Source organism: Oxyura jamaicensis, chromosome 2, assembly GCF_011077185.1.
Source record: "Oxyura jamaicensis isolate SHBP4307 breed ruddy duck chromosome 2, BPBGC_Ojam_1.0, whole genome shotgun sequence".
NCBI classification, from domain to species: domain Eukaryota; kingdom Metazoa; phylum Chordata; class Aves; order Anseriformes; family Anatidae; genus Oxyura; species Oxyura jamaicensis.
In genome coordinates, this window is record NC_048894.1 from 28,369,208 (window position 1) to 28,441,296 (window position 72,089).

A 72,089-nucleotide genomic window follows, 5' to 3' on the forward strand; every position below is an offset into this window, starting at 1 on the left:
CAAACCACACACTAGTGATTGTTATGAAAGTTCTGTGAAAGGACCATAAAAATGAAGATATTTACTCCTTTGATACTCCAGACACAGATTGTAGGCAACCCCAAAAGGATTGCCCCTGCCAAAATCAGTTTTGATGGTTACAATTAAAGCCATTACTTTCTACTAAAGCCTAAATATGTAATACCATGAGATGAACTCAGAAGAAGGGAAGCTATTTGTATTTCTATTCACACTAATTAACACTTAAAAGATCTGTGAGAGTTTTGTCTTTGTATAAAACTTTTCATTCCTACTTTCATCTTTGTTTTGTATGAAGTTCTTCTGCCTTTAATGCTTACATGTTTCCCAAGGTAATGTGCCACAGCTGCCTTGTGTTTCTCTAAGTCTATGAAATATCTTCCTTACCACCTATTTCTTCTATAACACCAAAACCACCGGTGACCTATCATCTGAGTACCAAAAAGCAGTGAGCTTAATTGAGCTAATGTCATTGTTAAATCAGATCCCTAATCCCTGGAAGTGTTCAAGGTCAGGCTGGATGGGGCTTTGAGCAACCTGATCTAGTGGAAGGTGTCCCTGTCCATGGCAGAGGGGCTGGAACTAGGTGACCTGTAAGGTCCCTTCCAACCCAAGCCATTTCATGATTCTACAATTCTATATGTACTTTATATAGATTATAAGCCATCTTGGCAAGAACCTTTTCTCTGTCCGAAAAAGGATAAATAGTGTTATAAGCACTGGTTTAGCTTTATGCTTTGGATAAAAGTAAAGCAAGGATAAAAGAGCAGATAATGTCATGGGTGTGGACTGCACATGACAGGTTTTGAGCATAATTTGATGGCTGCTGTTTTTGTGATGATGTGTATGTTAGTCTGGAGGCCTTATGCACATACAGGGTTACCAATGTAAGTTGCCAGTCTCTGTGTTGAATATTGTGTATAGAAAGATGATGACCTAGGGGTATTTCAGCATATTTAGGTGTTATTAAAGTTGGTTCTTGCATGAAAATATGTCTGTCCCTTTTCAACTTATTATGGTCATAAAAATATGCTTTTTCTTCATAAAAACTTCAGTATAAACAGGTGTTTTCATATTATTGTGGTGGTTTTACAATTATTCATTTTTGTTAAGTAGACTCCACAACTGTATTGCACAGGTAGTACAGGTAGTAGTATCTCTACCGAAATCATAAAGTAGTACCATGTTTCAAATGGCTGTTAATGTAACTTTACATCCCTAGAGATTGAAGTGCAAAGAAATTGATCAACTGTACTCCAGGTTAAGGAAAAAAAAAAAAAAAAAAAAAAAAAAAAAAAAAAAAAAGAGGGAGGGAAGAACTTCACCTAGTGAATTTATCAGATCTGTGATGATTAATTGTATCTGAGATTCTGGCTTACAGTGTTGGAACAGAAGGATAAAGGTAAGAAATACAGCATTTGGATTTCAATTTGGCTTTGGATTTCACCCAATATCACTTACTACGTTTATGAGTGTGCTTAGAAAGTTAAAACCAATGTGATTGTGATACCATGATGTGTTTGTGAAGCCCTATCCTTCATGAAAGACTAAAGCTAACAGAGAAATATGAGCTTCTTGTTGATGAGATAGATACTATTTTTTTCTCAAGAAGATAGCTGCCAGCCTCACTTAAGCAAGCAGAAATTTCTGCTAAATAAGTCTTCTTTGGGTATTAACAATCACACCAGCTGTTGTTCCTTCCTGAATTTGACAGGGTCATAGAAAGTCAGTCACAGAGTCCACCTTCAGCTCTTATTTTATTACACATATTTATGTTGTTTCTCTTAATCTCAGTTTGTAACTTCATAAAAGACTCACATGATTAAAGGTATATATGATAATAATTTCTTATTAGTCATGAATAAGAGATATCTAAGGAAATCTATGCTAGCTGTACTGTTGACCATAATCAATCCACTTCAAGACCTTACAGAAGTAAATAGAAAGGCTTCATTAATGAGTTAATTCATCACTCGCCAAAGGGTTCTGAGGTTTATACTGAGGAAATGCTTTTCTTCATCTGGTCCTGTTTGTGCTGCATCCTGTACAAGTCCATCTCCTTCAATACAAAGGCAAGTCCTCTATCTAGCTTTCAATAGAAACCTTCCCAACTGCCTTACAAAGAGAATGAGCTGGATAAAAAATGGGTATGAAATTTTAACACACAGAAATATAAGTTAATAGAAAAAATACATATCATACCCTGAGGATATCACAATGACTGTAGTTCAAATCTATTAGACTTATTGCAAAACCTGGATTCATACTAACACTAGCTTACATGGTATGGAGATGATGTCTGTCTAATGAACTCCTTTCAGTGATCACCTACACGTCTGTCACCCAGAAACACCTCATTGGAATGATCAGAGAATTTTGAAAATGCCTTTCCTGTTTATTCTTTCTTTTATGCATCTGGCTATGCTCTTTAAAACCCCAAAGCTTCAATGAAGAATATCTCTTCTACTTCTTTTGTAAAGAACAGCAGAAAGCTTGACTTGGTATGGATGACATCTGGTGTTGATTTATACAGCAGATTTTAGCATTCCTTGGCTGACTTGGCTACTCCTTTAGCCAAGGGCTCTTACCTCTGAATACTAGAAGCCTGTCAGATGTTTAGATACATACTTCCAGGCTTGATGCAAAATATTTATTTCATTTAGCATTTAATGCTTTTGTTTCTGTCATTTCCATATATCTTATTATTTTCACACTTGACAATAATTGCTACAGAAAAAGTAAACAGTGTCTGACTTGACTGACAAACAGCAATACTTCAGGCTTGCCATTTGCAACTCAGACCAAGTCAGCCAACCAAAGCTTCTTCACAGCCTATTTCTTTAGAAGTTCCTTATGCAGTCCTTACCCTCAGTACAAAGGTACATTATTTAGCCAGATAATAATGAAATTTAAAGATGCCTTCAGGCTTTTGGTTCATCTTTGGCCAGTTTTTGTCAATATTATTTTATAGAGAAGAGTAAGGATCAGTTGTTTTAAGGACATAGAGGCCAAGGACAGCAAAAGCTGTAATACACTTGTTTCTAGCAAAGCAGAAAATCATAATCATAGAATCATGGAAGGGTTTGGGTTGGAAGGGGCTTAAAGGCCCCTCTAACTCCAACCCCCCTGCCCTAGGCAGGGATGCCACCCACTAGATCAGGTCTAAAGAACTGAGACAGTGAAAGCTAATCAATTAAACTAGATTAATTAGTCTATTCAAAACATAACCCTATCAAGTTCTATCACCTATTTTTGCCAAGTTTCCTGAGTCTGAAGTATTTTTCTCTTATCTGTGTACTGAGTTCACGGTGCTCTCTTCTGTAAGTCTAACTATAACTGGTAAAGTCACCTTATTTTATCTTACCCTAATTTAGTGACTAGCAAGAAAGTTTCACATGGTACATATAATAAATCTAAAATACTACAGATCTAAGCTACACTTTTCCACAATTTCTTTTCAGTATTTCTTGAGAAAAGGAGGAGGTTAGGAGGATTAAAAGCTCTGTGCTGCCACAAGAATGAGATTTTGCAGTTCTTCATCCTGCAAGACTCCACTGTGGATATTTTTAACAGTGGACTGAAAGAGAAGAACCATAATAAATAAATAAATAAATAATATATCCCTGAACATAAAAAAGCTCTATTTGTAGTGTAAGCACAGGGTAAAGAAATGTGATTTTGGTAAAGGAATTAAAATAATCAAAAGAATAATTTTTCAGTACTGCTTTAACATAGAATAAAGTATAGAGTAGTAATAAACCAAAGCCAAGAAAGAGCTTTTTCTCATGGTAAAAACTATGTTTCTCTAACATAACTTCCAAATTTACTGGTCTGACGCCTCATCTATACATATATGGCAGAAATTATAATCATGGGAACAGCCAATAGTTTATGAGTAGTATAATGCACCATCTAATCCAAAAAGTTGGTTGAATGACACATAGAGTTCCATGAAAAGGTTCACTGGGGCAGAGAACACAGTGAAACATTGAGTTATCCTTCAGTAAAGCAAATTTCACACAACAATAGGCTCTTAATACTTTTCCCACTTTACAATCCCGAGCCAGTAGTCTCTCGTCACCTCTGAGAAGAATTTTGATATGTTTACAGTGCTTGCGAAGTACCACCTTGATTGATTAAACTTAAACTGCACCAAAACAAATAAAATCTATCTGTAAATTGACTGTGTTTTCTCTTCAAAACAGCTTTTGAAATGAAATTAAAGTTTCTTATGGGAAATAAATTAAGAGTTTGTTTCCTTATTTGTCCACCTCTCCTTTCCTATCAACATATAAATCTGTTGACTCACTTTTACAAGATAGAAAAGAGTGGTTCAAGTTTCTATGACAACTAGATTACTACAAGCTTTATGAAAACTGGCAACTGGGAGAAGACTCAAATAAGCACCTCTGATGTGAAGAGAGACAGAAATGCAGAATTTATGGACTGTGGTTGGAATCAGCCACCTGGCCATGAAGCATGCATCTAGCACCCAGGGTAGCTACAGGACAGGCTTCTGGTAGGTGTCATGAAAAGACGGAAAACTTGGGCTTGCTTATCTTGGAGGAGGGAGAAAAACAAAATCTGCAGGCAATGGTGTTTAATAATTCTACCGCTCATAAAAGATCTTGCTTTTGTTGTGTTTATTCATGTCCTTGATAGTTCAAAAATGATACAGAGTAATTTATTTAAATATGAATATTTATTACTAGCATATAGCACACAAACAAATTGTTCCTGAAATAAGTGGGCCTTAATGGAGTATTTTCAGAATCACAGAAAAAGTCATTTTTAACAGTGAGAAAAGAATTGCATTAAAGGAAGGAAGATGTTATTTTCCTAGAAACTAATTCTCTGTCTCCTTGCCTCACTGTCAAGGTTCTGACTGTAACCTTTCACACACCTCCTTCTCCCTGGATTCATGCACAAGGATCTTAACACAGAGAAACTCTGGCTACTCCTGCTGCTTCACATGCAAATCTTTTGAGAGAAACCCTACATTTGTGAGAATTAAAATAATAATAATAATAAATTAAAAAAAAAAAAAAAAAGAAGAAGAAGAAGAAGAAATCTGTTTAGCAAGTTTGGTATTATTTTTACTATTATGGCTGCTTCATGTTATGTAAGAGGTAAATAAATAATAAAAAGTATCTAGGGATATGGAATAGCTGGAGGAGAACCGGGAAAATATTCAGCTTTTTTTTTTTTTTTTCCAATGATTATACTATTTCTTATGTGGCTTTAAAGTCAATACATACTGAATGTCTATCTACTTGTATAGAAACCTGAAATTCCTCTGTATGTTGCAATTCTGTCTTCTTTTCTTTCTTCTATCCAAAATGATGAGATTTTTTATGAAACTACTCCCGTCCTCCTAATGTATTCCAGTACAATATCATCCACATTAACAAAAAATGGGGATTTCTAACATAAATAAACTAAAACTAAACTTTCAAAGAGCTGCTTGGGATTTAGAAAAACTGATTTCATTGACTTTAACAAGATTAGTGAGACTCTACCACATGCAAAGCTTTGAAAATTTAGGTGGAGCAGTTAAAAAAAAAAAAAAAAAAAAAAAAAAAAAAAAAAAAAGAGGCATAATATTCATCATGGTTTTTTTTGGCCTTCCATCAAATCATCCTTTTTGATGTTTCCTGTCAGCCATGACAAATGATTCCCACAGTAGTGCTGCTTACTGTATTGGTGCTGTAGGGCTGGGTAAGCATTTTTTTCTTTTCTGTTGTTTAGAGATAGTTACAAGTCTTTTAGAGCTCTTATAAGCTATTTGCCATTGTTGTATTATAGTCAGTTCCAGAATATATAAACACATATTTATATATACATACATACATTTTGAACTCTGAAGAGATGCTAGAAAATAAATAAATATTTTTTTAAAAAAAAAAAAGGGGGGGGGGGGTTGGGCATGAAAATTATTGAACTGGTTCTGATAATACAATATTTGTCCTAATGTTGCAATGTATTTTAATGATGGGAAATGGGAATGGGAAAACTGGTGAAGGAAGGTACTAACTTTCAATGTAGCTAGAAAAAAAGGAAATAATAAGAGAACAAATTACGGTTGAAAAGTCACAATATGATAACAACTGAGCAGCAGCCTTCAGTATCATAGCTGAGGGAAGAAAGACCCTACCTGCTTGAAAGTCTGGAATCAGAGATTTCTTATGCAAGGTAATGTGAGTTCTGCTGAGATGCACATGCCTGCATCATGAAAGAGCATAACATGGACCCCAACACATAAAGCTAGCGGGGTGAGCATAGTGTTCATTCTAAAAACAGTTTTCATTCTCTTTTCTGCTCATCTCTATATTCCCTTTTCCCTAGCATCTCTTTCTAACAGCCCGCCAGGGGATATTTCATGAGAAACCTCCAGCTGTCTGCTGGCAGCCTTCAGGAGTGGAGAACAGCAAGTCTCTTGTGATTTCTGTTGTGGAAGAACATGTACAGTATCGAGTAAAACTCTGTAAATGGGGTTCAAGTAAACAGGAAACTGTGACTGCTGCTCTGGTGTTTGCTCAGGTCTATTCTCTGCTGAAAAAGTATCACAAGCTCCAAAGTGCTGCTCCTCCAGAAAGCTTTGTATGCAACAGGACTATCCTGGTATCCTGTTGTCCCAGGCAAGTCTGGGCAAGCACAGCTTAATGTGCAGCTGAGTGATGGGACTGTGAATTACAAGGGTGGAGAGAAAGCAGTCAAGTAAATTTTCTTGTGAACTACCCAAATATTTGGAACTGGCTTCTAGCACAAAAAACTGCACGCTCCATTATCACCCAAACCAATCCTATTTCCTTTGTTTTCTGAGCTTTCCTAGAAAGGCATTTTAACACCAGCCATAGCATATTACACAGATAAAGTGCTTAAAGTTACACAGATAAAATGCTTGCAGTTCATGTCTTCTGGAGAGCACAATGGTAGGTAGGTAGAGAAGACAATCTGGGTGAGTAGCAAGCATGAGTTCCACACCATTTCCATGCTTCCGTACTAAATAATCATGTCCCTAGCCTGTAATTCACTACAAATCTCTACAAATACTTCCAACACTGCTGACTTGCCCCTGGGATCTACAGAGAGACTGATGGGATTCATGGTGTTTCAAGTAAAAACAGACCAAAAAAAAAAAAAATACTCAAAATTCACCTAACTTTAAAGTTGGTAACTTCCCTCCTTCTCTTCTATATTTGTCATTTAAATAAATAAACTAACAAAAAGCATATTCTGGACTGGAATTTTCTGTCATTTCTCATCTTGAGACAAAATTTTACAAATGAATTAAAAGCTCCTCAAAGGTCTTCTAAGAAATGTGTTTATGTAGCTGTAACTGCAGCTTTGGTAAGGGGATGCTCTATTTGGTGCAGATAGACGGCTACAGAACTGTCAGTTTAGCTCCATGGCACTCACTAAGCCATATGTAAACTATAGGATTTCTTCCTGAGTTAGTTTCACTCTGACATTTCCATTTGTACTCATTTTGTTTCTCACTGATGACTAAAGCAAACTCTGGGGAGTGCAGTGCCTGGGGTCGCCAAGCAGGGTGAGGTTTGTCAGCCAGGGCACAGCACGGCAGTTTGTGTGGTATTGGTATGGGAAGGCATGAAAGATGGGCAGAAGACAAGCTACATTCTTCTGTTCTGGGAGCAACGAGAAGCAGCCTTCTGCTGAAGAAAAATGGTGTCCACCTGCTGCAACTTCCAGGCCGAGGCTAAAACCCAGATGGAAGGCCCACAACCCAGGCACACCTCCAAGGACCGAAAAAGCTGCCTTGGCCATCAGCTGCAGGAAACTCCAGAACCTGGAAGTCCCACTAGAGCCCAAAGGCAGAGGTGGGTGTCATGGGTGCGAGCATGTCCAGCTGGATGAGCTTTCTGATCAAGGTGCCATGCTGCGAGAGGAGCTCACCAGGCAGCGTAGTATCCAGGAATACAAGTTAGAAATAGATGTGTGGTTTTGTGTGCTGACACAGGCTGAGTGACAGACCTACCTTAAGTCCCTGCACGGGGAAGGTAAGCTAGCTTCCAGCCCAGTGCTGGTGGACTTGACTGGCTCTCAAGGCAAGGGAGACTAGACCCTCATCTCTGCTTGGAGCAGCAGCAGGAGTCTCCCCCTTGCCTTGAAGGGCCCCTACACAACAGATAAAATGCTCTGAGGCTAGAAAAAGGAATGTGTGTGAGTAACGGTCAAGACCCAGGAAAGGACAACTGTACAAAGTTGGTCCAGCTGACCACCTGTATTAGAAGCACTGCCACCAAAAAAAAGCACAAAGGGTGTTAAAAAATTGGAGATTCCTCACTGAGAGGCACTGAAGCACCTGTTTGCCATCTGCACAATCTCTCTAGAGAGGTTTGCTGCCTGCTGGGGGCCCATATTCATGATATCACAAAGAGGCTACCAAACCTGGTAAAGCCATAAGACTATCACCAATTCCATACTCTTTTATGTAGGATCAAATGAGGCTGCTCAGAGGAAACTCTGAAATATCAAGAGACCTTATGTCCCTCAGAAAGGATCAGGAGCACAGGTAGTGTTCTCCTCTACCCTCCCAGTTGGAAACTGGGACCTACAAAGAAAGAGATGGGTGGATCAAGTGAATGACTGGCTGTGTGACTGGTGTCACACAGGGTTCTGGGTTCTACAATCTCAGATGCACCTTCAAGAGATTGGGCATGTTGACACCAGATGAGGCACATGTGACCAGAGGGGGCAGCAGTGTTCTGGGCAGCAAACTGGACAGACTTAGTAGAAGAGCTTTAAACTAGATTAAACAGGGGAAGAGGACAAGGAGTAACAGCTTTAAACTAAAAGGGGGTAAATTTAGATTAGACATAAGGAAGAAATTCTTTACTATGAGGGTGGTGAGGCAGTGGAACAGGTTGCCCAGAGAAGTTGTGGGTGCCCCTCTCCCTGGAGGTGTTCAAGGCCAGGCCGGATAGGGCTTTGAGCAACCTGGGCTGGTGGAATGTGTCCCAGCCCATAGCAGAGGGCGTGGAATTAGATGATATTTAAGGTCCCTTCAAACCCAAACCCAAACCATTCTATGATTCTATGTACTTCTGAGAGACAGAGAAGAACCAGGGAATACCAGGAAGGTTCCTCAAAAATGGTGATGTGACAGATAGCCCAGCTGAAGTGCCTCTACACCAATGCACACAGCGTGGGAAACAAGCAGGAGTTTGAAAGTCCCTGCCACTGTAAGCGAAGAGGAGGTTTGAGGCCATCTTATGAAACTGAAATAGTTTGTGGGGCCCAATGACATGCATTCCAGAGTTTTCAGGGAACTGGCTGATGTGGACAAACCACCCTCCATCATATTTGAAAAGTCCTGGCAGTCAGGTGAAGTCCCTGGTGGCTAGAAAAAGGGAAACATCACTCCTATTTATAAAAAGGGTAGAATGGAAGAGCCAGGGAACTACAGACCGGTGAGCCTGGAAAGATCATGGAACAGATCCTCCTGGAAGCAATGTCAAGTCATCATATCAAGGAGGTGATCCAAGACAGCTGGCATGGCTTCACCAAGGACAAATCATGCCTGACCAATCTGGTAGCTTTCTATGATGGAGTAACTGCATCGGTCATAGAATCATAGAATCATAGAATATTCCGAGTTGGAAGGGACCCATAAGGATCATCAAGATAAGACCAAACAATCTCATCTACCTGGATTTCTGTAAGGCCTTTGACACAGTCCCACATGATATCCTGATCTCCAAATTGGAGAGAGAAGGACTTGAAGGGTGGACTATTTGATGGAGAAGGAATTGGCTTGATGGCCATAGCCAGAGAGCTGTGGTCAATGGCTCAACATCCAGGTAAGGCCAGTGATGAATGGTGTCCCTCAGGGGGTCAATCTTGGACCAGTGCCATTTAACATCTTTATGAATGCCGTAAACAGCGGGATTGAATGCACCCTCAGCAAGTTTGCAGATGACACCAAGGTGAGTGGTGCAGTTGATACAACAGAAGGAAGGGATGCCATCCAAAGGGACCTGGACAAGCTAGAAAAGTGGATCTATGTGAATCTAATGCGGTTCAACAAGTCTAAGTGCAAGGTGCTGCACCTGGGTCAGGGCAATCCCAGACATGAGTGCAAACTGGGAGAAGAACCCATTGGGAGCAGCTCTGTGGGGAAGGACGTGGGAGTTCCAGTGGATGAAAAGCTCAACATGAGCCACCAATGTGTGCTTGTAGCCCAGAAGGCCAACTGCATCCTAGGCTGCATCCACAGAGGAGTGGCCAGCAGGTCGACGGAGGTGATTGTCCCCTTCTACTCTGCCCTTGTGAGGCCCCACTTGGAGTACTCTGTCCAGGTCTGGGGCCCCCAGTACAAGAAAGATGTGGACCTGTTAGAGTGGGTCCAGAGGAGGGTCACAAAGATGATCAGAGGTTTGGAGCACCTGTCCTATGAAGACAGGCTGAGAGAGCTGTGGATGTTCAGCCTGGAGGACTCCAGGGAGGCCTTTCAGTACTTAAAGGGGCTTATTTTCACCCAGGCAGATAGTGATAGGACAAAGGGGAATATTTTAAAACTAATAGAAGGGAGATTTAGGTTATATTTTAGGAGGAAATTCTTTACTCAGGAGATGGCATCCCTGCCCGTGGCAGGGAGGTTAGTGCTAGATGATCTTTAAAGTCCTTTCAGTACGATGAGATTAAATTGTTTCCCAAATAACCTTTTTTTCCATCTTTCCTAATAGTTAAGCACCACTACCAAGTTCTTTTTGCTCAATTTACATACTAAATGCAGTAAAATGTGTTATCGCAGAAGAAGTACATGTTTCTGAATGTGACAACCTGAAAACATGTAATTTTCTGTGTTAAAATAGGTTCAACAACTGTGAAATATGTTTCATTTTGTTTCTTGCTAGGCAGATATATTTTCTCTATTTCTAGAGTTCCCTGCTCAGTTTTTAAAGCAGTTTCTAAGCATTTAGCAAACAGGAGGATAAATGTTTAATTTTAGAAAAAATAAGTTTATATGAAAATCCCTAAGTCCAAAGTAGGGTAAACTTAGCCTGATTAGGTGGTTGTTCAAAATAGTCTAAGGACAAGTCAAATCTATGCTAATAGCACAGCTGAAATTACGATGAAGACAAAGCAGCTGTGCTTTAATTTGGTTAGAAACTGAAGTGAAACAGCAGTTTCCGTATAGATTATAATTCAAGGTCTGATCTCCAAGTAAAACTCCCAATATTTCAGCCCACATTAGCTAATTTGAGTCAAGCAAAGCAATTTAAAATGAGTAAAGATTGCAGTCCCTTTTGTCGTGTTAAGCGCACCCCAGACAAGTTGCCAGAGACCCCTGGCTCCTCTGGCCACCTGCCAGCCTGTTCTCCAGCTGCTGATTCACAGCTGTGGAGCCACGCTTAATGCCAGAAGGACACGCCTGCCTCTGCCTGGTCATATGTGATGAGGCAGCAGCTCTGGGGGTTTTGCAGTGTCCCTGAGCCTTTTATGCTGAGCCCAGAGTGCATCTGGGCAGCATAAATATTTGCTGCAGTTGGCAGGGAACAGAAATTGCGCTGAGACAGAATGAAACAGAATCAAGATGCACAAGGATGGAGAGCTGTGGGTCTGGAATGAGCTATGTATGGGAAAAAGGCAACTTACAATGGCAAAAGTGTTGCATATTTGGCTTGTTCTGCCATACAGCTTCCTGTGTTCTCCAATGTTAATCCACATACCTGAGACAAAGAAGGAAAATAGCATTTTTATTAAACAGGTAATAACTTGTTTAATACATACTGTATTTATTAATACAGCTTGCACATTTTCTATTGTGGTAGTTAGAGTTTTAAATGGAAAGTTAACAAAATATATTTACTATTTTAATAAAAGCTGTTCCTAATATCAGAATGGACATTAATAAAGATAACTCCTTTCACTGATTGCACTGACTTTGGAGGTATTAGGTAGATCAGCAAGTTTTACTATTTTAAGCCAAGTAATGCTTTATTGGGTCACACAGAACTACATAAGCATGTGGTGAATTGATGCATATATGCAAAACCCAGGCAGATACTGATCACAAAATACATATGAAGTCAAGTAATAATTATCAGTAAGTGCTGAAAAATTCAAAAGAACTCAAATTATTGACTTTCTTTATAAGCTCACTTATAAAGATCAACTCTGTTATAGCCAAGTGTTATTTGTATTTAAAAATAAAATATAAAACAATTAATTTTAGTATCTAATTATTTTGTGTTGAATCACGTTTAAAACATGAACATGCTTCAGATGTTTTTCTAAGCTCTTGTGCTAAGGGTATCTTAGGAATATAGTTCCTGTGTGGTCTTATGGATGGTAGAAAAAGGAGTGCTTTAAAATACCAAAATAAATTACTGAAAGTTTAAGTTTTCTGTTCCTTCAAACCACTATTCTTAAGTTAATCAGGAAGAAGTATACCTAAAAGCATTGCTTAATTAAAATTCAGTACATGATTCCTCGGGGTATCTCTCAAAGGAGCAAAAAGTCACCACACAGCTTTCAGTTTTTCCATTTCTCTCACAAAAAGAAAGAGTCATTGAAATACAATTTCTCTCTTCTTTTTTTTCTTTTTTTTTCTTTTTTCTTCTGGACCTTTTCTTCTGGACCTTTCCACAGGAGATGGAAAGCAAGCCCTTGAGCCTGGTTTGGTATCCAATAGCACTTCTTACCCTGCAGTTTTCTTCTTGGTTCCCCACTTCTAGCAGCAGATAAATGCAAAAATTATCTGCATTCTTTTAGCAGGTTTGGGGATTTCTTCAAGTGACTTTAGTTTTGTGTACCCTAAAGTACATAAGGCTAATGGAAAGATAATCAACTTCATAGTTCTGTTGGACCCTTGACAAATCACTCTCAGCTTTTCCCTCAATTTATTAGCTACACCAGTTCATACCCAGCAGATGGCACAGATGTTACAAAAAATGTTTTGAATCTTTTTCTTAGCTGGAAGACTTTTATACTTCATCATGTTCAAATGCTATATTCTTTAAATTTTTCTGCACTGGTAACCACATTGCTCTACCATGTAATAAAGCACAGAAGAAAAGCAAAGTTCATGTTAGTACCTGAATATTTTGTGTTGAACTACACGTAATTGTTTTCATTTTCCTCAAGGGAGGACTTGCTCTGGATGGGAAATAATGCAACAAAAAAAAATAAAGTCTATATAAATATTTGGGGTAGAAATTTGAAGAGTCCTTCATATGGGATTATGGCTCTATGCTCAGATATCTCTGGTTAACAAAATGTTTGTTCTCATTTGACCTTCCATTTATTAGGTCAATTAATTTTTTATTTTTTTTTACAAAGTACTCTGCTTTAAGTTTCCTCATTAATACCACTGCCAGTAGTTAATTCCACCTGATGAGGTAGGGAGACAAGAATTCTGACTATATGCAAACCTTTCTCTTGAATTTTGTTAAGCTTAAGAGATAGTGACAAAGTGACATATCTGTATTTTCTTCTGTTGGCTCCAGTAGTTACAGAGGAAAGTCCTTTTGCAATGTTAGTGGATTGATAAAGAAATAAAATTAGCCATTCTTGCATGAAAATTGATTATGCTTCATAAAATCAGAAGGAAAAGAAAAAAAAAAGTAACAGGAATATGGGTCACATATGGACTATTCTAAGAGCACATCTGGATTTACTTTGCATTAGGTACTAACCCATAGAACATGTGGGTCTTACGGAGACCTGTGTGTACAGAGCATGATGTATTACATGCTTCAAACAACAGTTAGCTCTGGGTAGGGTTTGTGTGGCATCTAGCCTTCATATCAAAGCATTTGTCCCATTTCTTACATAGAATCCCTTTTTATTCCAACACTGGTCTATAAACCTCGTTCAGTATCTACATTTCTTGCTGGGTTTTGGCTGTCTGGTGATTCAGTAACTTCTTAAAATCAAGTACAAAACAGTAAAGTCCTTACTGGTTTCTTCTTTTTTTTTTTTTTTTTTCCACTTTTCTTAACCAAATTGGTCCATATATAAATCGCCTTAATGTATCTTTCCTACTCTTTTTATCCCTAGCGCAACCACATTGGTAAGTTTAGGGTTGAGGTAATTTTACAAACGTTTATCAGTTCCAGTCTTAAAAATAAATTGAACCAACTTGGTGTTTTCAGCTCCCAGAGTTCAAAAGTGAGAATTATAACCAGCTCTGCTGGGAACCAGAGATTCAGTGAACTCTAAGCTTTTCTTCGGGCAGGGGAAGCTACACTCGTGCTTGTCAAGGAGATTAACGAGAAATCTGATTGAGTCTGGAAGACTATTGCTGCAGTGGATTACAAGTTTGATCTTCTTTTTTTCAGGGATAAACAACCTCAAGGGCTAGGACACTGCCACAGCAAAGCAGATACTATCACTGACTGTGAAAAAGTGTGGCCATATGGCAAGCCCAGTAAATGAAAGTAAATGAAAGTGAAGCAATCCATTAAATGAAACTATGGTTATGTAAAGCTGTACAATATTGTGACTTTTATTTTTGTATCTACAGAGGTACCCATTCTCCAACTCCTGTCTATCTTACTTACTCAGACTTCATATTCTTTGGGAAAGACCAATCACTAGATTAGGAGTATGTATTGAATCATGGAGCTATCATAGTGTAAATGTTTAAAATTGAGTTTTTAACTCATCAGATTAGAGTAAACACAGGGATAAAGATTTATAGTTGCTGGTGGAGTATGGAATTTCTAAAACTGGATAGTATGCTACATAATAAGGAGTGAAACTCAGCAGAATTTAGCTGCTGACAGAGAGATATATCCTCTAACTTTTTGATCTCAAAGACCATAAGAGTATTCAGAGAATACTTGCCAAACCAAAAAAAAAATATATATATATAAAAAAAATAGATTCTCACAACTTGTCATTCTCCTGTAGACTGTATGTTTAGTTTTGTTAAACAGGCCATATCCCTGAATATAAAACAAAACAAAAACAAAAACAAAAACAAACAAACAACAAAAAAAAAAAACAGTGAAGAGGTAATGATAAAAATATGGAGGATTTCAAAGTTCTCCTTTGTAATATTTTATAGTATTCAAGTATTCAAGCAAGAAAAATAATCATTATAAATATATTTAAATATATATGTAGTATATATATATAAAATAGGGCTAGCTACCTACCCTAGGATAACACCCAAAAAACAGACCACTCTATAACCCCAAAACATCAGTTTCAGTGATAGCATGTCTTCACTAAATGCAGCTTTCTCACTTTGCAGTGAATGCTTTCTGAATAAGATCAAGAGAAGGATTCTGATGGTTTTAACTCTGTCCTAAAGCAAGATGATCACTGAATCAGATAAACTATTAATCTGTTTAAAGCTTGTTACTCTTATTTTGCCAAGGCTGAGATTCTTTGCAGCAAAAAGCAGCCAGGATATTTCCTGCCAAGAAGCAGACATCTCATGCATGTTTCATAAGTATTTTTCTCTACTGAAAACACAAGGATTAAGCAAACACTAGTTCAGTCTGCAAAAGCTTCTACTAATGATTTTTAAATAACTCCAAAAGAAATCTTAGCTCTATTTAAATCAACAGGAAATTCTCATTGTTTTCAGTATGTCCAAGATTTTACCTCTAAGTTTTAGCCTGAATGCAAACCCTTTCAATTTCAAATGAGAGTAATAATGAGTCACACTGAATATGATGTAGCTATTTTTATTACACTTGTTAAACTTCTGCACAGTCAAATAAATGCCTTTTTAATATTTAATTAAACCTTCTTAAAATTTGCATAGGTAGATTAAGCCAAGCTTATGCCTGTATTGTGTTCGTTGTAAATATTAACTGAAATAAACTAATATTTCATAATTAAGCTCCACCATTTATAAAATAACATCATTATACACCAAAATTTTGTGTGAAATTGATCAGTTCTCAAAGAAGCATCTTTTAATACAAGGCAAAATACATTTCAACAAGCTAGAGATGTTATATTTGCAAGTGTTGATAAACAGTCCTCCTTTGCTTTGAAAAATGTGAACTTTATACAAGAACAGTGAAATAAATATAAACACCAGCCATGCGTGCTTTTCAAGCATGCTGGGATACCAATATAGAAAATTAAAACACGCTAACAAGGGGGTACATTGCCTGATGTTCGTTATGAGCATAGTCAGCACCTCACACGTCTGGGAGCCCAGTGGAGAGAAAATAACGAGAAGCTGTCCTTCCCAGACACTAAAGCAGTACAGGAGTTGCTCACTGCCAGCCCTGCATGGCTGCAGAGGCAGCCACGGCCCTCGTGGTGTGTGGGTGCTCATGGAGCAGGGACGGCCTTGGGGCCAGGGCCGGAGTAAGGCTCCACAGCCTGAGGCCTGGCCAGTGACACAGGGCTCAGCCCTGGATGTCCTGCCTGCTGCCTCACCTTTACCACTGGCATCCCCATACAGGTCCAGCTGCAGGGTGCACCATACTTACAAGTATGAGAGAGATGAGCAAGGGCCATTAAGTGCCATGGGACACGAGCAGTGACTGCATGTCACCACATCAATACCTAACATACCACCTGAAATGCAAATATTCAAAATTATTTTATGTGTGGATACTATACCTGTATATAGGGCATATATTATGTGTACACATATGAGCAAACTTTAGTAGAAAGTATTTTATACTCAGTGATATACAAAATTCACTTCTTATTTATAACGCACATACTTCGTCATGTTTGTATGTTGTAGTGTGCAAAGACAACAAAAGAAATCCCCTGGATTTTTTTCCTTCCAATCAAAAAACATCAAACAAACAGTCTAAATCCTTCAATCCCGTCCTTTAAAATCTTTAAGCATATTCAAGTCTGCATGCAGTGACAAGGCAGAGCATAGTGCTGCACAGAAATAACCCAGAGAAGCCGGCCCAGGGACAGGCAGCTGCGTCCTTTTGGCAGCGTGAGGCAGCTCTGCTGGCCTGGGCAGTATGCTCTGCTCATGTGGCTAGACTGCTACGAGTGTGAAAAATAGGCTTGCTTGCCCTAAGTTGTAGTGCTGAAGAGCACAGCATTTTGTTGAATAGTTTTCCTTAAGGCTGAGGACATACCCGAAAACAAACCGTATGTTCCTTTAACTGATGGCATGAACCAGAACATCCAAGCACACCTCTCACCAGAAATCAGCGGTTAATTTTTCTTCTCTGCTGGAAGTTGCATGCACTAATTAGTCCTGAGAAAATAAATATATCCAAGATTGCGTATAAAGAGCAACATTTATTTGACTTAGGACACAGCTTACAGACACATTTTAAATATGTTCTTATTACAGCTTTTGTATATGTTGTTCTCACATTTTTTGTTTTCAAGTTACTGAATCACATCCTCATACAAACTTCAAACAACTGATAATCTTTTAGATATTTAATGCAGAGTGAATTCACATTTTTAGTTAATGTCGTAGCCAGGCTTACTACAACAGTGATCCTTAGTCCGCTGGAAAGTATTTTTCTATCAAGGCAGTTTTCTATTGCTAAATGTATAAAATTTTACTTGGATCACTTAACTTTCCTGCTTACTAGGAAAGCTGATGTCACAGCTGTAGTGAGGTATTGATGGGAAAAGGTACTATTTCTTTTTAACACAAAAGTAGGTGGTGACTCTAGCGTGTCAGGAAATAGCACAGCCTAGCAGAAGGAAAGCTCCTGACAAGCAGAAGATATATGAGTGAAGAGGATTTCTCAGGCTAGTAAGCAGAAACCTTGGCTATCTAGCTGAGGAAAGGATGAGAGAATAAAGACTGATGACAAGACAAATGGAGACCTTATACAACGTATCTGTACACATCTATAAACTGCTGTCACTGAGCTTTTTTCATTTTCAATAAATGCATCATACAAACAAACAAAAATCCATCCAATTTTCTATGTCAAAATTCATGTACAAAAACATTTTCCTGTGACAATAATTTGTAATGGAGGAATTCATTACACTTCCACTGTATATTTTACAAGCTCTGCTTTCCTATGCCTGAGCGAGCGGGACACTTATTTCTGTCTCTCCATTCTCCTTGCTTTCAGTGTAACAAATCTCTTTCTGGGGTCTCAAAAACCTCATTCTTCTTTCCCATAAAACTCTCTTTAAAGACTGAAAAATTCACCAATACACATCCAAGTAGAATTTCAGATGCACTATGAGACTGTTTATTTTGCATTTCATGTTCACGCAGGTAGATAAAGGAATATTAAACTTCATACATTAAGCTCCATTGTTTCTGAGGTAGACTGTTTAAGCTCCATGAGTCTGTGAATACGACTACATTACTCGTTTGACTGCTGGGGCAAGCAACCAGGATTCAGAATTAGAAAGTCTATTGCTATGTACTACACAAATCAGATCTGCCTGCCTGACCACAGCATGCTCCTTGGTGGCGGTATTTATTTTGCAAGATACTCTGAATTTGAGGATCACATTTTAATTACGGCCATTTTCCTCTATTCATTATTAGTTCAAGCTCAGGCTATTAAACTGTAGAACTTGTAAAAAATTGACTAATCTTTACTCCAGCTACCAGAGCAGCAGTGAAATATTTGATTTTATGTAGGAAGCAGATAAGGCTTGAGTCTTTTTTTTTTTTTTTTTTTTTTTTTTTATCTTCCCCATGTAAATACTGCACAGCAGTCTGCATCACCTTTAAACACAGGTGCTGTAACCTGGGCCATTCATCACCTCCTGACTTTCCTCCCCTCTGCCAGTGGCTGACAGAGCAGACAATTGTCAGGGCCTGAGTTAGGAGCAGGTGGCGTAGTGGTTCTTCACTCCCAGTCCATCCATCCATGCAAAAGAAATCTTCCGCATTTCGACATTGTGCCACCAGCATTGAACTGCCCCTGGCTTTCCTTGCTTTGGAGGCAGACATATTCAACATGTTATTTCATTACACTCCTTTGCAGAAAGAGGAACGAGGTCCCTTCTCCAATGCTGAGTAATGTTTTGCTGAAAAACTCTTTCCAATTATGCCAGCACCTAATTTTCACACATGAAAAAATAAAATGTGATTTAAGATTGAAGATCTTGTGAAATCCTTTTGTTGTTTGAAGGTTTAAGACTATTTGTGTTCAGGTACAAAGATGCAGGGTAAGGTTTAAAATCTTAAGATTTTAAACTGGTAATAAACAAGTTGCTGACATAAATAATTTAGAGAAACCATATCAAATTAAGATACATATGGCTGACCCATGATTGGTGTATAAATTTTATATTGTTCAAAATTTTCAGATATAAATTCATCATTAAAGTATGCCATTATGATGCTAAGTAGAAAGAATGCTATTTTCAAAATTAGTCATAAATTAACTTTTATTTTTATTTCAAACTACTGAAGTAATACTTTGGCATTAGCAGTATAATTAATAACACAGTGCACCAGACATTCTTCTCTAGTTATTTTGCTTTTTTTGTTTGTTTGTTATTATTTTTATTTGTTTTGCATCATAATTTAAACCCATTACAATGTTTTTGATTTTGCTCTCCCTTAACCTAATTCTCGCTGCATCCTAATAGGCCAAGAAAATGAACATCATCTGTATCTAGTCACTGTATATGTAATGAACAGCTTTTGTCAAATTCATGTGCAAATGGTTGGACATAAGCAGAGACAGCTCCTGCAATAAAATCATGAACTTCCTGAAACTGTTCTAAGTATTGATGCAACTCCTTCTGCCTATTGTCACTTTTTTTTTTTTTCTTTCTTTCTTTCCTGGCATAATTCCTGAATTTATCTGGGCTTTTATAAAGGGGAGAGAGAGGTGTGATTTGCACATGCAGAAAACTTTCAGTGAGCCCTGGTCATTTTAAGAGCAACATCTCAACTGCAGAGATTAATTTTCTTCTCACAAGCTTCCAAAATTCTAGTTAGTTAAATGTTAGACACATCAGAAAGAACAACATCTGAAGCCAATTATCCCCTTAACACTCCATCAAAATCCTGTAGACTATCAAGAGATGTAAGTGGTTCTGGAGTAAAAAGTTTGAAATTGGGATGAAATTCTGTCTTTTCCTATTGATACTGAATTTTGCTATTTTGGAACAGAACAGAAGGCAAGGCAAGGCAAGGGAAGGAAAGGGAAGAGTACTGAGGAAATCTTATTAAATTCAACCCTGTTTTTTAAATGGCTATGACCAAAATATTAATTTAGACACACTAGTGCCACCCCATTAAATTCCAGCAGTGGCACCACTGGTAGAGAAAGAATGGCATTCAGATTTTTCACCATTAAGTAATCTGTTTTCATTACCTTCTCAGCAGTTTGTTTCATTTGCCTGCAGTAAGGAAACTAAAATTAGAAAACATTTCATGTTCATAGTTAGTTTGCTTCCAATGTGAAAAAAAAAAAAAAAAAAAAAAAGTCTATAAATTTGTCTATTGGGTTATGCCTTGTGCAGTTCTACTAAAACAGTTGTCTTTACATTATAGTGATGAACTGTAAATGGCATAGTGCATTAGTTTGTCCAAAGTAATTCAAATTAATGACCCTAGAAATATTATTTGAGGTGTCTAAGTTACAAAGCATTGCCAATAGTCATGAATATTACCAGCAGAATTTTTATTCTCCTTTGTAATGTGTGCATTGCTATGTGTTAAACTATTTTCTGATCATTTTCAGAACTTGCTATCTCTTGCAGGAGTTCCATGTGCCAGTCTTATATCAGTTCCAGTAGCTTATGAATTTCAGGTAAATGCTGATAGCAAACTAGCAAAAGTTTGAATGCATTGTTCTTGCTTTGACTTGCATACTTAAGTTCTCATTTCACATTATCTAAGTGATACTGATTTTAACTGAACTCAAAAGCAAGTAAGAAGAAAAAATGGAGCAAGTAAAAGTGTGATCTCATAGGTTCTTCTGCTAGTAACTGTGATAATATTAACTTAGAAAGTCTAAAAATTACTTTCTTTTTAATTTTTAAAGTTTATATGAAACTTTAAGAAATGAAAAGGAAGCAGAAAAATAGAAAACCCAGCTCAGTAAGTTTTTTTTTTTTTTTCTTCACTGAGCACACACGTCCATCACTTTTCAGAAAGTGTTTCTGAAATCCTTCCCTCTAACTCCAATGAGAAACAAACTAAAGCTGTTCTTCAGAAACTGAAATTTTAATTTGCAGATCGTAGCATAGATTACTGGAGTTATTATTATTATTCACACTGGTGTAGTAGAAAGAAAAGTTCTTCATTTCCTTGACTTACAGTTCATTCACAAGTACCTTTTAAATGACTTCAAAAATGTAAGCAAAAGCCCGATGTTGTACTTACTAAGAAAGTAGTAAGCCTTACCAATCACAGATAACAATATTTTGAAATGCTTAAAAAACAACAAAAACAAAGTCCATCCAAGCTGGATGGCACTAGATTAACACACATTTGGGAAACATGCTGTCATAGTGGTATCCAGAGACACAAACTCTTAAGAAGCTTAAAGATCAGAGGGAAAGATTAGATGCTTCGGGCTTCATAGGAACTTCTCGTGACTAAATGCTGATGCCAAGACCACTTCTCTGTAGAAGTAGATAGATCTTCTCTCCTAAGTGAAAGCATGAAATTAACCAGCTCCAGGATTTCAAAACAGGGGACCAAAGAGTAAGCTTTTCCATTAAATAATATTAAAAAAAAACAAACAAACAAACAAACAAAAAAAAACTATCACCTGTGATGAAGATACAAATGAGCACCTTTGGGCTTATTGTTTTTGTTTGAGTTCTCACAGATCTGTGCTTCCTTAGTCGTGCAGGAAGTTTTCTAGCTTATACAGTTACTTCCATCGTAATGCTGGTTTTATCATTAATAAGTAGAAATGTATATGAGTAGATTTAATTATAATTAATTATATTTAATTATAATTAATAAGTAGAAATCTGTATGCACATGCAAATATGTTTTTTTTTTCTAATAAATCTTTCTCTGTTCTAAATATCTTTTTTTAATTCCTGTAATAAGCTTTCAGCCTTTCTTTGTGACACAGTATTACAGTCCAATCAAAATTAAACACACATTTGCTTAGTTTTAAAGGTCATTCAATAGACACGCACCAAACTAACTTTAAAGGTAAAGCAGATCTGAAATGTATTTCCTCAGATGACATTTGGCTAGAAATCCTATGCAAAATTTAATGAATCTTTTAATATCAAGTACACTATTCTAATTTCTTACGGGCCATTGGTTATTTTATGCTCATGAGTAACATAAATTGTACTTATTGGCTGTACTAAAAATATAATAAAAGGCAATACATTATGACATACTGTATGGAATATGTGTTCATGTGCAAAAAATATGGAAAACTGTAATTCTTTCTGTCCTAGGTGGACAGAATTAATTTCAGATTTGATCACCCAGCTGCTTATCAGGATTGCTGATGAGGAGCTGCAGAATTACTGTGTTAACAGAAATCTGACAGTGACAGGCAACCCGCTGTATTCTGAGAATAATGGACACATCTTCTGTGCGTGGCTCATTAACAATACACACAGGCCAGGTCTACACTGATCACTGTGAAAAAATTGAGCACAACCAGCAGCGTAGCAGACGTATCAATCTTTGTTGAAATGTAAGACAGCAGAATATCAGTCTCTTTCAGATAATGTGACATTTGCCCAAGCAAAATTACATGCCACTGTGTTAATGAAGGACCCCAGTTTTCCTGCTAATGATGGGATATAGTGATTTCATAAAAGTCAAAAGCCAAAGATGAACATTAGTAACTAATAGAGTACAGGGAAAAAGAATAGTAGAGTACAGAAACCCAAACTGCAATTGTTTCTTCATGCTTTCTTCAGGGAATACCATCTTCACCTACATGAAGGAGAAAAAGGCAGTTATAAATAAGATGGCTGAGCATTCTAACGCAGACAGAATATTGCCAAGTTGTGAAAACGGTTCCCTTCCATTCTCACTCCACACAATACAAACACACACACACAAAAAAAAAAAAAAAAAAAAGAAACACACTTGCTACAGATAGGCCACAACCAAACAAGCAGTTACAAACTAAGCCTAAGCATGAAGTCTGGTTTTACATTGAATAAGTATTTCCCCTGTCTCTAGGAGAAACTCATGATGCCTAAAGGTAAGCACAGGTTTAAGCCCTTGCGTGACTGGAATTTTAACAATAAAAACAATACACGTGAAATAACAACAACAACAAAAAAGGGGGATGATTTTAAAATCATTTGAGGTAATAGTAACATTACAGAATTCAAATACTCTGATAGATCTATCAATGTATAAATAAATCAGAAAAATATATTAAAAAAACCTATGGAACTTTTTTAAAATGAACAATGCATATTATCATAGCACCAATATGAAGAAACAGAGGATGTAGAGTTAGATTCATTGCCTCTTTGTTCTCTAGACAAACCACATTTAAAGCTTTAAACAGCTTAAATACTTCTGTTAAATAGATTTTGAAATATGTTAAGGACAATTTACTTTTTCTTAAGTGGCTTTATTAGGATAAACCTGAAGCTTATATTCTCTTCAGCTGTGACCAAAAAAGCCTTTCATTTCACCTTAATAGGAACCAGGTTTACTTCCTGGATATTGGTTTTCCCAAACCTTTACATAAACTATCTACATTTCAAGACTACCGTATTAAAATCCAACAGGACTGCCAACTAGGAAGTTGTTAAAGCACTTCCTATTTTAAATGTGACATACTTTTAAAAATGAAGAACAAGTGTTGCAACAGAATGTTCTATTTTCTAACACTATTTAAGGTTATATAGCAATCTTAGTCCTAAGGATGCTTAGACCTTGCTCACCATTGCAAACATAACACTCATTCTCCTTCACACACTGCGAGAGCATCTCAGATAACCAAACAAAAACTGAAACCAACATTTCACAAAAAGGTATATAACAAAAAGGAAGATATATCTAAATCAGTATCAGATAAACCACATCCAACTGATTGCTACAATTTTCTGCATAAAATAAGAAATTTTAAAATTCAGTAAAATTTCTCACTGCTCAGTTTCTTTGAATCTGCTCTTGATATTTATAGTAACGGCTACGGTTATCTGGTTGTTTCCATTCTCAGTAGAGTTCACTTTAAGAGAACTTAAAACTTATCAAGATAGGAACAGCTGTTTTATGTTCAATAGTCAAAAGTTACATCCCTGATCCAGGGAAATACCAGTCTTCTCCAGAAAAGCAAATGACCTACCATAAACAAGACAAGCAAAGATACTTTCTTCCTGCCTTTCCAAATCAAGGGTCACAGCCAAGTACTAAAATATGAGGACATGCCCCTTCTGAAAGATATTTTTTTGTTTTTCTGTGTAAACTGTAACTATTCCCTGAATCTGATGCCCCATTCTTATTATATGCTTTATGACAAAAAGCATAATACACAGTAAATCTCGATTATGTTCCTAAAAACTTCTTTTTAAAATATTTGAAATTGGTTTGTTTACTAATGACTAAATAAATAAATAAATAAACAAACCACAACCCTACCCTTCCCCAGCAGAACTTGGCTTTTTCTGTTTTGTTTTCAGGAACATATGGCAACATCTGTTGGTTCCCTGTTCAACAATGACTTCCAGCATTGACTTGTCTGCTACCCAAAACTTCTTAAAGCAGTAACTCGAAAAATGTAGGTGCAATTAAAAATATACTTGTGTTTATATGTATGTTCTCAAGTTCTTGCAGTCTGCTATGCTGCATGAACGTGATCACTTATTTCAAGTCAACAGACTGCATATAAAGCATGTCAAGACAACTTTGCTTTCTTATAGAGCAAATGGGAATCAGCTTTTGCTTACTATTTGACTGACTGTACAACTGTTAATGTCTGAATGTCCTATTTTTGAGAAATTAAAGCAAACAGAAGACACTCCAAGTTTCAGACATTTATTAAACCCCATCAAAACACTTCCAAACAGGCAATCAAGTGCAGTGTGAGGCAAGTTTGAACGTTTCCTGGATGATAAAGCATAATTGTGCGGACGGCTTCCGGAAGACCCTTCTGTGCGGCTTGTGGAGATGATCGTGCTCCTTAGAAGTCAGGGCGGTCCTTTTTGAACTTACTGTAGTCTACGTTGACCGAGTAGAACTAGGGAAGAGAGGAAAAGAAATGAATATTGATTAGAATTAGAAGCTTGATGATATGATACCATTTCCACAGAAAATATCATTTGCCATAGTATTTATTATAAAATATGCACCATTTGAACTCACATCAGGAAACTGAAATCATAGTTTGAGTCTGTGCAATACAGAATAGTAAATAATAATAATAATAAAAAATCTTTCAAGAGCAATAACTTTTTATGTTATCTTCATTCTGTATACAGTATTAGAAACTTTAAGTTTCAGATGAGGCAGTGCTGGTGTCTACAACTGAAGAAAAACCTGCAGAATCTCTTCTTTGATTCCCAGAATTAAAAGTCCATATACAGGAAGTTCTGACAGTACTGCTGGTTTATCCTTTTTGCCCCAAAGCTGTGTGTTCCTACGTAATGAAGACAACATCTAATTTGCCAAGTAGCACAAAGGATAGTAAATGTGAACATTTACAGCAGTGCTGCTAAAGCCAGATTTGGTTTAAGTAAATGCATGTACAACTTCAAGATGTAACAACAAAGAAGGAAGGTAAGGACAGATCCTTTCACACACTCGATTTATATTAATAAAGTTGCATCCCATTGCAAGCCATTCAGAACAGTCCAGATAGTCGCTGAGGACAACGAATATACTAAAGGTATATTTGGCATCCAGCCTGATTTGACATCAAGCACATGGTGCTATAGTTGTTCCTTAAAAAAAAAAAAAAAAAAAAAAAAAAAAAGGAAACTAGAAAGTATGTATTAGTTTGATTACTTTAGTCAAGGCCAAACTCAATTTTATTTATTAACTTCTTCATATGAGGAAAAAAAAAGCCCAGAACTAAGAACGGAATTAAGATTGCTTTAACACATTCAAATTACAGCTTTCTGTTCAACTCACACAGCAATCATCACTCCTTCAACTCTTCTCTTTTGAAATATTGACTTCCTCAGCCTTTCCAAAGAGAAGAAAGTTTACAAAACAAATGCAATTTCATCAAAAGCTGCAACTTGCCGTTTTATCAGAGCTTTTTACTGAACAGTCATCCACAATTTAGAGCTTTTGCCTTTCCATTTCCCACAGTACAGTCTTGGAAAAAAAATAATCCACAGTGACACACAAACCCAAATATGGTAAACCCTGAGGCTGTGTTTGTATGCTAGGACAGATTGGGAATGCCACAGAAGGCATGCACTCTTTAAAAGAATTCATGCTGCGCACGACATTGAATTTGCCTTTCTTAGATATTTAAGAAATGCAAAATTCCAGAAACAGCAATGAAAATGAAGCACTACATTCTTCTTGGACTCTTAAGGGAACTGCAACATTTTATTCTGGGGTGTGGTTTTTTGCTTATTTAAATGATTGGCGTACTATGATATGGTACTGAATAGACACTTGACATTGAAACTGGGGTATCTTTGCTTTTTAGTAGTTTGTGGATAATCTTAAAACCATCCTCAACAGAAATCTTTAATAGAAGAACCCCATTTTAGTAAACTACAATATGCTTTACATATCTTTCCATGCTTTCTCATTAGTTCAATGAAATATCTTGAATATTACTTAAAGAACCATTCTATTGCGTCTATTATTTACAGACAATTGTTTTCAAGCAATTGGCTGTAGAACTGAATTAGTGTTTAAATGTTAAACACTGGTATTATCCTGCTTTGCTTCCCACAATTAGAGGCCAGTAGTTTAGAACTTAGAAAGTTTTAGTTCAAAACTTAAAAGGCCTTATTCTTCTCCCTGTGTTTTACTTCTGTGAGCATTATGTGCTATATAGTCTTCCTCTGGCATATAATACTTTTCTTAGAGAGTAATAGATACCTAACTGCTTCTGTACAGAGACTCCTTCTGGCCCATTAACAACCAACTCTAAGGAAGTTTTAAATCTCAAACAGCTCTCTCTGCTCTGACTTCTGAAGATAAATATATTACCTTTGCTGCGCAACATATCTCACTTACACAGCTACTTTCTAATACACCCAAATGTCCTAAAGCAGTAAGCAATGCTTTTGGTATCATGTTTTCTAAAAATCTGTTTTTTTTGTTTTACCTTGTACTGGTCATTGGGAGCCAGTTTATTCCAGGGTTCTGGATTATTTTTCTTGTCCCAGCTATTGAGAGAAATACAAGATGTTAGAACATATTGAGAAAAATCACAGTACTTTCAAAACAAGTAGAATTTGTATGTATATTAGGGTTATTAGACCACGGACAGTCATCTATCTAAATGTTTCTCCAGAGAAACATTTGGATATGGTCCTTTGTCAGCAGTCTCTAAATGGGGTATGGTAATCCCACAATCAAATCTCCAAATCCAAGAGAACTCCACAAATTCATCACCAATAATAATGGAGCTTCAGAAGCAATATTAAGGGCTCCAGAAGCATAAAGACAAGGCAGTGAACCTTACTTTAATATAAGCATTAAGAGGATTAACATTGTGCATGTTTTATACATACCAGACGTCTGGGTTGAACATCGCCAAACGCATGACATACAGGGCTGCGCCAACACCTCCCGATCCAATGATCAAAAACAGAGGGATCAACTGCAACAAGAAATGCTTCAAATGACATACAGCAATACAACAAAATAGCCTTATTACATTCCTGGTTACAGCAATGACAAATGAAAGAACAAGCTCCCATGTTTTGTGGCCCTCTAAAACCTTGACACAAGCTCCCTGCGTCGCTGAGGTTTGACGTCGCTGCGATTTGAGAAAAACAATTACCTGCAGTGACAAAGACATGGGGAAAATACTGCCACCTCCGCAGCCACCAGTACGCTGCAGCCGCACATTTCTCAGAATCCACTACCTGCCCCTCCACAACCGCCCCGCCATTTGCACCCCCCAAGTGGCAACGTAAGAAAGGGGGGCTGAGGATTAAGGAAAATGACACCCATGAGAAATGGCAGCGACACCTCGAGATCTGCAGCTCCAGGCCCATGCACAGCCGAGAAAAAAGGCGGCGTGGCCGCGGCTCACCGAGCAGCAGCGGGGCGCCCTGAGGCCGGCAACTCGGGCATAGCCGAGGGCGCTGAGGCGGCAAGAAGAGAAGACATGGAGGAGGAAAGGAGAGAACATGGGGGAGGGGGGGGAGGGGGGGGAAGGAGAGCCGAGGCGGGCAGCGGCAGCCGTGCGGGGAGGTCAGCACGGGTACCCGCCCGCCCGGTACTCACGCTGGGGTGCTTCTTGGCGTGGGTGACCATGAGGCGGAACATGGCGGCAGCTGGCGTCCGTTCCCTCTCCCTGCCCGGCTCCGCAGCTCGCCCTCCCCGCCCCGCCGCCGAGGCCCAATGTCACCGAGGCCCCCGGGCGGCAGGTGCCCGCCGCCGGAACCCGGATGTAGCGGCTCCGCCGTTCGCCTGCTCGCCGCCCCCCGCCCCGCCGCGCCGCCCCGAGCCCCGAGCCCGCCCCGCGACCCCCGCCTCAGCGCGGCCCCCGGCCCGCCGGGCAGCGCCGTCCCGGGGGGCTGCAGGCACCTGCCCGGGCACCCCGCGGACCACCCGCCTCCGCTCGGCTCGGCCCGAGGTACGGGCGGCGCCTGCGCTTGCGAGGCGGTGAGCTCAGCAGTGCCACTGATGTGCGATTTCTTTCACGAAAGGAGTAATCTGAGAAGTGAGATTCTTGGCACCCAGGCGTTAAGGAATTGTTTCCTAGGCGGAGGGACTATCAGCGTTCCTCTGACCTGACACAAAACAGTTCCTTTCCTAGGCTAGAAGCAGAGTAACTTAACACAAAGGCCAGTGGCTTGGGCGAATGAGTATTAAAGTACAATTTTGAAGTAATAAAAAAATAAAATGGCAGAGAATAAATATATGTAAGCAGGCATGCTTTATTTCACATCCTACTTCCACAGGCTGATCTCTGCATCTCCTCAAGAATTGTTTTGGATTGTTCCAGTCACGACAAGTTCTGAAAATCCCCTGGTGCCTTGCTTGTCATCCAATTATCCAGCCTTTTTCAATTTGCCAGAGCCCGTTTAATCTAGTTAACAGATAACTCTGCACTAGACAAAATGCTGGCAGTTGGCCACATTCGGCAACTTGTGCAGATACACTTGACAAGTCATTGCATGGCTGCAGATTGCAGCTGGGTCGTGCCACCAGAGCAAGTTAACTCTTTTTCTTTGGCGCTGTGCATCCCATCACTTGTCTCCCTCATTTGTCTCAGAGCTGGTAAATAGAAATGGCTATAGGTACGGTGCTCCAAGATTTCATTAACCGTTTCAATCTATACAGTAATGAGGAGAGTATTTTTCTAGGTTTTCAAATGAAAAGATGGACTTCTCCATGCAGTTAAAAGTAATGAAAATAATAGCGTCACTGCTGTTTCTCGTACATCAGAGAAATCCCTGAAACCTGCAAGGGTAGCCTAGAAGGTTAAACTGCTTACCCCTTAGTACAATAGTTCAACTCTCCACAGAAAATACCAGTTGTGCCTAAGCAGCTGCAGAATAACTGGCAGAGACCAGAGGCCAGGTAGATAGCCACTAGCCATACGGAGCTGCTGAGCAAACTTGCCTCAGTTTACAACCTGCTGTATTCTGTGCAGCTGCTCTAAGGCTGAGGGACAGAAATCCAGAAACTCTGAGTAGCCTGGTCAAGAAACTTTGAGTAGCCTAAGGCAAGACCACCAGGGGTACACTGTTTCCACTAGGCACATCTCAGGCACCTATTTTGGGGAAATATGCAAGGGTTTTTACATGCTTCTCAGGATTTTTTTTTTCAATGATTTATACCTTCACTGGGTTTTCTTGCTTTTACGATTTTAAATGGAGGCATAGTACCTGATCAATTTGCAAAATTTGTCATGCATTTTATGGGCTTTCATAAATTTTAAGCATTGTGTACATCAGCTTTCATTGCCTGGGCCAGTACAGCTCAGCTGGTTCATTGTTCAAATACATGTCTTGTCATTTATGTTATATTTATATTGTATTTATTTCCTTAGACTATTGCATTCAATTAATTTTACAGACAAGAAGAAGTAAAGTGTGAAAACAAGCAGAAAACAGATTTTTTCGTTGTAATTTTAGAAACTGTGAATTAATGTTCCCATAGTACAGCCAGGATAAGCACTGGTAAAAATGTAGTTTCACAATTGCTTGTCTTGGTGAAATTCTGAGTATAAACATAAGCCACCTCAAAGGTGTCTTTATCTGTGGCTCCTGGAAATACCTATGTAGTTGCCATGTTTGGGTGCTAAAACTACACTGTAAGTAGTTATATGTATGTGTGTGTATAGGCATGTGCTAATTTATAGTAATGATACCATTATATTTGTCTTAGTTAAAGTCTAATAATTTTCTGTTACACATCAAGAACCCATCCACTCCCTTAAAGAAGAAGTAAATGGTAAAATTCTCTAACTTCATTTAGCACACTCTTATCTGTCACTTATCTACTCAATATGAAAAGTAAACACGTTTATTTCCTCTTAAACTTTGGTATCTGTGTGTTCACAACTGCCAATTAAATTTATGATGCTTTAGTTAGACTAGCCACTTCTTCTATTCTGAGTAAAGTTATTCTTGTGTATATTTCTGCTGTCTAAATAAGTGAATCCATAAGTCCTTCAGGTATTTCAGCAAGGTTTTGTGATGAACTGGTCCATTAAGAGCTAAGGGGCTAGATTTGCAGTAGTGCTCAGCACTGCTGAAAATCAAGTCCTTGGGTTATTCTGCTTCTATATCATTTGTTTTTCCCCCTTTTCTTTTGTTCTCCTGTACAGCCTTACTCATGCTTTCTGTCTATCATTTGTCCACCTCAGACTGCTATTGTATCTTGTTCTTATCCTCAGGCTTAGGCTCACTTAAGCTTTCGGTTTCAGAAGCTTTTCTTCTTTTCCAGATGCATTGTTTTTGTATTCTGAGGCCTTCCTGTTTCTAAAGACCTTGCTTCCTAAACTTTACCTGTTATTATAAATCATATATACACAGATTTCTGCCTTATTTAGCATGAGTTATGACTTCATTATATATATATATAAATATATATGTTTAAAGCAATTAATTTTAGCCACAGCTATAACCATTTCTGATCTCCTAAGGAATAGAAATATGGAGTCATAATAAAATCAGAGGTTGTCTGAAGAATTGCACTCTTAAGGTGTGCTGATGTCATTCAGTCAATTGCAAAAATCAACAAAGACATAATTATAGTCCTGTTTGCAGTTACGTATTTTAATTGGAGAAAAACAGGAAGGAAAGACTATTAGATCCGGAGGTGTTCCATTTGGTCACAGATCAATTTATTGTGAATATGTCGTTCTTTGTGTCCTATATCATCCATGACAGTTCTCTGTTAATCAGAAACAGGTATGAACAGAGGATTTTCTGTAGGAGTTTTGGTGAAAAAGTAAAAGCTTTCAAAAAGAATTCTAAGAGAAAAAAAAAATCCAGGGGAGCAAAGTGTAACCTTGTAAATATTCTAACCTTGTAAATATTAGAATAAATAATTCTAACAGTTCTTCAAAAAAAGTATGTAAGAATTGCAGTAGGTTACAGCTAGTTAAGCCAAATGCTGTAATTACAAATAAAAAAATTATGGGTATAAACCATATTTTGTAAAGCTTCAACAAAAATGTATGTAGAAGGAACTATGGTGAAAGGAAATGTAATATATGTATGTATGAAGAAGGAACTATGGTGAAAGGAAAACAGCTGCTATAAATCGTGAATACTAACAAAAAAAAAAAAAAAAAAAAAAAAACAGCTATAACACAACAAAGAAGTAATGAATTGTACTGAAATATATGGTAAAGAAATGTTCTGTTACTTATTTCATTTATGCCTGCCAAAAGTATGGGAATGATAAAGTTTATCGTCTCTGTATAATCGTTAAAAGTACACAATTATCCTAGCATTATAATAGTTCAATTGTTTTATCAAAAACACAACTGAATTCAGTTGGAACCAGTTTGTATCTGTTACGTAGCATAACCCGCTAGCAACCATATAAGCAACATGTCTGTTAAGTAGGGGTGCTAGTGATCTAGGAAATAAAAAATAATGACAATGTTTTTATGTACTATTGCTAAGGGAAGAATAGTTTGAAATAATTTAGAATCTGGTCAGTAAGTCAAAGAATAATATTCTATTAATACCAAGTAAGGACAGAAAACTTTTTAGTTCACTTGCATTTGTGTATATAATTTCTGATCATTAATTTATATTATAAAAATACAAACTGTCTCCTGGGTTTTTACAGTGTTATTTGTAAACTGAAATATATTTGCCCTAGTTTACAGAGCTTTCATGTTGCTACTATTTTATTATTGAGTGTACAGTTTTATAGACTGCTTTAGCATTAAAGTAATTGTAATTACTTAAAGCAAGTAAATCCTTACTTTAAAATAAAGGCTTTTATTTTAAAATGAAAACAAATAATGTTTTTATACAAAGAGAGAATATGTGAATAAGTGCTGTTCAGAGAAAGTGAAATTATCAGTAACGTAATGAAGTGAGAATTTCCTTAATCTTTCTTTCCTGAAGATCTAACTTCTTTCCTGCAGTTAAGCATTTTCTGGCAAAATGTGGATGCATTTACAAGTCTTTATTTATTTATTTATGGTATTTACAAGTCTTCAGTAAAATTCTGAATTTTGCCTTGGAACAGATTTTTTATAAAATCCCAGTTTCACAGCTGTCATAAATTGCTATTGGTGAAACTGCATTAAAAACCCAGAGGGAAGTTCTTTGTTTATCCATGCAAAGTATAAAAAGAGTCATTGTGCACAACTTCTTAGCACGCTCCTATCTGTTCCTTGCATAGAAAACCTATTAAAGTGTGTATTTCACAGGGCTGCCTAGGCTGCTCATAATGGAATATTGAGCTGTTTGACCTGCCAGCTAACAGATTCAAATCTGGCTCAATTCAACAATAAATTAAAGTAATTTCCTTCTCTGTAGAGATATTTTGAGTAACATGGGCTGAAGCAGATAACAGGTAACAGAACCCATGGAAGCAACTGAGTTAAAGCACCTGACACAAGATGGGAAAAAAAAAAAAAAAAAAAAAAAAAAAAAAAAAAGTTAAGAGACTTCAATATTTGTGATATGAGAGAAAAACAGAAGTAGGGACGTATACATTCAAGCATGGACATTCCAGAGTAGATGAAAATACTCATGTTTTAAATAACAATTTTTATAACATTTATGTCTTTTTGGTTGTTTGGTTGGTGGGTGGGTTTTTGTGTTTGGTTGGTTTGTGTTATTGTTGTTTTGTGGTTTATTTGTTTGTTTTAATGTTATATCATTCTCTGACTATTGAGAACAAACACAAAGAAAGAGAATGACATGCCAAAAGCAGAACAGCTGAGAATCAAGCACTTAAAAGGAACTAAATCATAGTCCTTGCTTACTCTCTGGGTTCAAGAGAGCAATATATTTCCAATATATTATATTTTAAATCACACAACTCACCAAAAGTTAGTATGCAGAAGCACCAGCTCCACACAGCTTGCACCCTAGTGGAAGGCTTAACCTGACGTGAAGACCCCAAGAAGTCATCAGAACAATTCCACTTAAACTATGCCGATTCAGTGCCCTTTTACAGATAATCTCTTTCCTGCGATTGTGTCCATAGATAGCATCATCGTATCATCATAGATAGTATCACTGTAAGCTGCTCGTGTTTGATTTGAAAAGCTACCTGAACTCTATAAATAAAAGTTTAATGTCTCAATAGCAAGACAAAATCTCCACTAATGAATGTAAACAGGACTGGTACCTGGAACTGTTAAAGAGGTGCTGCTTCAACTATTCAATGACTTGTTAGCCAAAGGTAAAGTGTTTCTTGCCTATAGTTGTCTTGGTGTTTGTGATTTTTCATCTTAATACAAGAGGCTAAAGGACTCCTTTTAGTTTCTTCTATGGAGTAAGGAAGCACATGCTTGAATAGTGCTTCCTGAATCATTCCATGCTGTTTCTTCTCCATGTTCTTGAGAAGAAATAAATAGTCCTTAGAAGTCCTCTGCTCTGTTGTTCCAAATTTAAATTAGCCTTAGATTAATCTTTTGTTTCCTTATAGTTTTATTGATGTTTACCCAAATCTTGACTGATTTTTATGCTGGGAATCCGCAGTGGCTGAGACAAGTCACAGATATCCATGGCGGGCATAATGGTGAAATTCAGTCTACCAAAAACTATTGTATGTCATCTGCTGTTGGCAGCTTATAAAAAACCTGGTCAGAGTTTGTCCTCTGAAAAAAGCTGTTCTTCTTGGCTGGAAAGGCAATAATTTGGTATTGACAGCCCTTTCCAGGACACATTGCTGCTTAGGAGATACTGAGGCAGCTGCCATAAGAGTGAGTTAAGCAGACAGTCTGGGAGCAGAAAAAGCTGCTTATAAGCAGCTTCTGAAATGTTACAATACAAAGAACACGTATAATTGACTGTGTAACAGCTGTAGGGAATGATATGTGAGACCTCACATTCACTATGTATTCCAAACATTAAGGAGGACAATTTAATGTTAACAAAGAAACATGAAAACAGCATGTTTACAAAGTATAGTCTCATTGCTGTGGCATTATCTGCACAAGCTGTGTCAACAAAGGATTGCACAGTTAGAAAAATATAAATAGATCTTCTATTCTAATTTATTTTTCTGTATTTTTTTTCTTTAATGGAGGATGTCAGTATGTTAATGGAAATACAATTTATAGAAAAAATAAGTCTCCCCAGTCTAACAGTTTCAGTAAGCCAAAACTTGTTCTCATTTAAGACAGTGATAGAACCCGGAGAGGACAGGATTAGACATCATTCTGAGCAAGCTATTTTCCACAGACCCTAGGCTGGAGGAAATACCATCTGTCTTCCACTAACATGAGTCATATGCTTTTGTTTTCTTTATGGAGAGGGTAAAGAAGGATTCTTCATATTTATGAACAGGAGGGCAGATACTGCTATTTTGGAAGTAACTGTCATTCATGTAATTTCCAGAGAGAATGTTATTTGTCTCTGTTTTCTGTTGTAGTTTTTAGAGGAAAGATGACGTTTGCAAGGTAGAAATGTTTTTCTGAGTACAAATTGCAAAAGGATGCTTTTCAGGTAGTTTATAAATCCACTGTTTTTATGCATCAAAGCCAGAAAAGGCACTTAAATCCAGCTGCTAATACCAGATGCCAGAAGTATCATTGATTACTCAAGTAGCCTTTGAGTTATGTTGCAGGTCCTGGCACAGCTGGGTAACACAAAGCTGTCTTAAAAGAATGAAAGTGTAGTGTGTTCTGCTTGTGTCAGTGGAGGAGAGTACTGTAGGACAAATATATTTCACAGAACTTTGACATCCAAACCTAGGGGGTTAGTTTAAGCAAGTATACCCTCTGAAATCAAGAGAAAGATAAAAGCAGCTCCCAGAGGCAATCTAAAGTAAAGCTACAATAAATCATGCTTTTAGGATGTCATCGGTGGCCCTTGCCAAAATCACTGGAGATACAAGCTGATACACAGAGAGAGACTTCACTTGTGTTTCAGAAAATTTTAATGGATAAAGCTCAGGCTTTCATTACCCCTCAGTGAAACCAGGATACCTGCAGCATCCTGGTATGAACCTGGTTAGACCTGGCCAGCTTGTGCAGAATATCCAATAATACCTGTTTCTTTGTATTCTCACAAGCCTTGCACTGTGCTAAACATTGGTCTTGGGGTTCTTCCTGCAAGGGCAATGCTGTCAGACATTGCAAGGGCCAATCTTTTTTGTAAGCAGCCTAATTTTGCAGCAGCTGCACTTATAAATTAGGATAAACTATTGATATGTTGGCAGTGGTTTAAACCTGTTTCTGTCTTTGCCAGCTGAACTACAATTTAGACATAAGCAAAATCTCTATGGAAGGGCAGAGTGCCAAGTTCTTGTAAAGAAGCATGGAGTGGATCTCCAAGGCATTGCCCTTTTTCACTTATACAGGCTCCAATTATCACATTCCCTTGAATCATTAGTACTTTCTGCAGATAATTTCTAACATAGCAGAATGTGAAATCCAGTCCCAGCTTGTTTCCTTTCTGGAATTTGGCCACCAAAGGAATGAATATACTGCATTCACTCTGTTTGGGAAATAGGGGATGGGGCGTGTTTCTGTCTGGATGCAGATTTAAGTGCTACATTGTACTCTAGCTCATCTGACACAAATTCTGAGAAATAACATTTTGTCTTTATAAACAATTATCTAGAAAAGGTAAAAAATAATTGATTAAAAGGTGAAAGTAATTGCTCTAGCTACTCTTGAGTTTTACTTGTTTTTACTGTATTTTGTTGTTGGTGGTTTGTTTTTTTTTGAAACTTCTGGTCTGTTAAAAACAGTGAACTACAACTTCTCAAAATGTAATATTCCCGTATTATTTTTTTTCTAAATACAATTTCATTTCATATGTAGGGAATTGTATTGCTATGTTTATGAAAGAAGGATGATAACATATTTGAATGCGTGACTGAGTCCATCCTCCTTTGAGGATACATACAGTATATCTCTAAGATTCACATTGTGTGATTGCATGAAATGTGTAATTGTAATAAGACTTCTGAGCAGGAATTTCTTATTTTATTTTAACACCAGAGTCTAGACTGAAGTGAAAATGATGTGAAGAGGAAGCTGCAGAATATTTTGATACTATTCTTTACATGTATTAAGATATCAGAAATTTTCTTTCTTGAGAACAGGCAGAACATAAGAGTTAGCAAATTTAATTAAAAGAGTTTCATAAAGTACTTTTTTTTTTTTTTTTTTTTTTCCTGTGGAAGTCTGTTTTCATCTTTTTCATCTTATATTGCACAAGAAATCAGATTAAGGACAACAGTGTTCTGTTTGTTTACTTTTTGGTACAGAACATCCTTGGTCCAAAAAAGTTTGCTCCTGTCTTTCACTAACCTATCTGACTAACTTACAAGCTTGTATACTTTGTGATGTTATGTTGTTGATGTTGTCTCTCCCCATCTGTTTTTCCTCTTTGGGACTTGCCCCTTAAGAAACACCTCTGTCAGGCTGCCATTCCTATTTGCTAAGACATAATCGAAACACAAATACTTGTGTGAAAGAGTTGTTTAATAAGCACATATAGTATTCCTGAAGTGTTCAGACACCCAACAGTCCTGTCTTTTCTCCATGGAATGCAGAACAGCTGTAGATGAAAGTAACAAATTTTAAAGTTGGCATCTTCTGCAAGCTTAATTTGAAATACTGATGCTCTGAAAAACAATATTAATGACAAAAATAAGTCTCATATGAGATACGTTTTACACCCCCCCCCCAGCAGAATCATAGAAAATAATATTAAAATAATCACCTAAGGAAGCCAGTCTAGGGATGAACTGATTGTTATTTTAAAGTAGGATAAATAAGTCCTTAAAAGAATAATCTGTCTTCTCAAATTTGGATTTAGTATATTTGTTTCTAGGGTAAAATGAACTTAGATTAAAACTTGGCCAAACTGAAATTATTCATGTGATTTAAATCCAGCAAATTCCAGTTAAAAGCAGTATCTTTTATCTAGTTGTATCATCTAGTTGATGCATCATCTGAAGAAACAAATCAGGACAGTGGGAATTTTTGCTCCCCCTCTCTTCCTCTCCACTTGGATTTGGGAGGGGAGGAAGCATGATTTTGAAAGTGCTAGCTCTTTTAAATCTGCTAACTAGTACGCTGTTTCATGACTGTGGACTTTGGAAGAGAGATAAGAGTCATTTGAAGGACAACAGAAAAGACTGCATACTGTGGTTTCCCAGAATCTTTTTTTTTTTTTCTTTAGAGCCACCTTAAGTCACAGAATACAAATAAATAGTAGTAAGAATTCATTCAGGTTTGGTTTTATTACGTGCAACAGGGAAAGATGTATGGAATCACTAAGGCCAAGGTTACGCAGTCATTTTAATCCTCAGCAAGCTACTCAGAGAGACAGTTTCATCCATCCTTTGGATGTGCATGTGTCAGTGCCAGTTTACATTAGGCTGTAGAAAAGAGACAAAACAAAAAGTTTTTATCTGGATCAATTCCAGCTCATTACTAATGCTACTAGTACACAAAATACAATAATGCTGGCATATACGATGTGATTGGAAAAAGCATCGAGGAGAAGCAAATGGGAGAGGGGAGATGGGACTCTGCCTTCTCATTAGAGGCCAGAATGAACTGACCAGGTCAGTGTATGTTCCACCAGGATATGTCCCACCTGGTCTAACATGAACTGCTCCCTAGCTGGGCAGTTGTGCCTGCTTTCCTCTCTCTCCATGTGTTCCTGTCCCTGTATCCCTGCCCCTGGCTTGCACTGGATATACTGGTCTTAGAGGCCACAGGGGTAAGGTGGCTTTCTGTCAGATCAAAATTTAATCTGACTCACTGTATGGTTGGATAATTAAAAATTTGGTACAGGTATTGAGACTGCAAGATGGCAGTTTTAATGTGAAATTGCACCCTACTGTCTAGGAGGACTAGGGAGACATCATTATGGTTGTACATCATGTTCTCATTATAAAACAAACAAACCAACAAAAAAACATAATAATCATGTCTATGTAATTGAGAAGTATTTTCATATTTTACTTTTTTACAGGATTTCCCGAGTTTAACTAATATGAGGAAAAGCCCAATGGCCTCATGCTTTTTTGTGCTCGTTCTCTTTTTCCAGTGGAAGTATCAAAGGGAGTTTGATCCAGGGTCTCTCATTTTTCCCCTTCTCAACTGGGAATGGTACGAGGAAGGGGAAGGAAATAAGAATCCTGTTAAAACTAATTAAAAAAAAAAATGTTTGAAACATTTAAAAGGACAAAGAAAAGTACATCTTCAACATCAGAATGTTGTTTCTGCTATGTTTCAGACTGAAACAAATGTATCTTCCATTATCTTCTAAAGTTAGGGTATTTTGTCACATAATTTAGGTTCAGGGTTGCCACTATTTCTCTCTGTAATTCTCACAGTGTAATGCTTTGTGTAAGCATAGAAATGAACAATGCTATAGGATGATATTTAGCATACAAATGTATTAATGGAAGATGGAGCGGTGTCTTCTAGCTAGAGCCACGTTTCGAACTGGAGATGCCAAGTCTCTTGAGGATCTACCTGATGACAGTAGAGTCCCTCACCGTTTGCTACCACATAAACCTCCTAAACTGTGCACTTACCTAAAGCCAAGCTATGCTTTGAATAATGTAGAAAAAAAAGTCTGTGTTTCTCTTTTTCTGATGGAACAGGTCAATGCTAAATGGCTGGCTCAGTGATATAGCATTATGGTAGAAAATCTGCTTCTTTTGCAGCTCCTGCAGCTGCAGGATTTCATCCCAGTCTTCAAGAAATTGAGGACTTTAAGTTGAAATTGACCCATTAATATTAAATTAGCACTATTATTTCTCAAACATTTATACATTGAAATATTAATTTCACAGTAGTATATAAAACACAATTACACATCGACTTCTGAAGGTCCAGCTGTAAAAGGGACTGTTCTATGGGGCTCTACCATCACCTGGGAAGTTGAAATCTCCTTCCCAGACTTGCAAAATCAGTTCACCTTCCTGCATCTGTTTTCAGGACCTTGTCCTTCTTGCTGAGCAATTGATGGTTGCAGGCCATAAGACTAGCCTTTAGTGTAGTCTGCTTTCTCTGCAGCCACAGAATGAGATGAAATCCATCAGTTCTTGCTGCACTTTCCAGGCAAGGTGCCAGTATTTTTGCCTATGCTGCCAGCAGGGTGCCTTAACAAAGACATGGCTTGGTGACTGCTTTTCTTTTTTTTAAAAGCAAACTGTGTATAGGTGTTGCGATGAAGTGAAACTCTAGCATAACTGAATGGCCTTTCTTTTGCAATAAATTGGATCTTAAATCAGCTCAAATTCTCAAAAATATAATTTTCAAGAATAACCTGCAAATTTGGCAAAACCAGATTTAAATCAGCTTAGTTTCTATAACATCTGTGATGCTAAAAGATGTCTTGTGTATTTTTGGTACATACTGTGCTTATCAGTGAAATAATGAATACTAGACAAAGAAGCAAATGGATTTCTAAATGTCACAATTACACTTAACAGAAAACATTAAAAGCAGTTACTTCTTTTCTTTATTGCTTTCTGGTTTTATTATTTCATTATAATTTTTCATACAAATCCAAACGAGGCTAGCTCAGCTTCTTTTGTTTATAGATAATAACTAAATAGAATTTAAAAGGAAGCTATAGAAACCCCTTCAGTAGAATTTATAACAATCCGCAAATATTTTTGTCAGTACAGCTGAAGCATCTTTTGTCCTCAGCGAGACCAAAACAAGATTGTATTGGGAATGCTTTATGTGAGAAGGGTCATTGACACTCGCAATCGCAGTAATTACTCTTCAGAAATTAATTAACTTTTTTTCTAAATCCAAGCCCTTAGAATACTTCCCATTAGTAACAGCAGGTCTGTGGTTTTTATGTTTGTTGTAGCAGATGTTCTTTACATCCCAGATTTTTTCAGAACTACCGCACAATGAAAGACTGAGCCTGGTGGATGAAAGGCTGGGTCTGGAAAAAGTGTATCAGGCAGCATTATTAAAAGTCTGAGCCAGAGTCCACTGAAGTCAGTGGGAATCACCGGCTTATGTTCACATTTTTCACATCTTGTGAAGAGGGAGTGAATCTTCATTATTAAAACAGAATGGAATGACATCCTGTACTGGTTTTGCACAGATTTTTTCCTCACAGTGAGGAAGAGAAAGGTTGTATTGATGGAAAAACCTGTCATCACACATATCGATGGCTGGGTCTGTGACCCCAAGAGGCTTGCAGGCTTATGCAGAGACTACCAGGTGACAAAATCCCCTAGGGAATAGGCTTGTAAGAAGTGCTTGAAGGGTAAATAATTGTGGTGCACAAGTACAAATGGCAAGGGAAGAACAATTAGACAAATGAGAAGGAAGTTGGAGACTAAGGTTTGCATCACAGTATTCTGTAAAGTGATTCCTGCCCCTCGTGGTGCCACAGGAAGAGGGGGAAAGGCAGCCTTTTACTATCTTGACTGGGTGGTATAAGGAAGAAGAGAAGCAGGTTCATTATGAATTGAGGACAGTTTCAGAATAAAGAGAGTACTTTGAAATTCACCTGAACAAGGTGTCAGGGAGCTGTGAAAGGGAATTGCTGCGTAAGGGAAAGTGACCAGGAGCTAAGGATGACGGCAAGGCATGGATGATGCAGTGCCACAGCACCAGGAGAAGAACAGAGTGTGTGATGGCAGCCATGGTCAGCCATCAGCCTGATGATTGCCAGCCAAACACATAGAGATGAGGCAGGCCTAGAGCCAAGCCTGAAGTCGGTGGGCTAGGATCAATGAGGAGCACCATCAGACAGTCAGTCCAGCGTTGCTCAGGCAGGGACCTCAGATAAGGCCTGAGCTTAAATTGAGCCCCAGAGCCAAGGGGCAAGCCCTCCTGCAAGGCTTCTCCTGGCTCTTTGTCATGCAGCTCTTTCATCAGGGTCGCAGGGCCACAACACAAGGGCCGCGACACATCACTGCTTGAGCACTGGCGGCTGAACTCTCCCAGGAGGGTGAAGAGCCTGTCCATGCAGCACTAACAACATGGAACATAGAGTGATTTTTTGTTTGACACTTTAAGTCTAGAAAGTTATAATTGACTGTTTAAAATGGCACCTATGAAAGAGCCCACAAATGCACAGTTCTGAAACAATTCTTCTTCTGAAAAGGAAATGGTGGAAGTTCTGTGTTTTTCAGTATAGGATACATCAAAGGATATAAAGATTCAGATATGATAAGGGAAAAAAAAAATACATAAATGACTTCCCATGATGGGAAAAACAGACAAGTACACATACTTGCAGATAAATGCCTGAAGTTTACAAAGTAAGATAGAGGAACAGGAATGTCCTCCCTTACATAAAATATTGACATACCAGACTTTTTAAACTTGATGGGAAGAAGACAATCAGTGGCACAGTATAATATTAAGACAAGAAAATATACATGAAATAGAATAAATGTACCCAGGGCAAATTCACAGTGTACATTCAAGAAATCAAAATCAAACTGACTGGACAAATTAACAACCTCAGTGAGTAATGTAGAATTTATATGGACTTAAATTCCAGGCCTGTATTGGACAAATGTAGTATTGGGTCTCTATTAATGATCACCAGAAAGGATAGCAACACTGACTGCAATATTTTGAGAAAAATCAGGCAGGTAGCAGTTGTAGAGGGTGACTTCAGTTACCCCCGGTCAGACTGAGTGACCATCATACTGAGATGCATGCAGAGATGAGACTGTTAGACATTATGAATGACTCTTTCATGGAATAAGTGGCTACTGAGCCCACATCCAAAAATATAAACCTTGACTTTGCAGTGAGTAACTAGCAGGATCTAATCAAAATCTCACAGCTGAATTGCTGCTCTCTAACAGTACCATGCACTTAACTTAGCACTCCTACAAAGACAGCAGAACTCAAAAATCCACACTGGCTGTGTTCTACATCAAAAAGGACATTCATAACAACATATCTGAGAGGGATAGTCTGAGGAATTAAATTCTCATAGGCATGTAAACTACTGGAGATCAAAATACTGGAATCATAGCATTAGTGCTTAACACACATGGAAATGACAGAGAAAGTACAGAAGGAAGCTGAAATCACTCTCCAGCAAAGTAAAAGAGACTGTCATAAAGAAGAATGAATCCTTCATGGGGCTTGAATTGTATTTAAAACTAGAAAATACAAATTATCAGAAGTTCTAGGAGATTACATGTAAAAACATGATTAATTAATTAGGTGGAATGGGAAAATAATTTGAGGATCCGCTAGATAAAATAATCCAAGCTAGCACTGGGAAATATTATTATACTTCAAACACAGCAAGAAACATACCTGTGTCCATTGGGCCGGCTAGTGATTGGTGTGAAGTGTGCTTTGACAGGGAAATGAATTCTTCCCATCAGTGTTCCCTGTGGAAAAGAAATTAAGAGACTTCCAAGCTATAATGCTGTTCTTGGGTGGGAGAAGGCTCAGCAAAAATTCTGCTTGAAGTTGAATTTATTGTGGAAGCAGCTACTGATAAAACATTAAGAAAAAAAGATAAAATACTATGAAAAGGCAATAAGAAACCACCACTATTGCAAGAATTCTAAAATAACTCAGGCATGAAACAGTTGAAACGCTCTCATGTGAGACTGGGCAGTAAATAAAATAGTAGATTAAATTCAATCCAGATAAATGCAAAGGAAGTGAAATGCAGTGTAGATAAATGTATAGACATTCACACTCCTGGAAATACTGAGTCTGTCCCAAACAGATTGGAAATATAAGCATAAGACAAAATAAATAAATAAATAATAATTTAAAAAGAACAAAACAAACAAACAAAAAGAACAACAATGAATTAAAAAAAAAAAACAACAACAACAACAACAACAACCAAAAAAAAAAAAAAAAGAAAGGAAGAAAGGAACACCTAATACAGGGAAGTACAGGTAAACTGTGAGACAATATGAGAGACAGTATCCATTGAACCTTACAACATACAAGGGAAGCATGGTGGTATTTTGAGACGCAAAATGAATTGACTTTGCAGGTATTTGTGTGGAACACATTTTAAGTATGAAGGGTGCCTGGAAAAAAGGTTGTCTGAAAATTTGACAGAGAATGGGAGGACAATACATTGTGCAAAACAAATACGTATGGCAAATGTCATCTGCCATAGATAAATGGCAGACAAAAGAAAGAGTAATCTGTGAAGTGTAATGAAATCAAATCCAAGTAATTTATGACTGATGCAGCAGAGGAGGGAAAATCACTGGAGGGATAAAAATGGAAAAGGAACAATGGTAGTAGCTGAGAAAAATCATTACAATAGATATGGCAACATCAGAATTGCATTTTTGAAAACCAGAGAAAGGAATATTGATGTAAATGAGAAGGGAGATGAGCCTAGACACAAATTTTAGCTAAACAGGGAGATAGGAAAGCTGCATGTTAGATATGTTTTCCATTGCATCTTTAGGATATAACTTTAGTGGCAGGATCTGCAGCAGTGTCTGAGCTGAGGATAATGTCTTCTGTATGCATGAGTGACAGGAGTTGGTGCCACAGTGACTGCAAAGGAAGGTAAGTGACCCTAGGGAAAGGGGGAAGATCTCTGCTTTAGTTTTGTCAAACTTGAGCTAACAAAGATGTATAAAATGACATTTTTTTCTTATGTTGCAATAGCTATTTGATGACAGATTTGCAGGACTAGAACTTCACACAGAGGCATGTCGATGTCTGTGTTTCTACGCTGGGAGCAGAGGGTATGGAAGGCAAGAGCTGGCTGTTTGTGAGTGTCCATCTGAGCACAGTCACTTTACTGCGACCTGACTGCAATAGAAAAAGATTAGATCCATCTTTCCTAATCCTTGGATTTAACACCTGCATCCCATATCAGCAGGTAACAGAGGGAATAGTGTGCATCTCTACCTACACCTAAAAAAATGACACGTTACTAAGTATGATGATTTCCACAGAAATAACGGTATAGGTAGCCCTAATTCTAATATTTCTTATCCTTTGCAATCTTCAGGTATTTTTAATTCAGAAAGCTTTTCTAGTGAAGATAGAATATACTGAGCATATAGAATATTGAATTTAAAGAATATATATATATATATATATATATATACTGCTGTTCCTGGACTTTTTAACATGTGTACTACATAATCAACAAAATCCATAATTAATGAACAGAGGCTGAGCATGGCCTAAGGAGTGCATGAAATACCAGTATACATAAAGGGAATATTCCTTGGCAGCATTTGCAGTAAACCTTGTAGAAATCTTCTATTTATCTTCTCATAGTCCTATTGTTTAGAAACCATTGGTGTTGGATTTCCTCTCTGCGATTTTAAAAAGCAAAGATACCCAATTCAGTCTTTTTCCCTTTATATTTTACCATAAAATGCTAGACAAAAGAGCAGAGATCATTGAGAGAGGTGCTTGCTGTAATGGTGCAGTTAAAGAGTGAAAGCTGGAACAATTCACTTTGGGAAGATACTTGAAAAGGTCAGTCTCCCTACTACAGATGGTGATGTTTTGATGGATAAAAAAAGAGTTTGCTGTTTGGATTCAGACAGGTAGGTCATGGCTTTAACTGTCTGCTCACTGACAGGAAAAAAAAAATAGATACAGGATTTCATATTATTATTTTGCCGTTCACAGTTGATGGATGAGTTAAAAACATACTTTTCTTGAGTTTATTCCCTAGGTGATGAAATGTTGTATTATTGTATTTCTTTCTTTGAAAACTCAACACTTTCATTAAACTAAGGATGATATTTTTAAGGTAATTTATGTGAGTTTAACTGTGTTCTCTGCTGACTTGCTATTGTATAACTCCCTCTAAAAATTGTCTTTACAGAACCACAACAAAGATTCTTTTTCCTTAGGACAAAAGTACAGTTAGAAGATATTATTTTCACTTCTCCAGCAGTTGAAGAGTGTCACTGAAATAGAGATTCAGAAACCTACACTTGCAACAGGCTGTGCACTGAAGTACAGAGCTGGAGAGAACTATTGGAACGTGGAGATAATTGAAAGACCTGATGTGTTTGACATGACCTGATATACCGAAGTATTTCTACACATTTTTAGATATTATGGTAACGATGAAGCTACCATGACATTTTCATAGTAGATGTATTATTTTAGCTTTTCATAATTTTATCCTAAAATTACCTTTTAAGGTATTTGTGTGTGTGTGTGTATGAGCATAAGGTGCTAAACTGACAACACTCACCATCTATTTAATGGCTATAGCAGTTTAAGTATAGTGCCCGGCTCCCAGCAGTGTGCCATTAACGCCTCATTTCTTGAACCAGGAAGGCAGCTGCACATTTCAATATCCTTGATTATCTGCTGAGACTGACAAAGGCCTTGCAGGAATACAAAGATCAGACATTCTCTCTGAAGGCTTCTTTCATTTGGAGCATGAGCTCACCCTTCTTTTCCTGTTATTTGAAATAGTCCGAATCTACTAAAGGAAGTTAAAATCTACTAAAGAGGACTCACCTTTTAATAATGATTTAATAACTTTAATAGATTTAATAGAGTGGTATCACTGATAAACTTTTTTTTTTTTTTTTTCCCTAGTTATTTTCTGTGCTATATGTTTTATTTACTTCTAATTATCAGATTGGGAGAATTTGTTGCTAATTCCTATTTAAGTAGTGTTTAGAAGCTTAGGGAAACAGTAAATTATTTTTAAATACTTTGCAGTTCTTGTACGTCTATTGTTTTTATTTATTTATTTATTTATTTGTTTGTTTGTTTATTTATGTCAAGGAATGAGGTTGAATTATTAAAACTGACTACAGAAGACAACAAAGAACACATGCGTGCACATTTCCAGAAATAAAAATAAGTGTGAATATTCTTATGGAGGGAAAAAAAGGAGAAGGAAGAATAAAAAGAAAGATTTGGGATAGGAAAGCGTAAATGGGGATGGTTCTTGCGGGAAGGCAGAAGGGCTGAGAGACCTCAAGTTGTAGGATGGAGGGAGGGATGAGGAAGGAAGGAAGAAGGCATGGTTGGGCACAGTGAGGTGCTGATGAAGAGTGGGGGCTGGCAGCCGTCATCAACTTCTTCATCACCTAGACTTGTGTAGGTAGCAAGTGGAATAAAGCCAGTGTTAGCATAGGTTCATGCCCAGTGTGCCTTGTCAATAAGCACACAGAGTCAGAATCCACACAAAGTCTTTTAATTAATTAATTAATTCTGCAGAACAGAGTGCTTGGCGATCTTTTGCAAAGCAAGCACACCTCTGACTTGCAGCACTGTTATTTAGCTGCAGCTAACTTATGAAACTCTCCCTCTGGCTCCTGCTGATAGATTGTTCTAGCTTGCCCAGCTTATCTCCTGTTGAGCATGGGTGTTACAGAAGGCCAGCTGCAGGGGGGAGACCAAATCCCACATTTCTCTACATTTCTATTTTGATGGGTGTGATTTTTAATATTCTAATTACCTTTAATGAGCAAAATGGGCCAACCCGGAATCTTTCTTCAGCTGTCTCCTCCTTGCTTTCTTGCTTTCATCCCTTATCTCCTTTGCTTTTGCTAGCTCAAGGCTATCTGTCTCCTTGTTTTCTTCAGCTCTGGACTACAATTTCCCCCCTCTGAGACTACAAAACTAATTTTAAGGCTTCATAGTTCTCACCACATCACTCTTGTCCATTTCTGCCAATTTTAAGAAGCACTCTATACTATCCATGTTTTGTCTTGCTAGCATTACTTGCTTAGGTCAGTTAAACAAAGCACTGCACAGACATCTAGGCATGCATTGCAAGGCATAGCTACATATGACTACAATAACTACATTTAATATGACAAACAAAAACAGTTGTTTTAACCACCCTAAGTTCGGCAACCATGACATAAACCAGGAGAAATCTAGTCCATTGTTAAAAGCTGCATCCTGAGACACTTGTTGAAACAGATGGGATGCTTGCCAGATTCGGTTATTATCTGTTTGAATTTGCTTCTTCTCATTTACATAGACACAGCAGCTGTGATTTATCACAGCACAGATGCCTCCTTGAGCTGCCAGTAGTGTGTCTAAGGCAAGACGATTTTCCAGGGCTATTTGAGATACCTGTTTTATTTCTGCTTGTATTTGACCAAGAGCATCAGTGATAGCATTGCTTATAATTTCTAGTGTTGCATAAATATTTGCTATTGCCCTCTCAATTTTTGTTATTCCCAACGAGGGGATTAAAGCCCTCTACAAAGCATGAAACCAGGTATTTCTGTCTGAAAGGTGATTATAAATGTCTTGTTTTTCCCAAGGCAACATAAAGCTAGCCTCTGATCTTAGCCATCCCCTTATATCTGAATGCTTATGGAGTCTAACATCTGGAACTAAGGATTCCAGGACACAGGTCCCATACCATCCAGAGGGAAGTGCTTTATGTGCCCATGGGCCACATAGGCCATATACTCTTCCTGGGGCTTTCCACCAACGGAGGCCAAGAGGCCTGCTTCTACTTAGATGGGTTAGATGAGGCCCTGAGCATCTAGGGGGTGGCGTCCCTGCCCATGGCAGGGGGGTTGGAAATAGATGATCTTTGAGGTCACTTCCAACCCAGGCCATTCTATGATTCTATGATTCTATTTCCATATTTTTTTTATGATAATGTAATTGGTAGTTTCATCTGTAATAATAGTTCTACATTGTTTGGTCAGATTCCAGGAACCTACATGCAGTCCCTGGGTGGCACCCTTCCTATTGGTCCTATTAATTGACACTATACATGACAGACTTTCCCTTTCACTGGGATACACAGGGACAGAGGGAAACTGATGTAGAGGAGATTCTAGCATTGCTCCAGTTTGCTAACTGCTACACGTCTGCCTTGTTCACTGTGAGTGGTATAGCACAGAGGGGAGTTCCCTCATTTGCTAAGACAAGTACGTGAGTAGACACACAACAAGATGATATATTTGCAAAACAGGTTAAGTTCAAAGATAACTGAACTGCAGAATTCTGCATCCAAGGATCGGAACCGTAGCTCAGTCCTGTTAAGGAAAATATAACTGTAATAAAGATAATTTTGTCTTATTAAACAGCAGTTTCAAGTCCTCAGTTGGTTCAGCTTGCCATGAAGTTTTTTGTACTCCTTCTTCTGGTGTTGTGTCTCCCTTCTCTTCTTCTGGTGGTGCTGCTTTTATGTGGGTGTAATAAATCCACGATTTGATCCCTTCCACTTTGATTGCAGTGTGGGTGTGGAGCAAGACAGTGTAAGGTCCTTTCCATTTTTGCTTTAGAGGCTTGTCTTTCCACGTTCTGATCAGCACCTGATGTCCAGGTCAGAATGGATGCACGAGAACATCCAGTGGAACCAGTAGACACTCCTGTACAAATCTGTGAGGAGAGTGCAACATGGCAGAAAAAGACAGCAAATAGTCCTACTCAAGCTTCCCCCCTTATACGCATTTGACTCCCTTCTGTTACCAATTAATTTACAGAGTATGGTTTGCCATTTAACGACTCAAATGGGCTTTTTCCCTAGCTCTGGTGTCTATCCTGACTCTCAACAAAGCTACTGCTAAGGCCTCCGGCCATTTCAGTTGAGCTTTCTAGAAAATTTTATTTAACTGCCTTTTCAGTGTTTGATTCATTCTTTCTACTTGTATGCTCGATTATGGTATCCAAGCAGTATATAAATCCCACCTAATCTGTAACGCTCTCGATATTCCTTGAACCATTTTTGATATAGCGTGATGTCCATTGTCTGAGGAGAGTCCCTCTGCTATTCCAAAACAAGGGTTTAGTTATTTTAGTAAAGCCTTTATGACCTCCTTAGCTTTATTAGTTTGGCATGGGAAGTCCTCTGGCCATCCAGTGGCTGTTTTCATGCCCATGCAAAAGAAGCTGCTGTGTTCAACACCTCTTGAGGGACTTGCTGGCTTTCCTCTGTCTTTATCTCTGTCAATAAAAAAAATTGGGCCTTCCATGTGTTTTCAGGAGGGATTTTAATCTTTATTCTGTTTGTAGAGAAGTTTACCTGCATATGTAGTTTGCACAACAAATCTCTTCCCAACAAAAGGAGAGGACATTCAGGCATATATAAAAATTGGTGTGTCAAAACCTTCCCTTCAATCTCACAGTCCATGGGTTGTAAAAAGGGTCTCAAAGTCTGCTTCCCAGTCACCCTGATGATCAGGAGTTTTACTTTACTTAAAGGTCCTTTGCAGTTTGTTACTACCAAATGAGTTGCTCTGGTATCCAGATGGAAATCTATTATTTCTCCCCCCAGCTTCAGCGGAACCAGGAGATTTGCTGGGGAAACTGGAGATTCATCCCCCGGTTCTTGTCAGTAGGAGTCCTCCAGCATAATTAAAGCACACTCTCTTTCCTCACTGCCCGCTTGCTTTTTCCCCCTCAGTGAACATTCCCTCCTCCAGTGCCCCTCCCTCCCGCAGAGTGCACACTGATTGGGACCCACCAGAGCAGACCTCTGTGCTTCCCGTGCCTGCGCTCGCCCTCACCTTCCTGCAAATTCTCCTCTTTCACCTCTACTTCTACCTCTCTCTCTCCCACAGCCTCCCTGTCGCCTTTAGCTGCTGCTAAAAGCAATGCCTCTAATTCCATCTTTTTCCTCTCTCTCTTTGCTTTTCAGTTCTCATAAACCTTATAGGCTATTTCAGTCATCTGTGAGACTGACATTCCTGCATGCCCCTCTACCTTCTGCAGTTTCTTCCTAACGTCTGGGGTCGACTGCTGTATAAACAAGATGAGAAGCATTTTCCTATTTTTCTCATCCTCCGGGTCTAGATCCATCCACCTTCAGGCTGCTTGACAGAGGCATTCAAAAAAAGCATACAGGCTCTCATCCAGGCCCCGGTGGACCTCATATAATTTAGAGAGTTTTTTTGGTTTTGGTATCCCATGTTGAATCCCATAAAGGATTAATTGTCGATATTGTTCTATCAATTGCTGACCCCTGCTGGTATTTGGGTCCCACTGAGGATCTTTCTTAATTGGTACTAATTCTTCTGCCTCTCCTCATGGGTGCCTCTACCTCATCTCTTCCTGTGCTTTTTCTAAAACCATTGTCTTTTCCTCTGCAGTAAAAAAGATGTTTAATAAAGCTTGCATATCCCCTCAGTTGGGGTTATGAGTAATCATAATACTCTCTAACAACTAGTTCACTGCTGCTGGATTATCCCTATAAGATCCAATGGATTGTTTTCAATTTAACAAATCTGATGTTGTAAATGGAACATGAACAAAAACAGGTTTTCCCTGCAGTCCCACTGCCTTAATTAGTGGAGCCTGGATAGCCGGCCTCATCTTCTGTTGTGTGTGATGTGCTATGGGGCTAAAACTGGAATCACCCTGGGCCTCAGGAGAGGCCTCAGATGTCCGCACAGAGGCAGCGGATGCCCGAGCCTCAGGAGAGGCCTGTGATGGCTTAAACAGGAGACTCAGAAATCCATGCTTCAGGAGAGGACTCTGATGTCCCTGCAGAAGCTTTGAAAGCAGGATAAACATTTGAGTTCTCCCCTTCATTTATACGGCTGTGGTGCCAAGGGTACCAATAACTGAACCTCTTCTTGTTCTAGATCTGGATAAATTTTAGGGGGTTTAGTGTTCCCTTTCCCTTCTTTCTTTTTGGTGCATAGCATAATATCTTCCCACAATATGCACTCAGCGCAACTTTTCAGATCCTGATAGAATGACATAAAAGTTTTAATATATATCAACTTGTCCCATTTTTTTTTTCCCGATGGCAAAATAACATCAATTGCAATTTTTCCCCATTGTTCAGTTTATATTGAGGCCACACCTGATTACAATATTGCCTCATTTTACCCTTTGCCATAAACTCACCTCCAAACTTAGACCAATTTTTAAGGATGTATCCAAGGTGGGAGGAAGGGGAAATTTTGGACTGACCGCTTCCCATTTTCCCTTCGGCAGCTGCTCACACTCAGCTTTGACTTTAACTGATCAATCAGGTCAATCATCTAATTCTAAGTGTAAAAGAATCTAAAATTCCTCCACCTGCGATCCTTCTGAATTGTCCCACCAGATACCATGTACATGACAGGATCGGGGGCTTGTCACCTTGGCAAGTAGGGGATTGTGCAAAAATTGCTGCTGCATGTGTGAGGATGGAGCTGCAGAGTGTGAATGAAGGGAGCTGAGCCCCCCTGTGTGTCGTATTAAGACTGAAATTGTGTGTGAAGTGAAGGTAGGATGGGGATGCCAGTTAAAGGAAAAAACAAACAAACAAACAAACACTCTGGGACTGAAAATCTAAGACATATGTAACTCCTAAGGGAACAGGGAAACTGATGATAGTTTAGAAAGAAACACTAGATTGCATGGGTAGATAGTTAATTTGGGTAGGGCTGTCAGAACATGAACAGGAAAGGTGTTCATGGTGCAGTCAGGCTATGTAGCCAAAGAACCGGTGGAGGTAACAGGTGTGAACACATCAAGGAACGATGTGGTAATGTGTTTAAAAAAAGTACGAAACTCAGTTACAGAAAGGACACAGAGAAAACATTTCCCTTTGGATTTTTTTTTTTTTTTTGTCCTCTAATGTACTCAAAATCAGAAAAAAATATTTAAAGTAATTCAAATTTCTGAAAGCAGAAAAGCATATCATAACCAGTCATCACTATGATGTATTCAAATAAAAAAGACTAACACACCCATAACGCACTATGCATTAATTTGTTTGTACTTTGCAATAGCAAGAAGGCTTTTGTCCTGGAGAAACATCCACGGGGTGTATGGGCAGAGCCGTTGTGGATGCAGCACAAGCTCTCGGCTCGGGCTGTGCACTTTACAAACCTTTTTTCACTTGTCAGGAGTGCGGGGATGAGGGTGAATGAGGGTGCAAACACAACGCGTGCACCCGGCCCAGGGGGAACCTAGCTCTGAGCACAGCCCTTTATCAAGAGCAGTCTTACAATGCCTCATCTCCACACGGGGGAACCGAGCAAGGTGTTTTGGGGGGGAGTTATTTTTATTTTTTAAGCTGCTTTTCCCACTCCATGAGGTTCTGAGGGGGAAGTGTCCATGTCACGACGCCCGGCCCACGACATCACGCCCTGACTGCGGGGTCTCCCCGTATCCCCCTCAGGCTCCAGCAGCCCGCCGGGCAGACTGCGGGCACCGCCGCCCCTCTCGGCTTCACCTCGCTGCGCGCAGACGCGGTGAGGCCGCGCATGCGCCGTGCCGGCGGCAGGCAGAGAGGCAGGCAGGCGGGCGTGCGGGCGCGGGTGCGCATCCGGGTCGGCGCCGGGCCATTGTCTGCGGCCGGGCCGGGCTCGGCGGCTCCGCGCCCGAGGGGCCGAGGCAGCGGCGCCGCCTTCAGTAAGTGGGGCCCGGCGGCTCTGGCCGCCCCTTCCCGGGGGTGCCGGGCCGCGGGGCCGGAGACCTCCCCTGGGCGCCTGGTGCTGGCAGCCGAGCGGGCGGGGGGCCGGGGGTCGCTCCTCGGCTGCCCGTGGTGTGCGGTGGGGTGCCGGGGGGCTGCCCCCGGCTCGTCTCGTGTAAGCCCGGTGCCGTGTGGTTGTGCCAGCTAACAGCATCCCTCTGCTTTTTTTTCCCCGCAGTGGACCGCAGCTCGAAGAGGAGGCAGGTGAAGCCTTTGGCGGCTTCGCTGCTGGAGGCTTTAGATTATGATAGCTCTGATGACAGTGACTTTAAAGTTGGAGATGCTTCAGGTAAATATGTCTCCTCGTCTGCTCACTTCAGAATTTTCTCGGTTTTTGGTGTGCGGTTGCTCATTTAACATCATAGGGGAGATGGGATGGGACTAGTGAACTAGTGGGGCTTGGACTCACTTGAACTGATTCAGGTGGATAACTGGAAATTTATATGCTGCAGATATGAAACAGCTGATTAAACGAGGCATCTGTACATTAGTTGCAAATAGTTTTTTTTCTCAACAGAAGACTCAATTAACAAACAAGTTTTGGAAGAAGCATTTGAGCATCTTCTGCGTTGACTGTCTTAGCGAAGTGTATTACTTTTAATTTCTTCAGCCTAAAGATAACTTTAAACCGTTCACTTCTTTCAGTATTGGAATAACTGCCCTAAAGCCATTTTGCTTTGATTTAGCCTGGATAATAATTTCTTCTGGACTGGAGAACCCGCCTAATTTCTCAAGGTGAACTCCACCCAGAGAGTGAGCATCTTAAGCAGAATGATGATCTGTTCAGTTTTTTATTATAATAGACAAACTTAGGGTGTCCGCTCTGATAGCTGCGCAGGAACATTTCATACCAGAAGGAAGTGCTTGCCTCTGAGTATTTTTGTTCTGCAGTCTTTTCTGTGTGTGTAGATTCTTGTATCTGCAGTGAACTCCCACAGAAACTGAAAATATAAAAAAGATGCCAAAATGAAATGAATAAAATTCAGGTACATTGGGGGGTGTGGTGGTGAGGGAGAAAGAACAGGACCATGCTTGTGAATAAGTTACACACTGGATGTTTTTTGGTATGTGCTCGGGGAAATGAGCAAAGAAACGCAGTGTACATAAGACGTAAGGGAGCATTATGATAGCTTGTCAAATAACTTCACTTTTTTATTTCTGCACTGGAGATACTGATGTATGTTTTCATGTGAATGTGTCTTGCAAAGATATTCCCCATCTCCATGTAAAGACTTTATCATCTTGCAAGACCTTCCTTATTAATGAACTTAAGAAAGGAATAACGATCATTTCACCCATACCAGTTTTAAGGTGGCTTAAGGGAAAGGTGTTGTCTTAGCAATTCTATGTAAAGTTTTGGGGATTAATTTACCACTTAAATTTTGCTTTCGGTATTATTTTTTCTTATTCTTTAAGTAGTGACACTGTAACGAAAACTTGCCATAGGGAAACTTCTTAAGGGGAAAGGAGAATTGAAAAGGGAGTACGGGACATGAACACATAATCCAGAACAATGTGTTATTTGATTAAAGACAGTCATTCATTATCAGTAATGAATAAAGCTTCCTGACTCAACTTTGTCTGGATTCAGAGGACACTTTTTTAGTTGATAACCTCTTTGACTTTTAGGATACGTACACGTGGGGAACGGTGTCTAGGCTTGGGAGTGTTTCAACTTCAGTTGCATTTTGAGGAAGTTGAATGAGAGCTCTCTTTGTAGAGTAACACTTCATGGAAACAACAATATAATGAGAAAAACCTAAGTTTTAATTAGAAAACGTTTTTTTTTTCTGGTTACTCTTTTGTAGTTTTATATCTCATAGCTTTGTTTTGAGATTTCAGCACCTAGATCTATTGCTTGTAGGAAAAATCAGTGTTCTGTTTAAAGAAATGTAAGATTAAGTGAAAAGATTTTGAAACAGCAGATATTTTACACTTTATTCAAACGTTTTCTTCAGTGCGAAAGGAAGAAGTTGTGAGGGTTTGGAGAAGGTACTAATATGAAGTTATTAAATATATAAACTCTTAAATTGGATGAAAAGTTGTTCTTTTGTGTCATACAATTTATTTGGATAGCTGCAGTATGTTTGAAATAGGATGTCTGCTAATTTTAAATGAGGTTCCTATAAAAAAGCTTAAATTTGGTTGTACTTAATCCATTCAGATTTGGTTGGTAGAAGTACTGAAATAAAGGGACTTTATATGTATGTGTATTTATGTATATATGTATTAGCATATATAAATATAAACACAAGTCCCTTTATATGAAAAATAAAATCGATCACTTAAAAATGCGTATGTATGTTTAAAAAAATATGCGCGTGTACATATGCAAACATCCCTACTAGATGAATTCTGGATTGTTGCTGGTGTACATATGCAAACATCCCTACTAGATGAATTCTGGATTGTTGCTGATAGAAAACAGATTTTCCTTTTGCTCACTGGGGAAATTAGTCTTCAAAGAATAATGTGCAATTCTCCATTACAGTCAGGGTTGTTGCTCTTTTTCTTCTTTCAGTGACTGTAGAGCTCTCTCCTTGTACAGCCTGTTGCAAATCAGGGTCTGTATATGTACAATGTTTAGTATTTATTTGAATTCAGAATTTCATTGCACGGTTTCTTTATTAAGGGAAATAAAAAAAATATAAAAAAAACTGTGACAGAAAGAAGAAAGTCTTTCTACATTGAAAATGACTTAAAAGTCTACTCATGACTTGGAAAGATTCTGTAAGTATGGTAATTCCACAGCTCTGCAATGTATCTTTATTTGGTTCACACATGCAGATATACATAGCAATTTTTAAATTAAAAAGAAAAACAGCAAATTTGACAGCTATAGGTTCAAAGACTTTAAATACTGAATTAAAATAGTTCTAAAGTTGTTTACTCCCTGCTGATTATGTTGCATCCATATGTATGAGCTCTAGGATGTTAAGTGATATTTGGTAGTAGATGATAATGTGCAAGTCTAGGAGGACTAAATCCTAAATATTTAAACGGTTATGCATCTTCATTGTTCTTTTGGATTTCTGGGAATATGTGATGCAGTAAGGGTTTGAGAACACTGATTTTGATTGGTATTTAGTACAGAAAGGAATCATCATTTCCGAATTTCTGTATTCAGAGTCTGATGCTTTCATAAAGTTTTCTTTGATTACAGAAAGTATTTCTAATCACCCAACGTCCATTTTCACCACAAAACTTTCTGAAGGGGATATGCCCTTTACTTGTAGTGTAGTTAATTTATTTTCTTTTGGGTTTAGGTTATGCCAACAGGTAATTATTGACTTCTGTAGTCTAAAGAAAAATTATAACATCAGTTTAAGGAAACTGATTTTAGAATAGTTATATTATTGTAAATTTACTTAATGAAAATAGTTTTCAGATCTGTTGGCTTTGCATTACTGAATTAAATAATTTTTATGACTTCTCTGTCACTGCTTCTACATAGTAAAGTAGTAGTGCCATTATTTTAAGGTACTGTATATTTTCTTTACTTATAAACATCTTAAAGATTTTATTTCTTAATAGGAGTGCTGTATGTAGTCTTAAAGTGAGATCAATGAAAAGCGTCCAATTGGAGTCAGAGAATACAACTGTGTGACTTGAAATGATGGTGCTCTAATGTACTTAACTGAAGTTTTTTAATAATATGATTCACAATAAAGACTAGTTATTTGAAGTTCTGCTTTTGAATTAATTAGAACATCCTTTGTGATTTTTTTGTTGTTGTTTGGTTCTGTTTTTAAATTTAATGAGTGCACCAGTGACGTCAGAAACCAGTGTATAGTTGTAGGCAAATTCCCAAAGCAGGGATTTCCCCCCTTCTTTCATCACTGAAATCAGTTACTTCAGGCAGCACATACAGTAAAATTGAAGTGATGCAGAGAAATTTAGTTTTCATAGAAATTTTAGATATCTTGGTCTCTGATCAAGAATGTTGTGTGAATGTAAGGACTGAGCCTCTTAGCATAGCTAAGAAGAGTATAGTTAAATTCTGCCTCCAAGAGCTGAATTCTGTCACAATTTCTGCTACACATCTCCTAGACCTAAATTTTAGAGGCACTTGTAAGTATCTTTTTTTTTTTTTTTTTTTTTTAATGTTGAGCATGGAACCTGACCTGCACAAATACCACATACTGTTACTGTAATTGAGGCCAGTAGGAGCTCTGTTTAAAGCATGTAACAATCTATATAAATGCATAGACTAGGTATTTTGAAAAAGCAGTGACTTGATCTGGAAATAACTTGCAAATATCTTTCTGTAATTTGTTTCCTATTAGTGCAATAAAAATTCCACTGCTGCTTTCCTGTAAAGGATATTCTGATGTAAAGACACGTTTGCAGAGCACCAAAAGGCAATAGTGATAAACACTAATGAAATGCTGATATGAAACTAAAAGTTCTGTTTTTGAGAATGAACTTGTGGGATGTTTCACTAGACGGTGAAAGTAAGAGGAAATAGTGCAGTGCTCATTATTGTGCAATTACTAGATAATTAACTTAATGAAGTCTTTTGAAAACTTGACTTTGCAACTTTAGTGCATGGTTCTGAATGGAATTGCCAATGGCTTTTTCACCTCTGAGGAGGTGAAAAATATGAGCATTATGTTCTAAAGAGAATGCAAGTTCAAAAAGCCAGTCACCCCAAAGCACCTTCAAGCAGTCAACACCTATACAAATAACAGATCTCACTTGGGTTATCTTCATCCCAAGCGAGATCTGTTATTCATACAGGTGTCGACCACTTGCAGGTGCTTTGGGGTGACTGACCGGCATTTTGAACATGCATTCTCTTTGGAAATGCTGAGATTTCTCTTCTTCCATATGTTTCCTGACAGCAGAGGGGTAATTTAACTGCCATCCAGGGTTTCGTTTCAGTGCCTGGGCTGGATGGGTTTTATGATGGGATAACATTGTTTTCCATTGTTATCCTCTGCTGTGAAATTTTGTGTCCTGTCTTTACAGCCTGTCCCTTAGAGAGCCATTGCTTGCTTACCTGTTCAGTGTTTTTCTGCTTATTCATTCAGAGTGTGTTGAGACAGGATGCAGTCTTGGACTCATGGTCTTCTACTTTGCTACACTACTATTTCTACTTTACTTTCTTGCGTCTCCCCTTTTTTTGCACCTGTGAGTCCGCCTCTTGTGCATTTTTATGCTGCATGGAGAACATTCTGAGCTTTATTAACTCCAACTTGGAGGGATGGTCCACCAGCAATCCAGCCATCTCTGCTCAGTGAGGATGGGGTGTTTCAAGTGTCTATTGAGCAGAAACTTGTTATAGTAGCTCAGAGACTTAGTCTCCCACCTGTCACATCCTGCTTAAAAGACACAAAGCTCATGAGCATTTCTGGGAAAAACACGTGTTCAAGCTCACTATACAGTAAGTTGTACTGGAATCCAGTTGTGTGGATTACTTAAGACTGTGAGTTTGCTGAGGGAAGGCATGGGACATGTAATACTTCATCCCAAATGAGCGAAGTTTGGTAACATTAAAAACAGTTGAAGGCTCTGAAACTGGGAAATGTCAATTGAGTTCAGGAGGTAGGGTAAGCCATCCCACCCGTATTACATGTAATTGTAAATTGAGGCAATTCTTACTGACTCAATGCAAATTTGAGAACTTACAATTTTGAGCACTTCTAAAATTTGAGTAGATGTCTGCTGAAGTGTGATGTAATTGAGGAGTAGAAGTGAGGAAACTGCGTACTAAGTAACTTTCATTTATGTTCCTCTTCTGTCATTTTTCTTCTATTAAACTGAATACTCGTTTTCTGAAATGAGTAATCAGTTTCATTTCCTGGCCTGTCCAGTCTCTGTGTTTAGTTCGATATTTTTTTTCCTCAAGTCTTGTTTTAGAAATGAAATTCTCTCCTTAGAACAGTAATACCTTAATCAGTTTGATTTTATTCTGTATGATAACTATGTTCCTTCAAACAGTTCTGATTTTTTTAATTGCCAGCATTACGATATTGAATTGCCAGTAGCCTACCAGGGTTTAAATACTTCAGTAACCATATCATCTCGCTCTGCAAAATAGTACAGAAAGCCAGTGTCATAAACCTAACTGGCGTTACCTTCTCTTATTTGAAGTTATGTTCAAAGAGAAGTGTTAAACCATTTCCATTCTTGCTTTCAATGCAGCTGTGTGCTAATCAGTGTTAGCATAGTGGAGCTTGATGGTTTTAGTCTAATAGACAAATGTGGCAAATTTCTCATCACTTACATAACGTTGCCTTTGGCAATTTAAAAATTTATATTTTTCATGTATCATCTAAGTTTCCCTGCCCTTTTTTTTTTTTTTTTTTTAACATCTAGTTATTAAAATCAGAGCTTTCTAGTTGGTTTGAACATTTCCTTAAGGTATTTAAAATTAATTGCAATTTCTAGTTCAGGTATGTTGGAAATATGGCTTCTCTTACCCATGTGCAAAGGGGGTTCTGTGAGTTTGGAGCTGTTCTTCTAAGAAAGAAAGCTTTATGGGCAGAGGCTGTTGTGGCCAGGCAGTTTATCCAGCACTTTCCCTGTCTGTCGGGATGCAAGCAAGCTGGGTAAGGGAGGTTTGCGTGATGTGTAACATGGGCTTCCAGCAGAGAGAAACAGGGAATTTCACATAATCATGTAAAAGATTCACTGTCTGCCTTCTGACTGGGAGAAAGAGACTAAGGGGCTGCTGAACAGGGTGATGGTAATTGAGCTGCTTTCACCTCCCAAAGAATTAAGCTTTCCTATAGCCAATATTTGTTGTTGTTACTGCCCCCCAAAAGAGGGTACTGTGAAGCATCCTGCCATACCTCCATGTAGTGCCAGCTGCTTCTCTTCTGCTATCTGGAATTGGTTAGGCTTTGCCAGCGTAAGAGGCAAGACCAAAACTGAGTCAGTGATTGATGTCTTGTAACTAGCTTATCCTTCAAACTTCACTTAAATGATTGATAAAAAGGCTTTTTTACAGAGCTGCTTGTCAAACTAAATACTGCATTGAAGAATCAGACTTCTGTGAGTAGTCATGTGTTGCTCTAAGTTTATACCTTACACTCCATATAAATGAATTTTCTGAGAACGTTTAAAAAAATCATAGGGTGCAGTGTTTAGTTGCTTTTTAAATGGCCCTACAAAAACCCTGACGGATTTTTTTTTTTAAACTGCTGTAGTGATTTCAGTAATGCAGTAGTGTTCCTTTCAACGTCTTGTGCTTAGTATGTATTTGAAAGCAGCTGCATGGTGTTTTGTTTCACCTTTGTTTACCTTCATCACGCTTTTTCTAATGTTAATTCTGGAGCATAATGTTGTGTTACAGGAGAATTCCTCACAGTTACCCCTTCTGGATATGACTGCCACCTGCTGCTGTGCTCAGCAGCAGCTATACAGCTACAAGTTGTACAGAAGTAAATGATGCCTCTCTCCCAACTGCTATCTCTCATTTTTGTTCTCAGTGGCACTCTGTGTTCTTCATTGTTTGATAGTGTATCTGGCCCCATCTTTCACTGAGAATAGCTTGACTTCTGTCCCACAAGGAATGACATGATATGGTTGCCAGTTTGAAAGAGCCGTTCTTTAAGAATTTCTTTCAAGGAGAAAATTGTATACTACAGCTTCTTCCTAACTGAAAGTGTATCTGGCAGAAGAACTGCTGCAAAAATAGCTGTTATCGCAGAACAGCTCTTTCTAGAGAGCTCACCTATCACAGTGGATACGTTCAAATGGAAGAGGGATATCCCTTAGTATAGGTATCTCTGGTATGTACGTGCTTACAGATAGAAAAATACAAACCATAATGTGCAGGCAAAGGCAAGGAGAATTTGAGGGTCAGAAGTGAATGAAGCCAGGGTTTATTTGTTCTCTGTTTTATATTGTTTGCGTGGCATACAGTAGCTAGAGTGTTCTTAGTGCTGTAGTGTTGATGTAAAAAGTCACTGTTGATAGTTTGGAGTGCTCTTTGAAAGGAAATGATCCCCAGACCAAGATTCTGCCCCCAAAAGAAGTAGAAGCTTAAATTCACAAGAAATCTAAGCTTATTTAAAAATGCAACAAGTAAAGCACCCCAAAATCTTGTATTATTTGTCTTGGAACTATACTGGGGGAGTATATGTAAGTATGTATGTGTAATATTTACGTATATATAAAATATGGTAGTATAAAAATCTGGTTAAATTAATTTTAACATGGCAAAGCTCTATACAATCTTATAGTGAGGTAAATATTGGCACATTGGCAGTAGATCCTGTGAAATGAGATCAAAAATAAATTTTGCCATCTAACTTACATTTATCATTTATCAAATGTATAGAGTAAGACTAACTTTGACACACTTGTATTTGTTAGGTCTCATGAACACTTTGCTGATCCAAAGAAAGCTATTGTAATATAAAAATCATATATTAGATCGCGTATGTTAATACTGGTTTTAAAATCATACATTAGATTGCATATGTTAATACTGGTTTTAGTTCTTAGGTATCCCTAAAGTGTATTCTACCATTTTGAAACTCATGTTAATTGTGCTTGTGCTTCCATTACTGCCATTAAGGCTTGTAGGTGCAGGGGAATCACTGAATTAGTCTTTGAGCAAACGGCTACAATAATTTCTGTTACTGCATTCATTTTTATCCTGGCTTTTGAAAAGGTAGAACATTTACAGGAAAATTCTTTTAGCAACTTGCTAGGGAACTATCATTCACCTGATAACAATAATATTCTGAGCAGCAGTGGTAGCAGCACTGACGTATTTTCTGTTGTTGCTGTTGATAATTATATAATTTCATCATATACTTAACGATTCTACATGTGGGTATACACATAAAACCCCAAATTAACCGATGCATCTATGTAACAACTGAGTTACTGCTCAGTCATAGACGAGTTCTATGGGGGGGAAATAAACAGCACGTGTGAAGCGTGCAGCATGTTTTCAAAATTTACTTAACTTAGAAAGTGTGTTGTCCCCACTGTTTCTTTATTTGGCTGTATAAAGAGATGGATGTGCACAGAAATTCTCTCTTGGTAAGGTGATACTCAGTGTTACTTCGTGTGTGTGTGGTAAGTAAAGTAAATAAGGACTTTAAAAAAAATTTTGAGTACCAACATGTTACTTCTCTGCATCTATTTAATAACATCTGACAGTACCTCAAGAAGTTGATAATAGCTCTGAACAAACTGAAAGCTGTAGCCATTGCCCATTTGATCCATGCGTTGGATCGGGCAACTTTATACTTAATTTAAAAAAAATCTTCTCTGAGTTTTTCTTTGTTAAAACTAATACTGTAAATGAAAAGTGGTAGTAGAGTATAAGATGGAAGATAGATGATCTTAATAAAATTTAACAAGTTTACTTGGCATCCTTTCCAGTAATTTTTACATGTTCTTTCAGTACAGATGGTTGCCTTATTTTTGTGGGTTCTGCATATGAATCATCTTCCTTTCTCTTGCACAGATTGGCCAGTATTAATTAATGGAGATAGTGATTGCACAAAGAACAATATTATCTGAATTGTATAAGGTTAGAATTTAAGCATTGTTTTACATGTTCAGTGCTGAATGAGTCACAGTTTGTGGGATTAACAGGTGAAATAATATTTGAAATTAAAAGAATCCCCCAAACCAGAAAATAAACCTGTGCCAGAAATGAAGGTATAGGATTATCCACATTATTAAGTAGTACTTGTTATATAAACTCCTCATTTTTTTTTCATTTTAAGTCTCTTCTATTGCAATGCTATTTCACTTCAAATATTTTTAAGATTAAGGAAACACCTCAACAAGTTAAAAACAGAATGCTTTTTCACTGAGATGTGACTTCATATGGAAATTATTGCTACTGCTTTTTTAGTAGTATGAGCTGCAGTTCAAAGGAACACTTAATGTTCATTTAATAAATTCTACCATCTTTTTTCCCATCTTAAAATGCACTCATATTTGGACTCCAACTGAAAAAATAGGTGGACTACCTTATGAGGGAGGAATATGCATCATTCTTTTGTTTAACAACTTCAGCACATTTTATTTTTAGGGGTACATTTGTGTCGGAACATTTTTTAAATTTTCATATGCTCAACAGATTCTGAAGGAAGTGGTCATGGGAGTGAAGATGCATCAAAGGACAGTGGAGAAGGTTCCTGTACTGAATCAGAAGAAAATATCTTGGAGGAGGAACCGGCAGAAGAGAAAGTAGAAGAGCAACAACCAAAGAGCTCCGCTGAAGAAGAGGTGCCGACAGCAGACAAAGAGGTAATTAAAACTGAAAAGAAAGAGCAAGAAGATGAAGAAGAAAAGCCAAAAAAGAAGAAAGAAAAAGAGAAAGCAGCTGAACCTGATGCTGCGGCTGATGAGCAAACAAGTGAACCCAAAAAATGGAATTTGCGCAGGAACCGGCCCTTACTGGATTTTGTATCAATGGAAGAACTAAATGATATGGACGATTATGACAGTGAAGATGACAATGACTGGCGGCCTACTCCTGAGAAAAAAAAAGGGAAAAATGCACTCCGAAAAGAAGGGAGCGATGGAGATAATGAGGATGATGAAGATGACGGGAGTGGGAGTGATGAGGATGACAACGATGAAGAAGGTAATGAAGAAGATAACAGCAGCACAGCAAGTGATGGAGGATCCAAGAAGAAGAAGAGTAAAGTTCTTAACAGAAATAATGCAGATGATGAGGAACTGACAAATGATAGCCTGGCTCTTTCACAAAGCAAGAGTAATGAGGTAGTGCAACCAACTTTCTATAATATATTTGTTGAGAAATGGAAACTACTCCACAGTGCTATTCTGTTTGAAAAGTTGAATTGATTGGCTTGAATAGTGTTTGACAGAATAAACGAAGCAGCAAAACTGTGCTAAATAGGCACTCACTGCTTATTAAATAAATTTCCTTGGACCATTTGGCCCATCTATTGCCTCTGAAGTCAATAGACAGACTTCTCTTGGCTTTGGGGAGGGGTGGGCTACTTCTAAAGTAAATAGGAGGTCTGGTATGCAAATCAGTATGTATCAGTGAGATAGTTAGCCTAAATGTTCCACATCTGAAATGTTATAAAAGTTAAAAGCATCGCTCACATGTTCTTAAAATAGCTAAATAATAGGTTATTTTTTATCCTAGCCCTTCTTTGTGACAGACGTCAAAGACTGAGTGCTAAGTTCACTGATAGAAGAATTCTAACCAAAGAAATATGCACAGTTGGATTTAAAATCAAATAGGATAATCATGATAATCTATGTTGGTTTTGTTTATAATGCACACAGGTGAAGTAAATTCTTACAGTGCTAAGAAGCATTTGGGGACTATTATTATTACATATCTTCTAACTGCAGAATCTGAAAATTATATGTTGTGTCTAATAATGGCACTTTTTTTTTCTTCCATACACAATTACAGTTGTCTTAGAGGTTGTGCCTGTGGAAAAATTAAGATACTAGGTTGTCAGAATGGTTGACTTCATGTCCTACAATAGCAAAATCCTGAACAAAGTAAAAAGAATTACTGTAAAATCGACATTTCATTTTCAGGAAATAATTGCAGTGTGAATGAAACGTTTGATAAGTGATAGTGATATGACACTATTTAAAGTTCTGCCTGTTTTATTTCATATTTATTTTAATGAGAACTAAACAGAATATTTTGAAGGATGAGTGGTCTCTGTTCCGGATATCTTGTTATGTTATAAATAATTTTTATTTATATATGATTGCAAGCAAGCTGTGCAATTTTAATTACTAGTAATAATTGATTTAAAAGATCCATAATTCTAGGTGGTGTTTTTTTTTTTACATTGTATATAGGCATGTGCTGTTTTTAAATTAGTATGGATGGGGATGTTTGCAAATTTGGCTTATTATGTATTTTAGATGCCACTTTGGTGTCTGTGAAGTAGCTTTTATTTATTTATGTATCTATTTTCACTTAATTTGTCATTTGCAGTTTGCAGAAGCTAAATATTTCCCTATTGTTAACAGCTAACTTGGCCTGTGAAATGGTTTCATCTTCACAGCTGGTTTTGGCAGGAGGAAAAATCTTTCATAACCTAGTTCAGGAGCTGATCGTGCTTTACGGATACCAATGACAAGAACTTCAAATCATCGTTCTGAGATAGGCTGTTTCCTTACAGTGTTGCTTCCCATATCAGAATGGAGAGAGATACAAAAATAGATTCTTAAGGATATATGAATATGTCCTTAATTTCCGTTGACTTGGAAAATTAGGCCTATTATAGAAACAGAGCTGTCTGGATGCATTTTTTGGGAAGCTTCTTAATATGCATGGCCTTCAGAATTCATTCTTGCCTTGGATTTAGGACATTAATCAAAAGATAAAAATCAAAATTTGAAAACTTGAAGTTCAAATTTGAAAATTTGAAATTCAAATTATAATTTTGTAATTGATAAATTATCTGTGCATGTAAAGCAGAGCGCTGTTTGTGAAAAGGCCTTCTAGCAAGAAGTATTGTAACAGTGTCTGTAGACTGGATTCTAAACTATAATTTTTAGATTAATATTCAACTGTATTTTTAACAGTGCACATTCCTCTACTATGTTTTTTTATAAAAGGTTTGGAAAAGAAAGTCCTGTGTAGCAGAGAAGTCTAGCAAAATCTCAGTATGCTGCAGAAACTAAATTCTTAGAAAATCACGTCTTAATGCAAAATGCATGAAGGAATGTTCAGGTAATTAACTCTGAACATTGTAGTTGTGTCCTTAGTATGTGTATTTCCATTTTTTACTGACCAATTCCCTTTATTTTTTGTGTGTGATTTTTTGTTTTATTTTCCTATGTTTTGCAAAAATATTTTGAGGTGTGGATATACGGTATTTTCACCTGTGCTCTAATGAAGTACTAGGTGCTTTTCTACTGTGTTAAGCACAGGCAGACAAACCGAGCTTTTTCCTGAATCAAGCATTATTAGTAGATAAACATCAAGCATCGTTAGTAGATAAACAATGCTTTTCTGTTTTTTTAATTATCATTTGTTCCCAGTGAGGCTATTATTTATTGTAAAGATCCCATTACATTTATACGTAGGTACGCATATAGCTTGAAGCGCTTTCTTCGTTACCACTGCAGAAATGGGGATAATGTAGTGATTCAGACGAAATCCATTCTCTCTCTTGGGTAGGGAACAGGAGCTGTTCAGGAGGTGGCAGCAATTCCTGCCTCAACCTTAAGTTTTCTGTGCTTCAGGCAGGTAGGGTCAGCCTATGGGGCAGGGCAAGGCAGCATGCATTACAGATTGATCCCTACAGGTCTGTGTAGAAAACTGTTACTCAGTTGCTTTGTGTTTGACCTGTTGGCTGTCTTCATGTAATGTAATCATGGTATCATGGATGTGGATCCTAACCCTAGCTAACATTTGATGCTCTTCCATCCCTGGTTGCTTCTTTTCTATTGCCCAGGTTTCTATATGTGGTGTTTTTACAGTGCAATTCTATTCCAAGTAATATTTGTTTTGTTTTAATTACCAGACCTTGGGCTTCTGTGACAGCAGAGGTTGCAAATTTCTTTTAAACTTAATGTTAGTGAAGCTAAATATGAGTTTAAGTTGAAGGTATTGTCAGAAAAAGCTAGTTTCTGTATGCTTTCAACAAGCCTGTGCTACTGAACAGCTATCTGCCAGAGTGAGGGAGCACTTTTTATTGTTGCCTATCCTCAAGGTGTGCACGTTGTAAGTAATGGTGGGCCATTGTTTTTTTTTTTGTTTTTGTTTTGTTTTTTTAATGTGCAAGTTTCTTGCTTGCCTCCAGGTATGCCACAGCTTTGTCCTAAAAGGAGGATGTTGGAAAAAAATGTTCGGTAAGCCTGAGCTCTGTAGGGGAAAACCTTGTCTTCACCATTATGGCCTTCCTGTAAACAGGTGTGACCTTATGAATGGTTGTGTAATCTTTCATTTTTACCTCTAGATGAGTGTGATTTTTTTTTTTTTTAATAGGTGATCTTTTCTTACTTCTTTTTAGAGCAAATAAGTGGGAGATCCAAAGCCTTTCTCAACCCTAGAAGTATGTGTTTGAGCTTTCCTACATCAAAAACATTATAACAAGCCACCTTTTTTATTTAAGGTGAACTATTTGAGACCAGCTTTAGCTCATGAGGATATTTTACTGCTTTATCTTGCTTTATCAAGTGAAGATACTTCTCACCCTCCCCAAATACTTGCCCAGATAAACCCAAAGTACAGAGACCAAAGAGACATCATCAATGATTAATTGAAAATTTTGTTTGGAGACTTACTCAGATTGAGAGACTATCATAAAATAATTATGTAGATCAGTGTAAATTTAAGATCCTTGAGGAAGAATGTCTACCTCAGTTAACATTCATGGTAATTTTTACCTGCTTAGGGTATGCAAGCATATTGGTGCTATATTTTCAGTCATAAATGAGGAGAGAGGAGAAAGAAAGATGTTTGATAAGGAACTTTCCAGCTTTTTTTTTTCCTATATAAGTTACCACAGTGGTTTGGGAATATTCTCAGATCTCAAGTGGATGCCATTTAGTCCTGAACTGTTAGCCTCTGCTCTGAAACTGGTTTTCTTTATCCGGTAGTGATTTTTTTTCACCATTGTGCCTAGTTTCACACTTCCCTGTATACGTTCCTATCACCAGTGAAGACAGTTGAAGCTCAATGTTGCTTTTAGTATAGAAAAGAAGAAAATGTATAGAAGTTACAAAACTGCAGAAGAGACAGTCTATGTACCTTACACTAAAAATAATAAACAACTAGGTGATGTTTATGGAAAGAATGAAAACTTGCATACAGCTTTGTTTGACTTGTGAAATACTGTTCCGTTTCCTCAGAGAAATTCCCTGTCAATGCCCAGTCTTTTTAAGTGGTGTAGTACACACTGAAGGTTGCCAAACCAGAGCAATGGACTTGCTCTGCAAATCCTGTATAAAATCAGAAGAAAATAAGTTGTTATTCATAAGGATTTGACTAGAGACATATACATCTGCACATAACAAAATAAAACAGCTGAGTCAGTAACTTATATTTTATATAAATGAAGACTTGGCAGGCTTAGCTGTTTGTTTTCAAATTTTATCACATCTATGAGAAGTTTATTTTTGTATCTGCTGATTTTTGACAAAATGAAACATCTTTTCTGAATACTGGGATGTGGAAAGTCACTTTTTGTCCTGGTGGTTCTTTTTTTTTTTTTTTTTTTTCCTTTTAAAATAGCTTCATAGGGGTCTGTGTGTGCTCCTGTTTATAGAACATAGTTTAAAGTGAAATATATGGTTCTATTCAAAAAAATAAGACCTGTCTCTGGCCTTTATATCCTAACAGAACTCTAGGTATATCAACATCAGATAGTATCCATCCTTTCTCTTAGCTTTTAATTTTGCAGATGAAATGTGTGAATGTTTTGACGACAACAACAAAGAAGTGTAAGAAACTTTTATTCTTCAATTCTTTTTTAATCAAAACTGAGCACATAGCACATCTTTTGTTTGTTTTATTTAAAATTGAAGTTCCTGTCATAATCTGTCTTCATTTTTCAATATTAGGATTCATTGATCCTTGAGAAGTCCCAGAATTGGAGTTCCCAGAAAATGGACCATATTTTGATTTGTTGCGTTTGTCTTGGAGATAACAGTGAGGATGCTGATGAAATAATCCAGTGTGACAACTGTGGAATAACAGTGCATGAAGGTAATACAATTCCTTCATTCTTAATGTGTGAGGAAAGCTTATGCTTTACATTTAATAAAATATTGACTGGCTTCAAAAAAAAATTAAGCCTTTGAACCCTGGTGGGTAATTTTTATAGTACCCCATGGATCCTTTCAGTGGTGAAACTTTCACCTACTTTAGGATAGCAAATTCAAGCAAGTACAGGTCAGGTTGTGGTCTACACAGACCTACAGAATGAACTACATTTTGCAAATATTCCAACTAAAGATTGCGTATCAGGGCTTTAGGCTATCACATCAAATGTATTTTTGTCCTATCTATTTCAGTACATAAACGTGATTGCGTACTGGGGGTAGAAGATAATGAGAATAAAAGATCTTGAACAAAAAAACTGGGGGGGTAGAGGGAGTCACGTATATCTTTGCTGTACCAAAAAGGAAGAGAGATAGTGAGGATGAGAGAAGGGAATTGGCAACACTACTGAACAGCTAGCCTTGAACTTTCTCGTAATCTTCACTCATAATTTGAAAAGCAGAAAATTTAAAGTTAAAAAATATTTAAAGTGTTGGTTTGCTAATTGTTTTGAAATCTAGAGTATATTTGGATTTAAATGTAGGAGGTTTTTCTACAGAGAAGGAGGCAAGAGGTCTGAGAGGTAAGCAGAGCCTTAAGTAGATAGCATACAATACTTGCTTGCTTTGTGGGTTTCAGTGTAAGACTTTTGAACTTCATAATTTTATTTTTCTGTGAATACTGTTCTGAAATACCAGCTTGTTTGCTACAACTTCTGTGTGCCTTATGGATATGCCAGTTGCTAAACTAATTTAAAAAGGTGATTTGAAAAGTGGAGGAAAAAGTATGTTCCTCCTCCTATAGTCAAGTTTTCACTGGTTTTAAAGGAGCATTTCCACAGTGATTCTGAGATGAGCATGTGGGATTTTAACAGCCTTAAAAGAAAGGTGAGGCTATATTATATTTTGGCTCTTGATAGTAACACCTTAAGTACCTGATGCCTGTTCAGTAATGACTGCATGAAGTTTTCCAAAGGAATGAGGGGTGATAACTCATCTGGGAGCAACTCTGTTAGAGCTCACGTGGAACATAACATGGCTAAGAGGTACAGGGGGATTCTGATTTGGACCTAGAATCATGGATGCTTAAGAAACTCTTCTACTTGTCTTACTGGTACATTTTGAGATTGCTAGAAAGTCAATTTCTTTTCAGTGCAACTCTTTGCTTTGTGATGTTTGTATCATATGCCTGGCCTGCATCACTTGTCCAAAAGCTATTTTTCCTCTGCAGACACCTGGCCAAAACACTATAAAATGTAAACAGCAAATAACTGGTCCAAAGTCAAGAATATATAACTACCCCTAAAACTACATGAGCAGCTTATATGTAATACTAACGATATCCACTCTTATACTTTGCATACTTTTATTTCTAAAAAATTCAAGTTCAGCCTGGAAATTAAATCCGTCGATTAAATTTGTTCTCATTTCACATATTGATCTATTTTTTTTTCCTTCTAAAAAAAGAGAAAACTTAGATTGCTAGAGAAAAACTCTTTTGAATTTGTAATTGTACAGTTGGTTGTGTGTTTACTTCCACATAGACAGAACTCTCATTTCTTTTTATAAAAAAGTCTTCAGGCAGTAATCTGTCACTTTGGATAAATGCTTTTGTGGTAAGATTGTGTAATAGCAGGACACCCCCAACTGTGGTGTCAGTTTTCCTGACACATTGATTGCAGCGTGTCTGAAGAAAATGTCAGGTGCATGTCACAGGATATGACATAACTGTAGGTAGTACACTTGCCAGTTATGGCTCTTGGGTTAGTTGCTATGAATTCAATAAGAGAAGTTTTACATTTTCCAGCTGTTTCTTTTCCATCCACTGTTTTCTATTTTTATTTTTTTGCTTTACTGTGATGTGTATGGTGGAGAATAAAACTCCCCTTGCTAAAAGTTACAGTGTAGTCTCCATACACTTTAATATTGCTGCTTACTGTGGTCTGCTTCTTTCTGTTGTAAACATTCGTTCTCTGATACCATGTACTCCAGTACTGTCCATTTACTAAATAAAAATATTCTTCTGGATTTTTGCCTGAAGTGGTTAATATCTTTTTATTCTAAATTCTTGGCAGAATTAAGGGTTGAATGTGACATCTTAAATACAGCGTTTATTTTTGCAAACCTACAATATACCTAAGTTCATGCTTTCTTGATTCAAAATATATGTAGGATACGTAGGTGGTGTTAGCATATGCAGATGTTGTGTTTGACTGACAAAAAATTACACTCTTGGAGAGACAGAGGAATAGATGCACATGAGACAAGAAATGAGTCTCATCCCTTTTCCTTCTGTGGCATAAATTTCAGTACAATTGCAATGCTAGCATTTTAGTGTTTGTAATTTCATTTTAATGACAATGCATAAAAATAAGCTAACGACAGAGTGCAGTAGGTTTAAAATCAGGGAATAAAGTTACTTTCCTGTATAAAATGATATTCAATAGACAACTTAGCTGTAATCATAATACAGAGATCCAGTTCATGGAAGAATAAATGTTAGGAGAATTTTAACTTCTTGACTTTCATGTGTTTAAATTAATGGGCATTGCTCCTATAGTTTTAACACTTAGTGTGAGTGGCATTCAAGGCAGACATGGAGTTGTGATACAGCAATAAGGAATAAATATTCACAAACAGTAATTGAGAAGGGGCTCTCAGGTAGTCTGAAGATCAAAAATTCAGAATTTTATGATCATTAAGGAAAGACATCATGCATGTTCATTGAAGTTTTTTTTATTTTTTTTTAATTTTCCTTTGACATATTTTCAAATCAAAGAGGCAGGTGATTGACTTACTGCACCTGGGACCTATTCAGCATTAAGTCTAACAACTGAAACCCAACATGTTAGTTAGAAGACATGCATCTACTTTGTTGTCCTTTCAGGTTGTCCTCAGGTTGAAACCTAAACAACTACAACCAGCACCACCACCTAAACAACTGTGCTGCCTTGAGAGAGAATCTGGAAGATTACTGCCCAGTGTTGCTTGGGAGATACGCTTGTAGCAAGCTGTTATATTGCTTTTTGTTCCAAACCCTACAATTCCCAAACAGGATGGTCAGATAGAACAACTTTGTCTTGCTGATCAGCTTAGTTGGTAAATAAAAGGTTGGAAAGATTTATTAAGCAACATACTGGCATGACTATGCATTTCAGAGTCATAAAAATAACGCTCTTTAAATCTTAGTTACTAGGACAAAATATTTTTTTCAAACATGGGAAAAGAAGGCACACAATCTGTTGAACCTTTCTATTCATCGAAGTTTTAAGGATCCTAAAATGAGATAATTAGCACAGATAAAAGAATACTACTTCTGTAAAATGTGGAAATACCCATGTTTTAAACACTGAACTCTTGATCTTCGTATTGTAATTATTCAGACAGGTTTGGAATAAAATACATTTAGACTTGTTTATCAAGTTCCTTCTGTA

At 37.8% G+C, this 72,089-nt stretch overlaps 2 protein-coding genes across 10 annotated transcripts in view; one reads left to right on the top strand and one right to left on the bottom strand.

Moving 5' to 3' along the window:
* Positions 1-24,849: 24,849 nt before the first annotated feature.
* On the bottom strand, positions 24,850-28,408 carry NDUFA4 (NDUFA4 mitochondrial complex associated). The gene is made up of 4 exons (XM_035318567.1): positions 28,253-28,408; positions 27,532-27,620; positions 27,123-27,183; positions 24,850-25,067 (listed from the first exon to the last, which is right to left on the bottom strand). The coding sequence occupies exons 1-4, from the start codon at positions 28,292-28,294 to the stop codon at positions 25,011-25,013; spliced, it is 249 nt and encodes an 82-aa protein (XP_035174458.1). The 5' UTR covers positions 28,295-28,408; the 3' UTR covers positions 24,850-25,010.
* Positions 28,409-52,734: 24,326 nt separating this feature from the next.
* Positions 52,735-72,089, top strand: part of PHF14 (PHD finger protein 14) — a 167,221-nt gene continuing 147,866 nt past the window's right edge. For all 9 annotated transcript variants that reach the window (XM_035316873.1, XM_035316865.1, XM_035316867.1 and 6 more), the window contains exons 1-4: positions 52,735-52,898; positions 53,138-53,248; positions 63,017-63,666; positions 68,458-68,602. In XM_035316873.1, the coding sequence (XP_035172764.1) occupies positions 52,751-52,898; positions 53,138-53,248; positions 63,017-63,666; positions 68,458-68,602 (1,054 nt within the window). In that variant the 5' untranslated portion in view covers positions 52,735-52,750. The remainder of the gene's footprint in view (positions 52,899-53,137; positions 53,249-63,016; positions 63,667-68,457; positions 68,603-72,089) is intronic.

What these genes read in the sequence shown, in the direction of transcription:
- NDUFA4 (XM_035318567.1), bottom strand. Translation starts at nt 28,294, where the DNA reads ATGTTCCGCCTCATGGTCACCCACGCCAAGAAGCACCCCAGC. An exon ending in ACGCCAAGAAGCACCCCAGC is followed by an intron (nt 27,621 to 28,252) that starts GTGAGTACCGGG and finishes TTCTTGTTGCAG; the next exon opens with TTGATCCCTCTGTTTTTGAT. An exon ending in CTCCCAATGACCAGTACAAG is followed by an intron (nt 25,068 to 27,122) that starts GTAAAACAAAAA and finishes TCTCTTCCCTAG; the next exon opens with TTCTACTCGGTCAACGTAGA.